This window comes from Calliphora vicina, chromosome 5 (assembly GCF_958450345.1).
Source record: "Calliphora vicina chromosome 5, idCalVici1.1, whole genome shotgun sequence".
NCBI lineage: Eukaryota > Metazoa > Arthropoda > Insecta > Diptera > Calliphoridae > Calliphora > Calliphora vicina.
In genome coordinates, this window is record NC_088784.1 from 53367528 (window position 1) to 53439616 (window position 72089).

A 72089-nucleotide genomic window follows, 5' to 3' on the forward strand; every position below is an offset into this window, starting at 1 on the left:
AAATTTGAAAATGGAGTTTTGTATCTTCCGTTAAAAAAATTTATTTTTTTTGTTCATACCTAAGAATAGGTTAACGGTATCCTACGAAGACAAAAACTCATATACAAGTATATATGGACATATTTTAAGTAAAAATGAGCTTTTATTTTAATATTTATCAAAATATGTTAATTGTGTTCCTACCTTTATTGTTCTAGTTGCCTGAGACACGTTAATGGACTGGCGATTTTTTAATAACTTTAAAATTTTTTGACCAATTTCTGTTTTTTATGTCTCATTAGAACGACAATTGCGTACACATTACTATTCTTTTAAATTAAATTGCAAAAGTAATTTTTTAATGGCAAAATTTTTACAAAAACTGAAAAAAATTAATTTTTTCCCCTTGTAAATGCATCTCGAAACATCAGAGGGCTTGCGGCACGTCTTAGCCCCAACCGATTTACCTAAAAATTTTTCAAGATGATTTTTTCTAATGTTCACCAAACTGGAAGGTGAGAATGGCCAAAATCCAACTTTCGTTTATTAAGGGCCACCCTAATATGTATATTCCAATTCCTAATAATAGTAAGTTAAATCGATGGAATTTACAATAGACCTTGACAATAAAGATTGTTGATGACGCCCTTGGCAGGGTAGAAAATGCATTCCAATTTTCCAATTGTCTAAAATTTTAGTATTCAGTGATATTCCTTGAAATATTACAAATAAAATGAACTTAAGCCTAATTAAAAATTTACTATCAAATTATAAAAAATATACATAATTAATAAAAAGAATATTTTTCCAAGTGAAAGAAATTATTTTTTAACTGGACAAATTGTATTTTAGCTGGAAACTGGACAATAGACGAAAAACCGGACAATCCAGGCCATTCCAGGCCGTCTGGCAACCCTAATTTCAAATCATGGATTTTAGAAGGTTTTTTGTCTCTCCTATAATATTTCTGAAAAGGGCTAAGCTAACGAAATGATTAATAAACTTAAATTTTAAGAACAAGATACACTAATGAAGTCAAATTGATTGAAAGAAGGTATGCACATCAAATTCAACTTAACGTTTGGTAAAATCATCACTAAGTTTATAATGAATCATTATTAAGATTTAACTTAACTTCTAGAATTTCGCAAATAACCGAGATTTCGAAGAAAACCCGGTTTTTCGGTTAACCGGTTTATAAACACTAGTACCCATCTTCTTTCTACTTGCCTCTCTCTCCTATAAACTCTAGACTTGCGCAAGAAAACTTGCCCTGTGTAAAAGCAGACTTATATCTTGGCAATAATAGACCGCTTATTATTATTTATTTGGGTTTTTTCGTATGAAAATTTAAAAAGTATTTATAGATTTTATTTCTTATTGAATCATTCTAATTTCAGCCGGGTACCGGAAATGTAGAAAAAAATTTCCCGATTCCCGGGAATCAAAAAAGGTCGAGAAATTAAAAACCCTAAATGCAACCTTAAAAAGTCGAGCGATTCTTAACGCAACCGTGTAAACTTTGATAATGTTTCATATCGCAAAATGTATGAAAAAGTAAAAACAGGCAGTATGCTAAGTTTTTTTTAAAATTTTAACTACGCGTTTGCATGCTTTGTCTTGATAAAGATATGACTGCATTGCATATTGGAATTCACCCATATTGCTTTCGTGTTACATATTAAAGCTATAAAAACACTCTTTATTATGATACTGTTACGTTTTAACCTTTTCAAAACGTTGGTTTATTTCATTTAAATAAACCGGATACTTTTGATTGCAAATAAAAGCCGTTTAGTAGTTTAAATATTGTAACAACTCTTTATTTATTTAAAATGTACAACAACCACAGAATACCACACGTTTATAAATTCGCAGAAATACAGACACACTTTATAATGTACACGAATTCACTTGAAAAATACAGCACACTTTAAGGCACTCAGTTGATGTTTATTCGAGTAGCGTCTCTGATAAACTGACTAACGACTGCAACCTCTGCCACTATTTATAACACTGCCATCTGCACTCTAGATTGTTCTTTAATTGTCAAAGCTCGTATTTTCGAAGCCTAGAGCATACGCCACCTCTTGTGATTATTCTACAATGTTCCTTAACTGTCAAAGCTAGCAAACATTTAGCGTTGCCATACTTACGATCAATGATCAACTCAAAGCTTTTATTTAATGTTAATAATGCCCACAGATATGTTACAGTTTGCGAGGCACTGCTTTCAAATAGCATTATGCAACTTTAAATCAGCCGTTAAAATCGTTATATTGAAATTCAAGTACAATTTCGTAACAATACTGTCTAAAAAGTGTGTCGTAAAATGCGATCGTGTAAAGGCGTTTTTAGGAACTTTGACAATATAAAATGTTTGCAGGGATATGATTTGTTTTGGTACAATTCGATTAGCTTTTTCACTGTAACTGCCTGCCACTTCTGCCACGTTCAACTTGTCTTGTTAAATAAAAAATATGTGTGATTTTAAATTTATGCCTTACAGCCCTCTGGGTGAAATTTTTTAATAAATTGAATGTTAAAGTGGTGTCTAATAAAAAGTAAAAACTTAGATTGAAAAGTTGTATCAACCACTAAACCATTTGCTACAAATATGTAAGTATGTTCATTAGACATGTTCTTAAAAATAGATTTGCTTTGGATGGGTCTTATTTTGTTTAACTTTTTTCGATATCTTAACAAAATTCCCTATGATTCGATTTCATTGACTTCGATTCATAACATTTATAAATAATTTCTTAAATAGCATGATTTTTTCATATTTTATATTTTGAAATAAAATCTAGAAAAATATATTTTCAATTTCATTTACATATATCTGTGGTCATAAGCAATAACCACCTAAGTCGACTTAAGAAAGATTTGAGTTATATATGCTACATTATTCTGTTCATAGAACTGTATGTATACGTGAACTCCCTACCTTCCTAACTTTCTTATTTAAAAAGTTATTAATTAGAAACATATTGGCTTAAGTCCTAAGGAAGACTATTGCATTAACAATAAGCGCCAAAATATACTTAAGAAAACATTCAATTATATTTTATTTTGTTTAAATAGCTTATAATGACTTTAGTTGTTATCGTATATCTTTCACGAAATAAATTTTCATAAATAAGAGTGCTGTTATAAGAGCCAAACTAAAAATTAGCGATTATTGCAAATTGGCTTAATTACTTGACATGTCAATTTTTAAATATGTAATAACAGCTTAACTCAACATATGCCAAGCAACAATCAAAACACATATTTTCAACAAACGCCTAATCACACATTAGCATTTTCAATTTAGTATTTCTGAGTTGCATTGATATTTGTTTTTATTAAATATTTCTCTAATAAATAAAGCTTTTATTATAGATAATTTTTCATTTTAGCATTGTGGGGGTAAGAATCTTTGATTCTGCATTATACTTTTTCTAATGCACTCTTTTATTTTTTAAGAAACACTTTTATAAATAAAAATTGCTTTTTCTCAAAAGCATGTTTTTTGAATTAGGCGGTTATTGCTTGTGACCACAGATTTATTACAAAATTCATTCCAATTATGAATTTCTTTTTTCTGTGTACTGTTTTTTTAATATTTGCAATAATGTGCTGCTGCATTTAATTTTTTAAGGTTTGAATTTTGAAATATTAGTAATGCATTTTATTACATTTAACAGTGTTTAAGATTGTTATGTTCTAATAAAACATGCATAAATGAAATCAACATTACTATTAGTGGAGATATAGAGACGAGACACTTTAACTTGTCAAACAAATCTAATACAACAACAAAATACATTGACTACAATGCACTATAGGTCAAATTACCACTTTTTCTGTGCAAAATCCATATCCATATAAATATATAAATGTCTTTGTAAGTTTGTTGGTTTGTTTGAGCATCACTCGTTACTAGAAGCGTCAATAGGATATTTCTCTTTTCAATATTTGGACCAGAAAGGGATAAACAGGGGGAAAACCGGTAAAATTGGTACGTTTAGTTCTTAAACAATAAATACTAAACGGCTGAACCGATTTTATTGAAATTTCTAACATAGATAGATTATTACTTGGAGCATCAATAGGCCATACCCTTTTTCATAACTAGAACCATAAAGGGACAAAAAAGGGAAAACCGGAATTTTTAAATATTGAATAATTGTTTAAAAGGAAAACATGTTTAATTTAGCTCACTAAAGTTACAAAAATATGTATTTAGAAAGTACCTTTTCAAAAGTCTACCTGCAGGGGTTTAAAAACGGGTAAAATTAGGAATTTTGTGTTTATAAATATTTATGTCTATTTATTTGTTTGTTTGTACCTTATAGAAGCCTAAACCACTGGTCCAACTCTCTTGACAGTTTTACTCTATATTTCTATATATTTGAAACGACAAATAGACTATTTTTTATTTTGAAATTTTAAGTTAATAGTTATTATGGAATATCTGGTGAACTAACATTGTGAAAGTCACAAAACTTCGCTGGATTTACTTTGATACCATTGTGCACGGCTCTCCTTAAAATGGGCGGGATTGTATAAATGGGCGTGGTACCACCCATATATAGCAAATAGTTATTTTCAACTTTATAGAAATCGATTTCTTATCACTACATGAAGTTTAACCGAAAACGGGACGGATCGGAACAGGGGGTGTTCACCACCCATACAAAGTAAATAATTATTTTCAAATATCTGGAAAGCTATAATTGTGGAAGTCTTTAAACTTTGTCCGAAGAGCACCTTTAGCATTTTACATGGCTGTATTGAATTAGTGGGCGCGGCACCTCCCATACAATGTAAATTGTTTATTACCAACATCTGAAGAACTATAATTGCAAAAGTATTTAAACTTTGAACACATTAATTTCTTATCACTATACGGAATTTGGCTGATTGTATTAATAGCCACAATCAAACAATATAAATAGTTATTTTCGAATATCTGGAGTACTATAATTGTGAAAGTCTTCAAATTTCATACGAATCAATTTCTTATCACTGCATGAAGTTCAACTAAAATTAGTATGGATCGGAATTGGGGGTGAGTCACCTTCCATAACAAGTAAATAGTTATTTCTAAATATTTTGAGAACTATAATTACGATATACTTCAAACATTGTCCGAATATCTCACTTATAGTTTTATAAAGTCTGGCTGAAAATTATTTTAGTGGCCGAGGCCACTCCCATGGAAAATATTTTCGAATATCTGCAGAATTATAATTGTGAGTCTTCAAACTTTATACGAATCAATTTCTTATCACTGCATACGGTTTAACCAAAAAAGATAGGGATCGGAACAGGGGATGAGTGCCCTACCAAACAAAGTAAATAGTTATTTCTAAACAACTTGAAAACCATAATTACAATATTCATCAAACTTTACATAAATTGTCTGAAAATGGACGGAATTCGTCCATTTGAAAGTGAAAAATTAATTTAGTATATTTAGAGAACTGTAACCGTAAAAGTATTTAAACTTTGTGTGAATTCATTTCTCATCACTGTAAGGAGTTTAGTTAAATATGGCTGGGATAGGAACAGTGGGTATGGATACAAGCTACGGTCAGACACAGCTAATATTTGACGTTTATCGTCAAATATTTCATTGCCTGAATCTGACCACAAATAAAACAAAATTATTTGTCGGCACACAAAATATTTTCTTAATGTGAACAGAGTGTTAGTGGTCACACTAACACTATATAAATACCTAAAAAATATATAATTTGATCTTGCAAATATTTTTAAGGTTAAAGCACTTATTTGGAATTCTAAAGCAATTATTTTATTAAAGTTTTAATGAATTTTGTTATCATATAGTGAATTTAATTTTTCACTTTGTGTTTGATCAAACTGCTACGAAAGAGAATCAGTAAATTTATTTGACGTGTGGTCACACTATATCAAATACTTTCATGAAATAATTGTTTGATCAAATAGAGAAAAAAAGAAAATTATTTGCTCAGTATGGCGGAAAAATAAGAGGAGTTTATTTAAATATTTTTGGTAAAAAATTAAAGACACAAATTCACTATTTTTTTTTTTTAACATAAATATATATTCAATATTTCTTTAATATTTGTTATTTAAATTATTTTCACTAAATAATTCCATCAATAAATGAAGTCTTCTTCTTCACATAAAAGTCATTCAGCATAGGATGATATACTGGGAGAAAAACTAATTGAAGACATGAAGTCTATGTTGCGATTTTTACAATTTTATGCGATTTATATTTTTATACGTTTAACATAGTCTGACGTTTGATTATTTTTTATTTATACATGGAGTTTGTCTATTTTCAAACTTTAAAATTGCTCATATGTACTTACGGAATATTAACTGAAATTTTATACAGATTGAATTTAAAATCAAGGAACATTTTTTATACATACATAAATAGTATGAATTGATTGTAATTAAAAAATAATTCTTAAACAGTATGATCTGTTTAATTTTTTTTACTGCAGCATTTTTCACTTTTCTGATTTTGGTATCATACAATTAAAAATTTATGTAAAAAAGGTAAAAATTTTCGTAAAATTTAACAATATTTGTGAACATGTTCTTATTCTGAATGAGAAAAGTTTGGAAAAAGTCGTGTTCGATAAATAATATGTATTAAAAAACCAATAAGCATTTTTACAGGAATTCAAGTTGATAGCAAGTGTAATTCAAGCCTTGAATTATAGTCAAGCAATTGAATTACAGTTGTATTACACTTTACTTCAATAGCATTCTCCAGTAAAAATGAAACATAAATTCAAGCCATATGTTTTTTGTTTGAAAAATATTTAATATTTCAAATATTTTTCAAGTATAAAACATAATTATATTTCCATTCAATTTCAATTATGAATTGTGATAGTAATATAATTTAATAAATAAACATTTAATAATTATATTATTAAATTGTTCAAGCTTGTGTTCTTTTCGCGATTTGTTTTCATTATTTAGCGATTTTTAATTTAAGATATAGCAACACTACTTTTGCGATAACACATGATGCAACAACTGTTATTTGACGCTGTTTGATCTTGCAAATGAATTGCAAGATCCTACCCTACCTCAATATTGAATATCTGAGTAACTAAAATTGCATGATTCTTCAAACTTTCTCCGAAATATTTTTTTATAATTTTACGTAATGTGTCTGAAAACGGGCGGGTTATTAATAGTGGACATGGAACTGGACATGTTATCGAATATATGATGAACTTTATTATAGAAAGTCGTAAAACTTTGAAGGATTTATTTCGTTACCACAGTTACAAATGGGTGGTATCAGATCATTTGTAACTGTGGTATCGAATATCTAAACAACTGTTGTATGTAGAGTCTTATAAATTTTTATAAATTGCTTTCATATCACTGAAAGCGAATTTTTTAAGAAAATTATCAAGATTTGTACATATACATGTACATTCAAAGACAGACAAGAAATTCCGGTATTAATTATATTCATTTATTTTTGTATAGAATCCCTTTTTTTATTTTACTAAGACAGGGGTAGCGAAGCGCACCGGGTCAAGCTAGTTAATAATAAAACATACATAAATGAAATCAACATTACTATTTGTGGAGTTATAGAGACGAGACACTCCAACTTGTCAAACAAACAAAGCACTATAGGTCAAATGACCACTTTTTCTGTGCAAAATTAATAACGACTACAAAATCATGGGATTCAAACCATAATCTTAAAGAACTTCATAAGTAAGAATAACTCTATTAAAAAAAATGGAATTTAACCCACTAACGACCAAAAATTAATCCTTTTGTAACCATTAATGCAAACTTAATAGATTAATTTATTTTAATTATACTAAATCTTTTAGTTATTGCTTAAATCTAACTCGTTTTGTAAATTTAAATCAAAAAGGTCCTCTTCACTTTCATTAATTTCATCGTCTTGGTGGCTAAAGTGAAATTCTTCCATGGGTTCACTGTAGAGTTTCCAAAAAAAACCGAAGAATTTCAAAACCGCGGTTTCGGTTTTAAAAAATTGAAAACCGATCGGTTTTTTCGGTTTTGTGATAATTTATTAAATATTAAGCATTCATTTGATAATATAGGAACTATATTGTTCATTCAGTTGATCTCAAGTGTGGTAAATTGGTTCTTTTTTCCAACTAATAGAACATTTTGAATATACTATTCCTTTATTGTAATGGTAGTTTTTGAATATTTTGTAATAATAACCTAACATGGCACACATGATTCTCAATGAGTTAGAGTTCACCAATGGGGCTTTAGTGGTAAATTTCTTTTGTATTTTCTAAAATAATAGACCAAGAAATACTCATGATAAATAGTATATTTTCTTTCTTGTAATTGGGGTGGCGAAGCAAACCAGGTCAGCTAGTACTCCAATACTTTTATCGGATATTTGATAATAACTATGACTTTGTTATACAAATTCTGCATTATTTTTTTAAAAATTAAATAAATGAACAGTCATTTGAAGTTCAATCGCACTGTGGTTCCAAATTAAAATCTAGGTGGACAAAATTATTTGGCGATCTTTTTATAAAGAATTGGAATTCCAAAAAAATCTTTAAAAGATCAATATAAACTTTTTTTCAAGTTACAGTAGGGTCTAGATATACATATAAAAAAAATTAATAAAAAATTAAAAAAAATACTTTTTTATGTCTTTCTGAAACTAAATTTTTAAAAAGATCTGTATTTTCATGTTACAGTTGGGTCTAGATATATAAAAATCAATAATAAATAAAGAAATATTTCTAAAAATTCCATTCCGTAAAAATAAAAAAAAAAAGTATTTCGGCGGGTGCTGGCGGCTACAATTTTTTTACAAAGACATTCCCCAGAAGTTTCTTTAAATGATGTATATATTGTTTGCTTTGGCAAGCTATATAACATTCTTAGAAAAAAAAATATCAGTATATTTGAGAACCAAGTTTAAAGGACTATAACAGGAAAATGGTGAGGCCCATAAATATAAGATATACATTTAATAAAAGCCTATATCAATGTTTATCTATATTTTGAAGTATGAATTTCTATATGGTAAAACCATTGAGATATATCTAATTTAGTAAAGCAGTAAAATATTAAAAAAAATTAACGAAAATATGATTCAAAATTTGTTGAACTTATGGCGCTTCTGTCGAGAAAACGAAATGTCCAATTGAAAAACCCATTTGTATTGGAGGAGAGCAATTTCCTTCTTAGAATAGAGTAAGTTCGGGTAATGTGGTATACCTATTTTTTATTGGACTATAATTTTTAAAATCTTAATTCGATTGGAACAGTTCTCAGCTGGTGTTCTACTACAAGTAGAACAAGTACAAGTGTTAGGTTTACATCCATGAAAGTAAAAAAGTGTTTTAAGTTCAAGTTTTAGAGAAATTTGGGAACAAGCCATTGACAAAATTGGCGGGTAATGTGGTATACCATGTTCTTTTAATATTGTATGCTAAACCACTAGGGTTGCCAGACGGTCTGGAATGGCCTGGATTGTCCAGTTTTTTGTGTCTTGTCCAGTTTCCAGCTAAAACACAATTTGTCCAGTTAAAAAATAATTTCTTTCATTTTGCAAAATATTTTTTTATTAATTAATATTGTTACGTTTTAACCCCACAGATATGTTACAGTTTTACAGCACTGTTATTTGAAAGCATTATGCTACTTTTAAATCAGACGGTAAAATCGTTATATTTGAATTCAAGTACAATTTCGTAACAATATTTTGTACAGAAAAAATTTGTACAGATTAATACTCCTTGGTCAGCACTAAAGAGGTAAAAATACCTCTTCCAAACGCTTGTCGAAAAGTCACATGGGAATTTGTTATAATGATGATGCAGAATATATGGATGAAGGTTTGTCAGAGTCATATTTGTATTTTATGTATAACGTAAAGCATGAATTTAGCCCTAGAAAGTGATTCCTTTACTACATCAGTAGAAAGAATTAAATTTCTGATTCAATCAAGAAATTCACCCAATCAGACAAAATATTGTTTGAATTAGGACCTATCACAAAATTTGTAAATTCAAATACAAAATTTTTGCAAAAATTTAATTGAAAAAAAACAATATTTTTTCAATTAAAAAAATATGATATTGAATAAAAATTTTGTTTGAATTTACACACAATTTCAAACAAATATTTGTTTAAAACAGATTCTGGTTTTCTGGAATATCTTAGTTTTACTGATTCAGTGAAAAGTTTGTCTGTTTTAAATAATATTTTTAATTAATAGAATCTATAAAAATATTTATAGAAAATAAAATTAGTTTCTGACAGGCGATTGTTTGAAAATATTTTAGCAATAATTCTTTCTGTGTATTATAGAACTGTACAGTGAGCAATCTTTTGAATTGCCTTAAAATCGGTTAAAATATGGAAGCAAAGTTGTAACTATTTTAAAAAAGGTTTCATCTCTCGAATCAAAACACTTACAATTAGAAGCAAATGAATTTTAAAAAAATGATATTACGTACTTTGAGCACTGATATGATTTCGGATACGAATCACTTTACAACCAAATTTAATTTTTAAATTTAAAACAATTCCTTTTATCGTGGGATAACTTATTAAAGCTTCCACAGTTTTAGAAATATCAAATATAATTGACGACATATTGCTTTTGCCACAAGATATTTTTTACATTACTCCGAAAATTGACCTTTAACCTTTTGGAAGTAAACTATTTTATATAAACAATTTTAAGGAAAATATCTTTGCATTTAAAATGGAATGAAAAATTATGTTGGACTTTGAGTAGTTTCAATATTATGGGAAATTATGTGTATATAATTTTAGACAATTTTAACAAATTTTTCAATTTTTAAATCGTGATATTATTGAAGTGGAAAGGGTTTCCGATGATTGATTTGTTGAACCATATGGAACCGTGTTGATATGGATTCTCCCACTTGTGATATTGAAGCAAAATCTTAAAATTTGGATTACAATAAAACTAGAAATATATTCTATAAAAAAGTACACTTTTATTTTATGATATGCGTCTTACGTTATTTTGATTTAATGTTTTCTAAAACCAAAATAATGTATCATAAATATAAATTTGTATGAAATAATAAAATCTTAAATAAAAAAGGAGTTTTTAAAGATACTTATTTAAATTAAAAAAAATGTACTAATTAAATTTTCATAAAGATATAATATATATAAATATAAGAAAACTACCTAAAATAGGGTAAAATACTATTTATTAATTAATTACTCAAAGCGTTAACGTTATTTTGTTTAAGAAAATCATGCACTTGATGATACATTGTTTGAATTTTGGTTATAATTTGGTTATTTTTGAAAGTAAAAGTTTAAAATTGTACACATATCGAGCCCTAACCGCAAAAATAACGTAAGCGACATTTTTTACAAAATTGACTTTTTAATGAAAATTGATAGAAAACTTTCGTGCGCATCAACACCCGAAATAATGAAAATTAAGTGTTTATATATACAGAGATATCGCAATTTCAATTATATCGTAAGCGACACTCACCTTTTTGCTTTACCGCAAAAATAACGTAAGCGACATAAAAACAAAAAGGTACAGTAAATGAAAGTAAGAGTAGCCAAAGAACTAGAGAGAAAATCAAAAGAAATTGAAATACAAAAAGATAGATGTACTAAATGTGATCAAGGAAAAAATTTAGACAGCAGTCAGATCCAAACAGAAGAATTTAAGTTTAAGGATTTTTTTGAAGGAACAAAAACAAAGAAGGGAAAATGTTTTGTTTTTTTGTGCTAGTTTCGACCTTCAAATAGTTTTGAATAGTAAAACAAGTAAGAAAGTATGGTTGTTCAAGCCCGACCATATAATACCCTACACTAAGAAAAAAAGCCCGACCATATAATACCCTCACACACAGAAAGTGATTCTGATCGATCGGTATACTTTAAGGTGGGTGCTAGACTAATATTTTTGGGCATTACAAACATCTGCACAAACGCATAATACCCTCCCCACTATGGTGGTGTAGGGTATAAATATTACACTGTTTTATTCAAGAAAATACTAGTATTACAATTTAAGTGTTTATGGATTGTGTTTTTTATGGGGTGAAAAATATGGCAAACGATGTTGTACTGAAATGTACAAATATCTACTTATTTTAGATGAACGGAAAACTGTGAACGATTTAGGTTTGTATTGCGATTGATGTGCCTGGCAAAATCATAATAAAGCCATGTTAACCATGATAGCTTATTTTATTCTATTATCCAAATTCATTAAATCTATTAAAATTACTTACTTACTACCAGGTCTTACCATGATGCACAATAGAATCATTCACAGCACAATAGAATCATTTACTCGAAATTTGTTGCTCACAAAATTAACTTAAAAATGCACTTATCGCATGTATGATACCATCATTAGACTACATTTTAATTTTCAAAGAAATCCTTCACACAACTTAAAAACAAAACGAAAAAAACTCTCTCCTATAAAATTTGAATTTTGGCGCTTACGTTATTTTCGCGGTTATGGCTCGATATGTAATATGATGTAGTAAATCATAATCGCCTTCTTGGATGACATATGTATGTAGGACTGAATTTAACGTTTCTTTATTTTTTTTATTTATTTTTGTAAAAAATATTTACCTTAAATTTTTTAACTTTTTTAAACTATAAGTGCATTTTTAAATTGTCCAGTTATTTTTTAAAAATCCAGGTAAATTTTTCTTATGGTCCAGTTATTTGACTTTTGTTATCTGGCAACCCTATAAACCACATAACCGATGCATAGTATTTTAATTTGTAAATGAGTTGCGTTTTATTTAAATCATCTTCCATGGTTGCGGTTAAAGTTGGCGGCTGACCAAGCTTACCAGAAGCTCCTCAACACATTCTTCGCTTCGTAGGAGACATGGAATGACTGATGCGAAATTTCAATGCCCATTTTCATACTTCACATTTCTTTGGCATATTATTTGCTTGAAATTCTTTAGTTATACCACATTAGCCGACCACGTGCTTTATTGAAATTATTATAAAATTAAACATATACACTAAATATGCTATATTGTTACACATGTTGTTCAATAGCAAAATATTCCCATTTGACTTTAAAATTAAATTAATGAAGTTTAAAACACGTGATTTTAGAAAATAATTAATTTTTAACTGATCACAAAAAAAGTCTACCACAAGATAATTCTGATTTTTTACAACTGACTATTTCCATGACCTGGAAAAAGAGAAGTACACTCACCCAATGTTAATTTTCTGAGATCATAAAACTCTTAAGCTTGGTACCGCTACTCCTATGCTCTTAATTTTAGAGAAAAGCAGCTATACCACATTAACCGCCTATACCACATTACCCGAACTTTTATATATGTAATTTTATACTCGTATCACATCGCCAATTATGGTTTAAATTGTTCACTAGGAAACTTGAATATAAGGATAAACATTATACACTCCAGAAATGTGTTAAATATGGATATTATGCCCCATATAATAGTTGCTCTTAAAATTCGCATACTATTTTCTAAAAGCAATATAATCTATGTCCAAATTTATCTTAAAACTAGTTGACCGCCCAACTTCGCCCGGTGGCATTTACTAATTTAGTTCTTCAAGTTTCTCCAACCCACACACATAAAATATAAACATTTGTACTGCATACTTCAGGTAACTTTTTTATTACAGTTACCCCGAAATGCGTGAAATAAATGAAAGGGGTGAGTCTTTACTTAATTTCATTAATTCCAATTAACTAAGTATATGTAATTCTGGTAACACTCCAACATTCATATTTCCAAGTTGAACAACTATAATGGATGGGAGGAAGTATTAGATATTACACTCATAAATGATAGGTCTAAGGTATCAGTAGATATGTGGAGGGTATCCAATAAAAGGTCGTTCTCTGACCATAACTGGATTCTCTTCGAAATTAGACTTCAGAAGTCCAGTCACTAAGGCTAAGAAAAGCTTCCCTCCATGGTGGAATTCGGAGCTATCTAAACTTCGTAGGGAAACTCGTAGGGCCTTTAACATTAGCTATAGTAGTAAATCATGGCAACCATATCGTGATCAATTGAAACCGTACAAGAAAGCTATAGTAGTCGCAAGAAGCTTCTGTGAATCTATAGATAACACAAAAGACTCTGCAAGACTTAGTAGAATTCTAGCCAAGGGGCAATCCAATCCTACTTATATCAAAAGGATTGATGACTCATGGTCCGAATCCTCAGCAGAGTCACTTGACATCCTACTGAATACTCATTTCCCAGGCTGTAAGGATGTTGCTACGGATATTGAGAGTGAACTCTATCCAATATCGATAGAAATATCTCTTATGACAGGATATCATGGGCGATTGGCAGTTTCGCACCTTTCAAGTCACCCGGGCCGGATGGTATATTGCCAAAGATGCTACAAAGTGGAAAAAGCCATATCATTCCATGGCTTCATAGAATTTTTACACTTTGTCTCTTCCTTAACCATGTTCCGGTTAACTGGAGGAGAGTTAAGGTAGTTTTTATTCCCAAAATTGGCAAATTGTATTATTTTCATTTGTTAATATGTTTATTATTGATAAACAAATACTTCCAAAGTTAACCTTTCCATAAGAGGTAACTTAAAATCAAAAAATACTTTAAGGTAGAAAATGAAACGGACAAAACTAAAGCACCCCTTCAAGGATATACTATAAAGAAAAAAAAATTTATTAATTTTTTGTTGCAAATCCTTTGTTTTGGATGGCACAAGAACATCTCTTAGCATAGAAGATATTATGTTTTTATGGCGTTTTTCGATATTCCTTCCCAGGCTATTTTAACAGCATGAAATAAATCGTGAAAATTGTCGATCCTTATTTCCGCAATTTTCACGATTTATTTTCATATTAACAATGTGCCACAAGTTTTCAATAGGATTAAGATCGGGAGATTGACTAGGCCAATGAAGAACTTGAATCTTATTGCTCTGAAGCCAAGTCTTACAAACTTTGGAGGTGTGCTTAGGATCGTTATCCTGTTGGAAACTCCCTATAAGTCGCATCTCTTCACTGGCATAAGGCAACATTACATCTTTCAATACATCAAGGTACATGAAGCGATCCATAATCCCATAAATTTTATGATTTGGCCCAAATCTTTGACCAGAAAAGCATCACCAGACCATTACATTGCCTCCTCCATGCTTAATTGTTCCTTTGCAATACTTAGGATTCAATCTTTCTCCTTTTGGTCTGCGTACACGCCTTATTCCAGCGGAACTTTTTATGTTTTATTTGGATTCGTCAGTAAACAGTACTGTCTTCCATTTTAGGACACTCCAGTCGATGTTGGTTTTGGTAAACTTCAGTGTAGCTTTCTTGTTCTTAGCTGATGGAAATGGTTTTTTTGCTGGTCGTCAGCTGAATAAACGGGCTTCTACTACTCTTCTACCGATTGTTCTTTCGCTAACGCATAATCTTAAACTTGTTCTCACTTGACTAATGGATGCTCTACAATATTTTTGTATTGCCTTTTTGATCAAGGAATCATCATATCGTGTGGTTTTATGTGAAAGACCTGTAGAATGCACCGGTGATATGCGGCCAGTCTTAAAAAATTTGGAAACGAGCCTGAAAATAACTGATCTGTTAATTGAATATTTTTTACTCAATTCATGTAGTGATAAGCCCGTCTTTCAGTCTTCAATAACTTTAATTTTAAATTGACTGGAGTACTTGTTCCTTATCATTGTTTTCTTTAACAATAAACTGTATAAAACTTAAATTTTACACACTACGCCTTTCATTATTTTTATCTTTTGGAATTTTTAAATGCATTCATTGTGATTCCCGATAACTCACATTGCAAATATGCAGTACTGAGTCAAATTTTTAAACATCTTATAAGAGGGTGCTTTTGTCTTGTCCGTTGCGTTTTGAGTTTTTATATGATTTATCATTTTAAATAAATTTTTGATAAAATTATCTTTTACTAAATGAATATTAAATGAACATTAACAATATTAGTTAATAAAATATATACAAAATACATCCCAAAAAAGCCGTTTTTATCAAAAAAATTATGATTTGAAAAAATTCATTGAGGGGGTGCTTTAGTTATAGCCAATACTGTATAAGACCATAGTAAGTTGGACCTACAGTGGGTCAAAATCGGAATTGACCCGAATTTTTTTTCACCAAAAGTTGAAAAAACAAAAAAAAAAATTTAAATTAAAAAAAATTAAGGGTGGAGTAATTCAACGGGGTATGTTTTATTGGAGAAATGTACGTATTTTCTCCTGATATTCATACGACTTTCACTATTATCAGATTGGGTAAACGAAAACGCTTATTATTTGATGAATAAAATTTTTATTGAGTAGTGCAGTTGAACTATATTTTTTCGTTGTTTTTTATCAAATGTAATAAAAAAGTTAAATTTTTATACCCTTCAGCTTCGTGAGAAGGGTATATATAAGTTTGTCATTCCGTTTGTAATTTCTACATTTTTCATTTCCGACCCTATAAAGTATATATATTCTGGATCCTTATAGATAGCGGAGTCGATTAAGCCATGTCCGTCTGTCTGTCTGTCTGTCTGTCTGTCTGTCTGTCTGTCTGTCTGTCTGTCTGTCTGTCTGTCTGTCTGTCTGTCTGTCTGTCTGTCTGTCTGTCTGTCTGTCTGTCTGTCCGTCTGTCTGTCTGTCTGTCTGTTGAAATCAATTTTCTGAAGGCCCCAGATATCTCCGGGATCCAAATCTTCAACAATTCTGTCAGACATACTTTCGAGAATTTTGCTATTTAAAATCAGCAAAATCCGTCCATAAATAACGGAGATATGAGCAAAAATCCGAGACAACCTCTGAAAATTTCATCAAAAAACACAATGTATTGCATGCTTTGATAAAAAAACAACAAAACGTATGCATGGATGTGCAAGCTTTGTGTATTTGGTTTTTTTTTGTGTTTTGTTTCTTTTGGCGTTGTTGTTGTTTTTTATACAACTAAAGTTTAGTTTGGTTGTGTGTTGGTTTTTTTTTGACAAAAAAACAACAAATCGTATGTTTGGGTGTGCATGCTTTGCGTTTTTTTGTTTTTTTTTGTGTTTTGTTTCTTTTGGCGTTGTGGTTGTTTTTTATACAATTAAACGTATGTTTGGATGTGTGTTGGTTTCATTGCCTTGCGTATTTTGTTTTTGTTTTTTCTTTTGGTGTTTTGTTTCGTTTGGCGTTGTTGTTGTTTTTTGTGTTCTTGATAAATTTAGGATGCTGTACGCTGAAAGTGGGCAATGTACATACATATGTATATGGGGGATTTCATGTCAAGTGAACCAACTTTTGAAATCGATGTCTTCCGATCGGGATGAAATTTGCACCAAGGTTAGCTCTATTGGATAGTAACTCAGACACAATTTTTCAACAACATCGGTCGAGAACTCTCTGAGTTATAGGGGGTAAAATTTTGACAATTTGGTCAAACAGGGGTTTTTTCTTATCCATGTAACTTATTACCTATTGTTCTTAGCAAAATGTGTTCCAAATAGTATAGATAGCTATTTCTTCGATCTTTCGAAAAAAAATATTTAAAAAAAAAAATAAAAAATTTTTAATATTTTTTTTCCGAAATCAAAAACTTTTTTGACTTTTTTTTAAAATACGCTATTTTTTTTTATTTTTTTTTTTCTTAAAATAAAGTTTAGATATTTTCCTTGAACACCTACTTGGTCGCTTAGTGGGATGCGAGTGGGATATCTATCAAAATAAATATTTTGTAACTCAAAACATAAAATTTTTGACTTTTTTTGCAAAATCAAAAACTTTGTTGACTTTTTTTTTTCAAAATGGACCCTTTTTTAATCTTTTTTTTTAGGTCAAACAAAAGCTTAGATATTATCCTTGAAGACCCTTTTGGTCGCTTAGTGGGATGCGAGTGGGATATCTATCAAAATAAATATTTTTTAACTCAAGACTTACAATTTTTGACTTTTTTTTTTGCAAATACGATTTTTTTTCCAAATGGGCCCTTTTTTTAAATTTTTTTTTGTAGTCAAAAGAAAGCTTAGGTCCATTCCTTTAAGATATTTTTAGTCCCTTAGTGGGATGCGAGTGGGATATCTATCAAAATAAATATTTTGTAACGCAAGACATACAATTTTTTAATTTTTTTTTGCAAAATCAAAATTTTTTTCCAATATGGGCCCTTTTTTAATTTTTTTTTTTGCTCAAAAGAAAGCCTAGGTCCATTCCTTTAAGATATTTTTAGTCCCTTAGTGGGATGCGAGTGGGATATCTATCAAAATAAATGTTTTAACACAAAAATTGTATGTCTTGAGTTACAAAACATTTATTTTGATATATATCCCACTCGCATCCCACTAAGCGATCAAAACCATCTTAAAGGAATAGGCCTAAGCTTTCTTTATAGCAAAAAAAAAAATTACAAAAAGGGCCCATTTTAAAAAAAAGTCAAAAAAGTTTTTGATTTTGCCAAAAAATCAAAAATTGTATATCTTGAGTTACAAAATATTTATTTTGATAGATATCCCACTCGTATCCCACTAAGGGACCTAAAATATCTTAAAGGAATGGACCTAAGCTTTCTTTTGACTAAAAAAAAATTTTTAAAAAAGGGCCCATTTTGAAAAAAAATTCGAATTTGCAAAAAAAAAGTCAATAATTGAATGTCTTGAGTTACAACATTTTTATTTTAATAGATATCCTACTCACATCTTCCTAAGTGACAAAATAGGTCTTAAAGGAAAAGACCTAAGCTTTCTTTTGAGCAAAAAAATTTTTTAAAAAAAAGTCCCATATTGGAAAAAAATTTCGATTTTGCAAAAAAAAATTAAAAAATTGTATGTCTTGCGTTACAAAATATTTATTTTGATAGATATCCCACTCGCATCCCACTAAGGGACTAAAAATATCTTAAAGGAATGGACCTAGGCTTTCTTTTGAGCAAAAAAAAAAAATTAAAAAAGGGCCCATATTGGAAAAAAATTTTGATTTTGCAAAAAAAAATTAAAAAATTGTATGTCTTGCGTTACAAAATATTTATTTTGATAGATATCCTACTCGCATCCCACTAAGGGACTAAAAATATCTTAAAGGAATGGACCCAAGCTTTCTTTTGACTACAAAAAAAATTTTAAAAAAAGGGCCCATTTGGAAAAAAAATCGTATTTGCAAAAAAAAAAGTCAAAAATTGTAAGTCTTGAGTTAAAAAATATTTATTTTGATAGATATCCCACTCGCATCCCACTAAGCGACCAAAAGGGTCTTCAAGGATAATATCTAAGCTTTTGTTTGACCTAAAAAAAAAGATTAAAAAAGGGTCCATTTTGAAAAAAAAAGTCAACAAAGTTTTTGATTTTGCAAAAAAAGTCAAAAATTTTATGTTTTGAGTTACAAAATATTTATTTTGATAGATATCCCACTCGCATCCCACTAAGCGACCAAGTAGGTGTTCAAGGAAAATATCTAAACTTTATTTTAAGAAAAAAAAAAATAAAAAAAAATAGCGTATTTTAAAAAAAAGTCAAAAAAGTTTTTGATTTCGGAAAAAAAATATTAAAAATTTTTTATTTTTTTTTTTAAATATTTTTTTTCGAAAGATCGAAGAAATAGCTATCTATACTATTTGGAACACATTTTGCTAAGAACAATAGGTAATAAGTTACATGGATAAGAAAAAACCCCTGTTTGACCAAATTGTCAAAATTTTACCCCCTATAACTCAGAGAGTTCTCGACCGATGTTGTTGAAAAATTGTGTCTGAGTTACTATCCAATAGAGCTAACCTTGGTGCAAATTTCATCCCGATCGGAAGACATCGATTTCAAAAGTTGGTTCACTTGACATGAAATCCCCCATATACTAATTATAAAAAATAATAATGCATCCACAACAAAGGTGAAGGGTATATAAAATTCGGCATAGCCGAATATAGCACTCTTACTTGTTTTAATTTAATTTTCATTGTAAAGTATTTCTTCTGACATCCTTTCCTAAGATGATGTGGTTGGATGTAGCTATTTGTTGTGGTGGTTGGTGTTGGTGTTGTTTTGCAAATATGCATGAAGACATAAAGTGTTGCATGAATAAAAGATTTATTAAATGTTCATAAAGAGTTGAAAAGATTTAATATGAAGTTGTTGTCGGTATAATTCAATTCAGTTTAATAGTGTTTCTTCGCCTTCGTCTGTTTCTACTTACTTTATTTCTTTCATATCAAAAAAGGATGCCGCTTCAAAAATTTTATGTTTTTGAAATATAAAAATCGGATTTTATGCGTTTTTCGCTGAATGCAATTTTTATGCATACGCATGAACCAAAATACGTTTCTATGTATGTAAAATATGGATACATACATATCTACATATGAAGAAACATACATACATACTTACATACATACATATATGCAACACTTAAATACAATGAATGAGAATGGGTTGAAAAAATTCAAATACGAACATTAAATAAATTCATACATACAAATGTATCATATGCACACATAAATACTTGAACATGTACAATAGGGTGGTTCCTAAATTGGCCTTTTTCGATTTTTGATGCTTTTCGAAGGTCAAAAATTGTACTCCATCGTCTAAAACTAAATGCTGAAGCAATTAAATGTCATCGTACATGACATTTGTAAACCTAGAATGGAATAGATTTTCTAAAATAAGTGTATCTGAAAAATAATTTGGTCTTTATGTTCCATTCAGAGGTTGCTATGTTTAATTTTGATTTTAATTTTTTTTAAAAAAAATTTTTTTTTGTGAAAAAAAAATTCGGGTTAAAATTTTTTTTCCCGATTTTGACCCATTGTAGGTCCAACTTAATATGATCTTATATACGTCGTTGCAAATGTCTTTGAAATATCTATCATTAGATATCCATATTGTCTATATTAATGTCTTAGTAATCCAGATATAGGTCAAAAATCGAGGTTGTCTTGGTTTTTTCCTCATATCTCAGCCATTTGTGGACCGATTTTACTGATTTTAAATAGCAAAATTCTCGAAAGCATGTCTGACAGAATTATTGAAGGTTTGGATCCCGAAGATATCTGGGGTCTTCAGAAAATTGATTTCAACAGACAGACAGACGGACATGGCTTAATCGACTCCGCTATCTATAAGGATCCATAATATATATACTTTATAGGGTCGGAAATGAAAAATGTAGAAATTACTAACGGAATGACAAACTTATATATACCCTTGCCACTCATGGTGAAGGGTATAATTAACCCTCTAACACGCAAGAGTGCCTCAAGGCATGCATTACAAAACACCTATTATCTCAGAAAGTAATTATATATATTTTTTAAAATTTAACTGTGACTTTAGTTACAGATTTGTTAACATTTCCCTCGAAGGTCGAAATGCATTCTGACTTTTAGTTTTTGTTCTGTCAGCTGTTTTGTAAGTGATGTCATAATTTTAGCACGTGCAATTTTGTGTGTAATTTTTTTTTTAAATCAAAGTTTTATTCGAAATATTTTTTATTAGTTCTTTTTCATTAGTTTTTCAATATAATCGTATCATAATTATTTTTTTATACTCCTAACCCGGCAAAAATGTCCTGAGGCACTCTTCACCTTTTTGCACCTGGTTCCTATTTCCATAAAAGTGGTAAAAAGCGTTTTAAAAGTGGTCGAATTTCGGCCACCAGGCGATTCTAGTTTATATGAAAAAACGTACTTTTAATAACGTTTTTCTTTATAACTCCTGAACTAATCGAGTCTCCATCGAAATTTGTTTGCACGAATATCGAATACCGCGATCTTTGATATTTTTTACATTGAAATACTTATATACTCTGAAAATTTACCTTTTGGAAGTAAACAATTTTATTCACACCATTTTATGGACAATATATTTGGCTTTAAAATGGAGTCAAAAATTATGCTGGTCTTTGAGTAGTTTCAAAGTTATGGACAATTATATGTATATAATTTTAGACAATTTTAAAAAATTTTTCAATTTTCAAACCGCGATATTTTTGAAATGGAATAATATTTAATAACTATAAATATGCAAAAGTTCTAAGTCTACTTTAATTTGTAAAAATGTCAAAATTATTCACCTCGACTTCCTCATATGAAACAGAAAATGTTCCAAGTCCCAAAAACGGTCCTATAAGATACAAACGCACTTCTTCTTAACTGTGATTATATGTCATTATGAATCATACCAAATAAGTAAAAACAAGTAAGAGTGCTATATTCGGCTATGCCGAATTTTATATACCCTTCACCTTTGTTGTGGATGCATTATTATTTTTTATAATTAGTATATGGGGGATTTCATGTCAAGTGAACCAACTTTTGAAATCGATGTCTTCCGATCGGGATGAAATTTGCACCAAGGTTAGCTCTATTGGATAGTAACTCAGACACAATTTTTCAACAACATCGGTCGAGAACTCTCTGAGTTATAGGGGGTAAAATTTTGACAATTTGGTCAAACAGGGGTTTTTTCTTATCCATGTAACTTATTACCTATTGTTCTTAGCAAAATGTGTTCCAAATAGTATAGATAGCTATTTCTTCGATCTTTCGAAAAAAAATATTTAAAAAAAAAAATAAAAAATTTTTAATATTTTTTTTCCGAAATCAAAAACTTTTTTGACTTTTTTTTAAAATACGCTATTTTTTTTTATTTTTTTTTTTTCTTAAAATAAAGTTTAGATATTTTCCTTGAACACCTACTTGGTCGCTTAGTGGGATGCGAGTGGGATATCTATCAAAATAAATATTTTGTAACTCAAAACATAAAATTTTTGACTTTTTTTGCAAAATCAAAAACTTTGTTGACTTTTTTTTTCAAAATGGACCCTTTTTTAATCTTTTTTTTTAGGTCAAACAAAAGCTTAGATATTATCCTTGAAGACCCTTTTGGTCGCTTAGTGGGATGCGAGTGGGATATCTATCAAAATAAATATTTTTTAACTCAAGACTTACAATTTTTGACTTTTTTTTTTGCAAATACGATTTTTTTTCCAAATGGGCCCTTTTTTTAAAATTTTTTTTGTAGTCAAAAGAAAGCTTGGGTCCATTCCTTTAAGATATTTTTAGTCCCTTAGTGGGATGCGAGTGGGATATCTATCAAAATAAATATATTGTAACGCAAGACATACAATTTTTTAATTTTTTTTTGCAAAATCGAAATTTTTTTCCAATATGGGACTTTTTTTTAAAAATTTTTTTTTAGTCAAAAGAAAGCTTAGGTCCATTCCTTTAAGATATTTTAGGTCCCTTAGTGGGATACGAGTGGGATATCTATCAAAATAAATATTTTGTAACTCAAGATATACAATTTTTGATTTTTTGGCAAAATCAAAAACTTTTTTGACTTTTTTTTAAAATGGGCCCTTTTTGTAATTTTTTTTTTTGCTATAAAGAAAGCTTAGGCCTATTCCTTTAAGATGGTTTTGATCGCTTAGTGGGATGCGAGTGGGATATATATCAAAATAAATGTTTTGTAACTCAAGACATACAATTTTTGTGTTAAAACATTTATTTTGATAGATATCCCACTCGCATCCCACTAAGGGACTAAAAATATCTTAAAGGAATGGACCTAGGCTTTCTTTTGAGCAAAAAAAAAAATTAAAAAAGGGCCCATATTGGAAAAAAATTTTGATTTTGCAAAAAAAAATTAAAAAATTGTATGTCTTGCGTTACAAAATATTTATTTTGATAGATATCCCACTCGCATCCCACTAAGGGACTAAAAATATCTTAAAGGAATGGACCTAAGCTTTCTTTTGACTACAAAAAAAATTTTAAAAAAAGGGCCCATTTGGAAAAAAAATCGTATTTGCAAAAAAAAAAGTCAAAAATTGTAAGTCTTGAGTTAAAAAATATTTATTTTGATAGATATCCCACTCGCATCCCACTAAGCGACCAAAAGGGTCTTCAAGGATAATATCTAAGCTTTTGTTTGACCTAAAAAAAAAGATTAAAAAAGGGTCCATTTTGAAAAAAAAAAGTCAACAAAGTTTTTGATTTTGCAAAAAAAGTCAAAAATTTTATGTTTTGAGTTACAAAATATTTATTTTGATAGATATCCCACTCGCATCCCACTAAGCGACCAAGTAGGTGTTCAAGGAAAATATCTAAACTTTATTTTAAGAAAAAAAAAAAATAAAAAAAAATAGCGTATTTTAAAAAAAAGTCAAAAAAGTTTTTGATTTCGGAAAAAAAATATTAAAAATTTTTTATTTTTTTTTTTAAATATTTTTTTTCGAAAGATCGAAGAAATAGCTATCTATACTATTTGGAACACATTTTGCTAAGAACAATAGGTAATAAGTTACATGGATAAGAAAAAACCCCTGTTTGACCAAATTGTCAAAATTTTACCCCCTATAACTCAGAGAGTTCTCGACCGATGTTGTTGAAAAATTGTGTCTGAGTTACTATCCAATAGAGCTAACCTTGGTGCAAATTTCATCCCGATCGGAAGACATCGATTTCAAAAGTTGGTTCACTTGACATGAAATCCCCCATATACATATGTATGTACATTGCCCACTTTCAGCGTACAGCATCCTAAATTTATCAAGAACACAAAAAACAACAACAACGCCAAACGAAACAAAACACCAAAAGAAAAAACAAAAACAAAATACGCAAGGCAATGAAACCAACACACATCCAAACATACGTTTAATTGTATAAAAAACAACCACAACGCCAAAAGAAACAAAACACAAAAAAAAACAAAAAAACGCAAAGCATGCACACCCAAACATACGATTTGTTGTTTTTTTGTCAAAAAAAAACCAACACACAACCAAACTAAACTTTAGTTGTATAAAAAACAACAACAACGCCAAAAGAAACAAAACACAAAAAAAAACCAAATACACAAAGCTTGCACATCCATGCATACGTTTTGTTGTTTTTTTATCAAAGCATGCAATACATTGTGTTTTTTGATGAAATTTTCAGAGGTTGTCTCGGATTTTTGCTCATATCTCCGTTATTTATGGACGGATTTTGCTGATTTTAAATAGCAAAATTCTCGAAAGTATGTCTGACAGAATTGTTGAAGATTTGGATCCCGGAGATATCTGGGGCCTTCAGAAAATTGATTTCAACAGACAGACAGACAGACGGACAGACAGACAGACAGACAGACAGACAGACAGACAGACAGACAGACAGACAGACAGACAGACAGACAGACAGACAGACAGACAGACAGACAGACAGACAGACAGACAGACAGACAGACAGACAGACAGACAGACAGACAGACAGACAGACAGACAGACAGACAGACAGACAGACAGACAGACGGACATGGCTTAATCGACTCCGCTATCTATAAGGATCCAGAATATATATACTTTATAGGGTCGGAAATGAAAAATGTAGAAATTACAAACGGAATGACAAACTTATATATACCCTTCTCACGAAGCTGAAGGGTATAAAAACTGAATTAACAGATTTAAAAAAATATTTAAAATCAAGGATTTTAGAAAGTGTAATATTTCTGAAAAGAAGTTAGCACGTTTGTACACTAAGCTACCGAAATGATTAATAAAATTAAATTTAAAGAACAAAAGACACTAATTAAGTAAAATTTGTTGAACGAAGGTAGACTACTGTCAAATTTCGAGTGACATTATTTTTTGCGAAAAAAAAACACGTCAATCAAACCAAGATAAAGCTCGATAAATACTAAAGGGACTCTGCACTATCAATGGTAAAAAAGTGGTTTACTGACTTTCGTTGTGGTCACACAAGTACAAATGACGCTGAACGTTCTGGACGGCCATTTGAGGTCAGTAAACCCGAAAATATCGAAAAAATCCACGATATGGTGTTGGCCGAAACGAAGAAGTTTCGATTTTAAATGATCAGCTGGGTTTAAGAAAGTTGTCTGCAAGATAAGTGCCGCGTTTGAATGAGTTTTTGATAATGCACGGGTGCAGTCTCAATGGCAAAACTCTATTAATTGGGCTACGAATTGGTAACACATCCGCCATATTCTTCGGATTTAGCCCCTAGTGACTGCTTCCTATTTCCGAACCTAAAGAAGTAGCTCTTTGGAAAGAGATTCAGCTCCAACCATGAAATTATTGACGAAAAAATGCCTATTTTAAGGACCTCGAAAAATCCTATTTTTTGGAAGGGATACAAAAACTGGAGAAACGTTGGACTAAGTGTATTGAGTTAAAAGTATATTATGTTGAAAAATTCATTCAAAAAGTCACGGACTTACTGATCCGTCATCGTATGAACATCAAATATTTGTACATCAAATTCAATTTAACATCTGGTCACGGACTTACTGATCCGTCATCGTATGAACATCAAATATTTGTACATCAAATTCAATTTAACATCTGGTAAAATCATCACTATTAATTTAATGAATTAAGCCTAAACTTCTAGAATTATGCGGAATTTAATTTTATTTTTCATAGTTTCATTGTGTGTAATTGATTCTGAAAAAGTTTTTAAGTAACCTCATCGTCCTCTACTATTTACAATCATTGTAATTATTAAAATTTTTATTGAAGAACAAATTGTATATCAGCAATGTATATAATGTGTATATATTAGGGTATTCAATCGATTAACCGAATAATTTAAAATTGCCGATTTTCAAAAAACAAATAAACCGAAATTCTTTTTTTTTGCACTTTAACATATTTTTTGTATATATTTTTCCGTTTCAATTCAAATACAAATTAAAATTACATATTTTTTCGAACATCCAAGAATCATATTTAGTGAGTATAACAACTAACATATTTAATTTACATGTATTTGAAACTTTGTTTGTATTTACATGTATAGTCGAAACTTCTTTTGAAACGAGTCTTTTATCAGAACTTAACGAAACTATTAAAAGTAAAAGGACTCCAATGGTATACAAAGGATTTTATATGCTTAGAAAAAATTAAAAAAAAGAAATGAGATATTGGATATTCTTTATCATGCTTTCTATTTCTTCAACATCTACAATCAGCGAGAGATTGTATACACAACTCACATGTGTATACAAAAAGGATCTGAAATACCATATTTGCTATTATTTTTTAGTTGAATTGTTATGTTTTGTTTGTTTTTTTGTGTTTTTGTACACAAAAAACGTAGTTGTATTTTCAATTTAAAATTAAAATAGAAATTATTCGGTTAATCGAATAAATTTAAATTAACGTATTATTAACCAAATAAATCTAAACCCCGATTAATTATTTGCTCGATTAACCGATTAAACCAGAAACCCGATTAATTGAATACCCTAGTATATATATTTGTTCCTTTTAACTCCTACAAGGAGCATAGGGCCGTAATGTGTATACAATGACTATAATAAATTCATCAAAACTTGAGATTTATTAATTTTAGTCCCAAATGTTAATAACCGGTTAGCCGAATGATATAAACCGGTTAACCGAAAATCAACATTTCAAATTAACCGGTTCGACAAAAACCGAAATTTCGAAGAAAACCCGGTTTTTCAGGGAACCGGTTTATAAACACTTATAGCATGAAACAAAGATAGCGCATTCACGTTGTCAAAATTTTATTGTTCTGCGCATGACGTCACAGTACATAGTGGGGCAGAATCAAACTTTTTTGGAAATAAATCTGGCATTTCTAAACGGCTCATCCGATCGGGATAAAATTTGACATGGCCGTAGCCAAGGAGTATTCGAGTTTAAGTATTTCAAAGATTTTTATAATTTTGGAAAGCGCTCGGCTAGGTCTTGAAAAAACACAGCCCCGAAGGAAATGTGGATCCTACACAAAGGAAACAGATTCGTGACAGCAACCGAATTTGTTGCCAATCGAATGATTCTGACTAAGTGACCCAATTGTACAGTTGTGGCTACAATATTTTGGAAGGGTCAACTAAAGTTTGGTTGCCTCTTCTTTATCAACTGACTTTCTGTTGTTAAAACTGAAAAATTCTATGTGTGCAACCGAATCATTCGATTGGCAACAAATTCGGTTGCTATCACGAATCTGTTTTTTCTGTGTATGGGCAAAATTGTAAAAAATATAATTTTTGTGATTTTCGCTCCAATTTGTAGGAATTGCGGGATTCCCTTTGACCTTTTGACAAGTTTTTTTACACTTTTTTATTTAGAATGACAAATTTAAAAAACGTTGAAAATTTCATTGAGTTTTGTTAATAATTAAAAATTGTATTATATACTAGCTATTAGGGTATTCAATCGATTAACCGTTAATCGGTTAACCGATTAATTTTGGACGGTTAACTGTTCGAATAATTTAAAATTGCAGATTTTCAAATAACAAATAAACCGATTAATTTGTGTCGATTAACCGATTAACCGAAATTCCCTTTTTTTTTGCACTTTTAAAAATTTGTTTTGTATTTATTTTTGTCTTTCAATTCAAATACAAATTTCAAATTAAAATTAGATATTTTTTGAACATCCAATAAACATGATTAGTGAGTATGTGTGTATAACAACTGACATATTTAATTTACATGTCTTTGAAACTTTGTTTGTATTTACATTTTTTGAAATGAGTCTTTTATCATAACTAAACGAAACTATTAAATTAATCAAAATCTAAAACAATCCAAAAAGGAATATTCTTTATCATGCTTTTGATTTCTGAAACATATAGAATCAGCGAGAGAGTTTTTTTCCAAGAAAAGTTTTATTAAATCTAAACGAAAAAATCGTTTAAATTATATTCTTTTTATAAAAGTTTATTACAGAAGATCTCACTAAAAACCTCACTCATCAATCATTTGCTGCAACAACGTCATAATTAAAAAAAACTCGTTTCGAGAAAAACGTCTTTGAATGTTTTATGACATTTTACTATTTCTTAAATAAATTTTCAAAAAATCATGCGATTTCAGAAATATAAATAGTAGAGGTTAATATCTTTCTAATCAGTATTTAACCTAAATTTTTACTTATCAAATATACACTCTCACACAAAAAATAATTGACTTTTTTGAAAACTGATAAAACTATATGAAAGATTATATAACAGTGCATATTTTGTATTACTCAGTTCACAAAACACGGATTTTGAGTTATGACGTTGTTGCAGCAAATAGGCGATATGTTTACAAAAATGATCTCAAATACCTTATTTCCCGTTTTTATGTTTTTATACACAAAATTCATTGTTGTATTTTCAATTTAAAATGAAAATAGAAATTATTCGGTTAATCGAATAATTTTAAATTAACCGATTATTAACCGAATAAACCTAAACCCCGATTAATTATTTGCTCGATTAACCGATTAAACCAGAAACCCGAATAATTGAACACCCTACTAGCTATTAACCCGCTACTTCGTTAGCGAAGCTAATCAACCAAAGTATAGCGCAAGTGAGAAAATTTATGTTTAATTTGTTAATGCGCTGATTTGGGAATTAGCTTGTTATTACAAAAAATACTATAAGTACAAATGAGGAGCCGCCGAACAAAAGGTACTTTTTCGAATTTTTTTACAAATTTATTTTTTGGTATTTTTATAATATTTGGGTTGGAATCTTTTAGAAAAAATCAATTTCTCAAAATTTTTAAATTTTCAGTAAAAAAAGTACCCTTTATTCTGCTCTGCGGCTCCTCAAATGTTTCTAGACCAATCAATTTTGAAAATTTAGAAATATAGCCATTCTTGTTTCACTGCCATTAGTGGACTTATTTAAAAAAATTTAGGTTTTTATGGGTTTAGGAAATGTAAGCTCTTTTTCTAATTCATTCCTATGTACACTGATTTGAAGAATTTAAAAGTTCTATCAAAGAAAAAGTATAAATAAGTAATTTCTTGTAAATGCCAACTTCTTTCAGATATACATATTTAATGTTTTCAGTTTAATTAAAAACAAGTAAGAGTGCTATATTCGGCTATGCCGAATTTTATATACCCTTCACCTTTGTTGTGGATGCATTATTATTTTTTATAATTAGTATATGGGGGATTTCATGTCAAGTGAACCAACTTTTGAAATCGATGTCTTCCGATCGGGATGAAATTTGCACCAAGGTTAGCTCTATTGGATAGTAACTCAGACACAATTTTTCAACAACATCGGTCGAGAACTCTCTGAGTTATAGGGGGTAAAATTTTGACAATTTGGTCAAACAGGGGTTTTTTCTTATCCATGTAACTTATTACCTATTGTTCTTAGCAAAATGTGTTCCAAATAGTATAGATAGCTATTTCTTCGATCTTTCGAAAAAAAATATTTAAAAAAAAAAATAAAAAATTTTTAATATTTTTTTTCCGAAATCAAAAACTTTTTTGACTTTTTTTTAAAATACGCTATTTTTTTTTATTTTTTTTTTTTCTTAAAATAAAGTTTAGATATTTTCCTTGAACACCTACTTGGTCGCTTAGTGGGATGCGAGTGGGATATCTATCAAAATAAATATTTTGTAACTCAAAACATAAAATTTTTGACTTTTTTTGCAAAATCAAAAACTTTGTTGACTTTTTTTTTCAAATGGACCCTTTTTTAATCTTTTTTTTTAGGTCAAACAAAAGCTTAGATATTATCCTTGAAGACCCTTTTGGTCGCTTAGTGGGATGCGAGTGGGATATCTATCAAAATAAATATTTTTTAACTCAAGACTTACAATTTTTGACTTTTTTTTTTGCAAATACGATTTTTTTTCCAAATGGGCCCTTTTTTTAAAATTTTTTTTGTAGTCAAAAGAAAGCTTGGGTCCATTCCTTTAAGATATTTTTAGTCCCTTAGTGGGATGCGAGTAGGATATCTATCAAAATAAATATTTTGTAACGCAAGACATACAATTTTTTAATTTTTTTTTGCAAAATCAAAATTTTTTTCCAATATGGGCCCTTTTTTAATTTTTTTTTTTTGCTCAAAAGAAAGCCTAGGTCCATTCCTTTAAGATATTTTTAGTCCCTTAGTGGGATGCGAGTGGGATATCTATCAAAATAAATATTTTGTAACGCAAGACATACAATTTTTTAATTTTTTTTTGCAAAATCGAAATTTTTTTCCAATATGGGACTTTTTTTTAAAAATTTTTTTTGCTCAAAAGAAAGCTTAGGTCTTTTCCTTTAAGACCTATTTTGTCACTTAGGAAGATGTGAGTAGGATATCTATTAAAATAAAAATGTTGTAACTCAAGACATTCAATTATTGACTTTTTTTTTGCAAATTCGAATTTTTTTTCAAAATGGGCCCTTTTTTAAAAATTTTTTTTTAGTCAAAAGAAAGCTTAGGTCCATTCCTTTAAGATATTTTAGGTCCCTTAGTGGGATACGAGTGGGATATCTATCAAAATAAATATTTTGTAACTCAAGATATACAATTTTTGATTTTTTGGCAAAATCAAAAACTTTTTTGACTTTTTTTTAAAATGGGCCCTTTTTGTAATTTTTTTTTTTGCTATAAAGAAAGCTTAGGCCTATTCCTTTAAGATGGTTTTGATCGCTTAGTGGGATGCGAGTGGGATATATATCAAAATAAATGTTTTGTAACTCAAGACATACAATTTTTGTGTTAAAACATTTATTTTGATAGATATCCCACTCGCATCCCACTAAGGGACTAAAAATATCTTAAAGGAATGGACCTAGGCTTTCTTTTGAGCAAAAAAAAAAATTAAAAAAGGGCCCATATTGGAAAAAAATTTTGATTTTGCAAAAAAAAATTAAAAAATTGTATGTCTTGCGTTACAAAATATTTATTTTGATAGATATCCCACTCGCATCCCACTAAGGGACTAAAAATATCTTAAAGGAATGGACCTAAGCTTTCTTTTGACTACAAAAAAAATTTTAAAAAAAGGGCCCATTTGGAAAAAAAATCGTATTTGCAAAAAAAAAAGTCAAAAATTGTAAGTCTTGAGTTAAAAAATATTTATTTTGATAGATATCCCACTCGCATCCCACTAAGCGACCAAAAGGGTCTTCAAGGATAATATCTAAGCTTTTGTTTGACCTAAAAAAAAAGATTAAAAAAGGGTCCATTTTGAAAAAAAAAAGTCAACAAAGTTTTTGATTTTGCAAAAAAAGTCAAAAATTTTATGTTTTGAGTTACAAAATATTTATTTTGATAGATATCCCACTCGCATCCCACTAAGCGACCAAGTAGGTGTTCAAGGAAAATATCTAAACTTTATTTTAAGAAAAAAAAAAAATAAAAAAAAATAGCGTATTTTAAAAAAAAGTCAAAAAAGTTTTTGATTTCGGAAAAAAAATATTAAAAATTTTTTATTTTTTTTTTTAAATATTTTTTTTCGAAAGATCGAAGAAATAGCTATCTATACTATTTGGAACACATTTTGCTAAGAACAATAGGTAATAAGTTACATGGATAAGAAAAAACCCCTGTTTGACCAAATTGTCAAAATTTTACCCCCTATAACTCAGAGAGTTCTCGACCGATGTTGTTGAAAAATTGTGTCTGAGTTACTATCCAATAGAGCTAACCTTGGTGCAAATTTCATCCCGATCGGAAGACATCGATTTCAAAAGTTGGTTCACTTGACATGAAATCCCCCATATACTAATTATAAAAAATAATAATGCATCCACAACAAAGGTGAAGGGTATATAAAATTCGGCATAGCCGAATATAGCACTCTTACTTGTTTACTAACACATTTATATTTTTCTTACTTGCAGCTCAGCTTGCAAGAGAATTAGCTTGCAAGTAAATTTTTTCATATGTCGCAAGTAAAATGACAAATGAAGAAACAGTGTTACCAAGAATGAGTTTAATATCAATTTACTAGAGATTAGTTAAAGAAAATAGCAGATTTTCTATGTATTTAAAAAAATAAAATAAAACACAAATGTACAACAACACATATATTAATATTTTAAAAATAAATTTCATTAATTTCAGTAATTTTATAATATTTTAATACGGCAATACTGGCTTTCCCTTAATAGACATTTTTGCAAGAACATTCGTTGTTGCGACATAGTGTAGACTCACAAACATTTTTGTTGTTTTTCGATGATAATACCCCAGCGGCGAAATTTTTGAGGCCTTCAGCTATAAGGCCTTATGTAAGACCTTCCTAGACCTTTTTTTAGATCCAGTACTCATGATCGCTTGCCTTCTCAGGAAGACCTTATGGAAGGCCTACGTGTTCACTTCTTTTTGTTGCTACAAACGTAGTACAAGCAGAAAATACCGTTACTCACATTCCAAAGACAAAACTACAAATACAAAAAAACGCAAAAGTGAAGAGACTTCTTACTTCTTTTCGCCGCTGGGACGTATTCATTACTTGCATGTGGTAACGGGGGTAAACAGTTTGGGAAGGGAATAATAACGTAGCGAGAATTCGAATTTTCGAAATCAATTGTTTTTCGTCAACTGTCTTGTTTTGTGTAAAACATTGAAAATAATTTTTAGGAACAAAGAACGCAAAAAGTTTATTGAAATAAAAAATTATAAACAAGTAAGAGTGCTATATTCGGCTATGCCGAATCTTATATACCCTTCACCTTTGTTGTGGATGCATTATTATTTTTTTTTTTTACGGTAAAATTTTGCATTTATATATGTATGTACATCGCCCACTTTCAGCGTACAGCATCCTAAATTTATCAAAAACACAAAAAACAACAACAACGCCAAACGAAACAAAACACCAAAAGAAAAAACAAAATACGCAAAGCAAAAAAACCAACACACAAGCAAACATACGTTTAGTTATATAAAAAACAACAACAACGCCAAAAGAAACAAAACACAAAAAAAACAAAATACGCAATGCATGCACATCCAAACATACGTTGCTTTTTTGTCAAAGCATGCAATACATTGTGTTTTTTGATGAAATTTTCAGAGGTTGTCTCGGATTTTTGTTCATATCTCCGTTATTTATGGAGGGATTTTGCTGATTTTAAATAGCAAAATTCTCGAAAGTATGTCTGACAGAATTGTTGAAGATTTGGATCCCGGAGATATCTGGGGCCATCAGAAAATTGATTTCAACAGACAGACGGACATGGCTTAATCGACTCCGCTATCTATAAGGATCCAGAATATATATACTTTATAGGGTCGGAAAATTATATTGTGGAAATTACAAACGGAATGACAAACTTATACATATATACCTTTCTCACGAAGGTGAAGGGTATAAAAACGGAAAAAGAAAAAATGTTCAGTATCGCGTTTGTGATCAATGTTGCTGAAATAGAAAACACTGAAATACAGCAGAAAATATGAAGAAGCAAAGGATAGAAAGAGAATAAATGTTTTTTACAGGTTTGTGATCATGAGTTGCGGATTCTGTATGTTGATGCCTCCCAACCCTGTACGTGCCACGTACTTATATTTGGAATTCCAGCGAGTTGAGAGCTTATCTTGAGCAAGAATTCCTTAGAATCGGCTGCAATTATTGGCTTCTTGGTTAAGTTTTTAATTACATCAGACTGCATTCATAAATTAATAATTCAGACGTTCTCTGGAACCGTGGATTCTGAGCACTCATAGCTGTCCTCAGAATGGGTCCGTGGAGTAAAAATTTCATTGAATTTTATCTCCACTCCAAATGCTGCAATGTGATTGAAAATTTAGATACTCTTAGCGTTCAAGATAGCGATGTGTTACATTTAGCTTCACCGCAATATTTGTCCGATGCCCAAAATATTAGAAATAAAATTGGGAATAATCTCTAATGTGTATATATTTCTCTAAATTTAGACATTTTATTATAAAAAAATTAAATAATTTAAAAACAAAACAAAAATTATTTAAAGGGAAATAAATCTGTAACTTCTAAACGGTTTGAATTAAATTTCCGCTTTCAATTAAATTTGACACGCGTAAAGAGAAAGTGTTGTCGAGTGTAAGAATTGAATTTGGACCTCACGGACCCACCAGGGACCGGCCATGGATTCCCAAAGTAGGACACCTCGGGTATGTTAAATTTCCTATTTCTTCATTTGTATTCCAATTTCATATGTATGTACATAGAATCTCCTATACATCTTTAATAAATATATATTTTAAAAAATTTACAAATCTATCAATTTTCTTAGAGTTGAATTTTTTTGCTCGCAAAAATTTACCACTGATTTTACTAAAATTTTTTTAATTATCCTTACGTACAAAAATATTGGGCAAAATATCATACAATAATTTTCTATGACCACAAAGAATTTATAAATACAAGAGGGGGAGAATTGGATTCCTTTATAAGAGAAATCATACCAGTTAAGATCACACTACATAGCGTTGTATTATTTTGCTCGCAACTGTATAGAAAAAATTACAAAACTAAAAAAAAACAAAAATAACTATTAATTCAAGTACAATTACATACATATGTAGTTATCGAAAGAATTTCCATCTGCTTTCTGTTTGTGTTTTTCTACCTATAAGTAATGATAAATTACGATTGTTAACACATTTTTTTAAAAAAGTGTTTAATACTTACATTTTGTGCTACAACTCCTTTTAAATTTTTTGGGTAAATTTTTCCCAAATTTTGTCTCACATTCTCCCATTTTTTGACACTTGTAATACCTACTTTTTTTTGCCGGGGAAGAGATTCACATTTCGAAGTTCATTTAGAATAAAGGAAAAGAGAAAAATTTTGAGTGATGTATTTGTATATGACTTCCATAGCAATGAAACTCTTAATCTTTGGAATCATGCTAAGTGATTAAAAGCCATTTGTTATCAACATGTTTTCGTAAAAAATTAAAATTTGCTTAGTAAAAAGAATGATATAGCTAGACAGCAACTTATAAGATGTGAAGATGATGTTGATAAAATGCTTTTGATGCAACAACAAACAAACACTGGAAGAGAAGATCCATGATACAAACCAGATAAGTTGAGGTGGTTGATACTAGTGATGAGGACGCGTCGTATGTTTCTCCCTCATAAGGATAACTTCTGATTGATATTGTTATTTATATTAAAACATTTTTTATATGATTAAAAATCAATATTTTAAACAATTTTCCAATTTTATTAGTTATCTTTGTAATTTAAAATGTAATTATTTAAATAGAGTAAATTTTAACATCAGAAGTTTTTCATCTCTTAATAAATTCAACCAATTTAAATCGATATTATCAAATTTTCCTAAGTTACCAGATGTGATAGCTATACAAGAAACCTGGATTGATGAAAATATTAAGCAAATTTATAAAATTCCTGGATATGAGATTGTACATTGTTGCCGAGAAGATGGTTATGGAGGTACGTCATTATACATAAATCAAAATTTGAATTTTTCTGTTGAAGTTTGTAAAAGTAACAATTTTGTTGAGTCTTTGGTGGTTACTTTGAGTAATTTTAAAATTGAAAGCATACCAGTTCGAATAATTTCTTTTTATAGATCACAAATATGCAACATTAGTGATTTTATTAATTATATTGACGAAATTTTAAATGATTATGCCCAAAACCCTCTTATTATAGTTGGAGATTCTAACATTGATTTATTTCAAAATCCTCATTATGATGAACTGCTAACTATGTTTCAAAACTACGATTGTCAATCTGACAAGTTAGATTCAATTGAATCTAACTTGTCAGATCATAATGTCCTTAGTTGTAAACTCGAAAATGAAATTATAATTAAGAAACATGTGGAAAATGTAAAATCGCACTGCGATTATGATAAAGCTAGATGTTATTTAAATGACAATTTGCCTACAAATTTGTTGCCGTTAAGTGCTTCAGATCTGACAAATTCGTTGGTTTCTTGCATTGAAGGTGCTATTAGTCACTCGACTATCGTCACAAAGAGAAAACAACTGTTATGTTTCCAAGTTTCGCCATGGATTAATGGAAACCTTCAGGAGTTAATTTTATTAAAAGAAAAGCTGTTAAAGAGAAGAAGAAGACCAAGAAATAAACAAGGTATTGAGGAAAATCGAAAAAGAATAAGTAGAGTGATAAAAGTTTCCAGTAAAATATGTAGAGACAATTACTATATTGAATGCTTAAATAAGGTGGGGAATGACCCAAAAAAATGTTGGAACTTTATTAACAATACCCTTGGTCGGTCAAGAAGTAAGAATATAAGCTTGAATGACTCTCAAGGCGAAATAATTTCGAGTAATGAAGTAAAAACGAACATTTTCAATAATTTCTTTATTAATGCTGTTGATGAACATAAACAACAAATTGAAATGAATCCGTACATTTTCTAGACCACAATATTATTTTTCACTAAATAATGTAAACATAGAAGATATCTCTGAAATAATATTAAATATGAAGATCAACAAGAGTCCTGGTAATGATAATATATCCTCCAAATTTGTAAAAGAATGCAAAAAAGAAATAGCAACAATAATGGTTGAAATATTCAACAAGATGATTCATAATTCAATATACCCAGATGTATTGAAAGTGCACCAGATAGTCTCAATACCAAAAGAAGTTAATTCAACAAACGTTGATAAATACCGTCCTATAGCTGTGCTGTACGCTATAGACAAAATTTTTGAAAAACTGCTGTATAACAAGCTTTTACTTTATTTGGAAGAGAATAATATTTTATATGATTATCAATTTGGTTTTCGAAGAGGTTGTGGTACAGAAGATGCTGTGTTAAATGTCGTAAAATTTATTTGTAGTGGATTGGACGAAGGTTTTGTTGGAGTAGCTGGAATGTTCTTCGATTTAACAAATGCTTTTAATTTAGTTGATTATCAAATTCTATTACAAAAATTGAGATATTATGGTGTTTAAGGTCGTGAGCTTTTGCTATTTAAAAGTTATTTTACTAATAGAAAACAGTATGTTCAAATAAAGAACTCTAGAAGTTTTATTGGTTCTGTTAAATATGGAGTTCCTCAAGGGAGTGGATTGGGTCCGCTATTATTTTCAATATATTTAAATGATTTGAAAAATCTTGGTTTAACTGTAAGCAGATGATATTTGTTTGTTATATCCGTATAAGTACGATTTGGCCTTAAAAACTAATATTGATAGAGATACTGCATTACTTTTTGAATATGCATGATTAAACCGGTTGATGTTGAACCCCGGGAAAACAAAACTTATTCGCTTTAGACCACATCATAATGATGATTTTTTTGTTCACGTAGATGGAGAGTCTATTTGTGAAACATATTCAACATCGTATTTGGGAATCACTTTTGCAAAGCAACTTGTGCTGGGATTTACATATAAATAACATAAAAAAGAAAATATCACCTGCAATTGGTATTTTATACTAATTAAAGTATAAATTAATTGAAAAAACAAAATTGATGATATACCAATCGTTAATACATTCTCGTTTGAATTATTTAGCAGTTGTCTATGCATATAATAAAACCAGCACTCAATTCAAATCTCTGCAATGTATGTAAAACAAGGCGTTGAAGGTTATATACAACTTACCAATTACATATTCAACTATTGCATTATATTAAGACGTTAGTAGAATGATTTTGCCAGTTTATGGGTTACATGAGTACAAAACTTTAACATTTGTTTTTAAAAGTCTTAATAATACCTATTTTAACACTCGAAATAGAACAAATTTAAGAATCCCAACATGCAGATTGGAAAAAAATTGATTTCACAGGTGGTAGCAAATACAATGCTTTAACAAATGAATTAAATCGATAGAAAGAATTTCGTCTTTTAAATCCTCCTTAAAAGAACATTTATGCTCAACATTTGAATCGCTTCTGATGTAAACTTTATAAACTTCATACCTAAAATATGTAAGATATTTTGTATTACTTATTTGTACATATGTACATTAGGGATTTGGTAAATGGATTTATTCATCCAATAAAAAGATTGTGTGGTGATTAGGTTTTTAATTAATATTTATTTTATTTAATTTAAAATATGAACTTAGCTTATTGAATTAGCTTTTGAAAAAGTTTATAAATAGATTTTACGACAGGTTGTTATAATGAACAGGATGAGAATGAGAGAGGTTTGTTTTGTGTTGTTGAAAACATCAACTTTATTAACGGCAACCGAGTACTTGGTATCAAGAAGTAGTTGGTGTCAATACAATGATGCCACAATATTCCCCCCGCTGGAGCAGGTTCACCTGAACCTTATAGGAACCGCAACCCGTCTGCCACTTGAAGTCGATGTGGGTTGTGTTAATTTAGGTGAAAAGCTTACAGCTGTGCTGGAGTTGAGATCAATGTTGCTAGGAGCTTGTTGTATTATACTATCAGGTAAAATTTGTTGTTGCGTATTATTATCAGGGGAAGCGATAGGTACTTCTTGAAATGATGAGGCATCATTGGTTTCGATAAAAGCTGGTTTTAACCGATCGATACATATGTTACTTTGTCGGACTCGAATCAAAAAAAAATTATCAAAACGTTTTAAAACCGGATACGGGCCATCGTACGGATGAGTAAGTGAAGGCCGGATCGGGTCGTTGCGGACGAAAACGTGCGTTGTGCTTTGAAGATTTTTTGAAACGAATGTTCGAGACGTCGAATGGTGAGCGGTGTCGGTCTGCTTAAGTTTCTGCATTACTGCTCGAAAATCGGTGATGAAATCGCTGGTAGAATCGGAGACTTTAATTTGCTGGAAAAATTCACCCGGAATTCTTAACGTTGAGCCGTATACTAACTCAGCTGGCGATGCTTTAACGTCTGGCTTTATAGCAACTCGAAGTCCAAGCAATATTGTCGGCAAATGATGCACCCAACGAGCTGGATTGTGACATAAAATGGCTGCCTTGAACGTGCGGTGCCACCTTTCAATGATGCCGTTGGACTGTGGGTGGTACGGCGTCGTACGAAGATGTGTTACGCCAATTGTTTTTACCAGTTCGGCAAACACTGAAGATTCGAATTAGCGGCCGCGATCGGAAGTTATTCGAGCTGGAACGCCAAATCTCGCAATCCACTGAGATAGAAGAGCTTTCACGACTATGTCAGCTAACATGTCTGGAATTGGGACTGCCTCCGGCCAGCGTGTGAAACGGTCTATATTTGTGAGGCAATATCGCTGTCCTTCACAAAATGGAAACGGACCAACGATATCAATATTGATATGAGCAAAACGTTCTCTTGTCGGCTCGTATTTGGCAGGAGTAGTACGATTATGTTGTTGAACTATCGAGCGTTGGCATTGTAGGCAGTTTCGCACAAACACAGCAGTCTCTTTCCGAACCCCAGGCCAACAAAATCTATTAGTGACCAGTTTGGTGGTAGCCCGGACCCCCGGATGTGACAAATTGTGGATATTCGCCAAAATTTGTCGACGAAATTCCTTCGGGATATAAGGTCGAACACGGGACGTTGCACAGTGGTATGAGAATAAAAAAAGAGGGAAATAAATCTGTAACTTCTAAACCCTTACGCCGAGTTTTGAACTTGGACCTCATGACACCACCAGGAGCGGGACCAGGGGTTCCCAAAGTAGGACACCTCGGGTATGTTCAATTTTTAAAATGATCCTAAGTCTTCGTTTGTGTTCCGATTTAAAAAAAAAATTCACATTCAGAATCTCCTCGTCGAGCACTACATAAAACTATCAATTATCTCGTATAGCTTAGGAGATATTCGCATTTGAAATTTTAATTTTCAACATTTTTACCCACCCTACACCAGTTTTTTGGTGACCGCGGTTCCAAATATTCTCCGATGTTATCCATTTTTTTTTTATAGGATTAACAATAGATCTATATATCAAATAAAGAAAGAAGTGTTTAAAAATCGTGACTGACTCCAAAGTTACATGCATTTGAATATAAAAAAAATTAAAAAAGGCGATTTTTCGCAATTTTTTTGGGAAAAAAGTGCTTTTATTCTTTTTAAGTTATCTAAATAATTTCTAAGATGATGTATAATGAATTTGTACTTTTTGAAAAGATAACTTTACGCCAAATATTTTAAATGAAAAAAACATTTATAATTTTTGACACCGACGGGATCAGGTCCATTCAAAAAATGCCTATTTTTTATATAAAATTCAACTTTAGGGCAAAAATTCTCAAATTGCATACTCGATATCAAAATATAGTAACCTTTTTTAGATGGCCCAAAAAGTTCTTAATTATTTTGTAAAGGGTTCCGATAACCCCGCCCCTGGTATGGATATTATAGCCAAAAAATTTGTATCTATGCAAAATTCAATAAAAAACATTTTTTGTCATATTTTTCAAAAAAGTATTCCATGAATTTTTTAATTGTCAAAAGTTATATACATTTTTGAAAAGTAGACAAAATCCTCTATCTATTGATATATAACATGTCTACTTTATGTGTTTTACGTGTCAAATAAATTAGGGAAAACTAAACATTCAAATCGGAGTAAGGGTTTAGAAGTTACGGATTTATTTCCCTCTTTTATCATTCTCATACCACTGTGCGTCGTGGGCGGCAAAAAACCGGTTGACCTGTCGTTTCAATTCTATGTGAAATAGAAGATTTCGTTGACGAACCGTATGGCGAAAGCTTGGTGATTTCGGTGAATTGTGCTAAAATATTGGCGAAAGAATTATTTGTGTCGTAAGTTTTGATGACGGCTGCTTCGAAATGAGATGACGATGTGAGTTGCGAGACTAGTCCGGTGATGTTGTCAATCAGGCGATTACGACGCAGGTCGATAATCAAATCGTAGTACTTGATGAAGTCGGAGCCGATTATTGGCGATGTCACGTCTGCGATTATGAAAGACCAGTGGAAATCACGGCGTAAACCTAGGTCCAATTTTATGCGCTTCTCACCAATAACCTTGAAAGGAGAACCATTGGCGGCGTATAATACGATGGCAGTAGGCCGGACATCAAACGACTTCAAAGTCAAAGGCAGGACGGACACATCGGCGCCACTATCTACTAGAAAATTTTGTTTAGTATGCTTATCCCTAACCTGTAGGCGAAAAATTTGGCGCTTGATGGGGGAGCTTTCGCCTGCGTCCTCCACCGGACCGTCAAGTCAATTGGTGGTGGTCGGTGCGTTTGCAAGCAGCGGATTCTGCCGGCGCCTATGTCTACATGGACTGCGGCACTTTTCAGCACTGCGGCCATATTTTTTATGGTACCAACATTCACAACCAGTTGATTCGATGTCATAAGATGGACGATTTTTAGGACGGCTACGTTGAGTACTAGGTCCACGGGAGCGTGAACGCGTTGAGAACTTTTCAAATTTTTTGTTTAATTCAATTACAGCTGCACGTAGTTCGCTGATTTCATTTGGCGCTTGTGCCTGAACGCGTTGAATTTGACTGGGTGTCGACAATTGAGTCTGCAATTTTCGTGAATTCTGAGGGGGGACCAGATGAGGCTGCAACCACTGGCTGCGCAAACTCAGGCAACCGTTTTGCCCAAAGACCTTTCAAGGCTGCATCCCCAAATGTGCTTCCAGCAACACGCTTCCTTTCAAAATACAGCTCCGATGGCTTTTTGTCACCCAGTGGCAGTTCAGACAAAAGACGGTTGAGACGACGCTGTTCGCTATCGGCAAAGTGCTCGATAATTTTTGACTTTACGTAGTCGTATCGATCCGTTTGTGGAAGTGTGGCTATGACGTCAGCCAACTGTGAAATAACATTAGGATCGATCGCTGCTAATACTGTTGCGGTTTTTTGCTTATCTGCTGCCAGAAGCCGTGAACCAAAAGTCCATAGTGGTAAACCAAGCCTCGATGTTAGTGCTTGACATTTGGGGAACCGGCAACCTGGCATACACGACGGAAATATTAGCAGCAGACGCCTGTGAAAGGACACTATCGTTGGCGGCAATAGAGTAGAGATTTTGCAATTATTGAACAGTTATCAATAAAATTAGTACTAAAATATCGTAATTATGATATTAATCTTATCTTTTCCATTTTTCCACAACAAACAACTTTCTGTCCCGGTTACTTTTATTGTTTACGTTTTTTGGATTTTTTTTTTTAATTTTGTACGTCAGCTGTTCAGAGTTGCCACTTGTTGTAGATTGTATGAAAACATTTTCTACATTTGCGGTGGCACCCAGTTAAAGTCGATTCAATTTAAAACATACTTTAATTTTGACTATGGTTGCAAATTAATAAAAAGCAGGTTTTTTTTTAAAGTTGTTTTTAAAAAGAACCGACTTTAGTGTTTGACTATGATTATGGGCCAATATTTTTTATTTTAGTAATAACTGCGGACTTTTGAAGCGTAATAAGTTTTCATTCTAAAACCGTTAAAAATTTAAAAACAGACAACTGACTGAGTTAAGTCAGTGACGAACATCACTGAAAACGGTTTTTTAGAATAAGTTCTGAATTTGAGGTTGTTTCTGAAATGTTTTGTACTCAACAAGACCTATACCCACGTTAGGTCGTTTTCCAAGTTTTTATTCATTGTAGCACCGTGTAGTACATACAGTGCCGAACTTAAGTATTGGCACAAGACGCTCGTTGTACTTTAAGGTCGATTTAAAGGCCGTATTGTTGACATTTTTAATAAAAAAATATATTTATCAGATAGATTGATGAATTTCCGACAAAATACCACCAAATTCATTTCAACAATTTTGCACTATTATTTACTAATAATAAAAAGACGAAAAATTACACAATTCCGTCGAACAAAACTATTGGCACACTTAAAAAGATTCTTCAAATTTTATCGATCTATCTACTTTTTTTCTTAGAAAATGCCATTTTATCTTCTTTTATTTAACAGTTTTCGTATCTAAACCTGTTAATGTCAATTTGTAAAAAAATTTCACAATAATTATCAATTTTGCTGATAATGGGTATCATATGGAAAATCATATGCTGAGATTGTAGAGATTATGGAAAGGAGTCGTTTTACAATTCGGAGTATCGTGCAACGTTTTAAGGGAGCATCAACAATTGAAAGTGCTAAACATACAGGTCGTACTAGATCCATAAGTGAGCGTAAAGAAGAGAGTGCTCCAAAAGACAAACTCGTATTCGAGACGTAAACCATTTATTTCATCTGTGAACCAAAAGAAGCATTTAGAATATGCAGTTTAGGAATTTACGCAAGCTACACGATTTTTAGCACCAAGTGCTATTCTCTGATGAAAACAAATTTAATTTATTTTTCGCTCTGATGGCCGTCAAACGGTATGGGGAAAACCCAATAAAGAGCTGGAAAAACAAAATATTGCTTCAACAGTAAAACATGGTGCTGGAGAGGTAATTGTGTGGGGTTGAATGTCCGCTGCAGGGGTTGGTGAGCTGGTGTTCATTGAAAAAATAATGAACAAAGTGAAATACGGCCTTTAGATAGACCTTAAAGTACAATGAGCATCCTGTGCAAATACATAAGTTCGACACTGTAGATATGTTGATCACAATGGATAAAAATATATTAAAAAAAAAAATTATTTACACTAAACCAAAATTAACATTTTCTCAGTAATTTTTTTAATGTCCAGTTTTTTTTTTTTGATTTGTGCAGCTTTTTAAAGGCCAATGTCCAGCTTTTAGCGAATCTAAATCTGGCATCCCTAAGCCCACACTATCAAAGAGCCACCGCCATGTTTCACGGCTGACATTTTTTTAATTATGAATTAAGCTCAAATTTAATTAATTACACTGCATGGCAACACAAATCGCCGGGGGTTCTGCCCACCGGGAAAAGTTATATCGGTCAAATAAAAGATTTTCGAAAGATCGAAGATATAGCTATCTAAACTATTTGGGACACATTTTACTAAGAACAATAGGTAATAAGTTACATGGATGAGAATAAAACACCTGTTAGGCCCTCTGACTCAGAGAGATCTTCTTGAAAATCCAATAGGACTAACCTTGGTGCAAATTTCATCCCGGAAGACATTCACTTGCCATGAAAAATTGTTTATTGGTAATAAAGAGAACATTTATAAAATTTGGTTTTGTAACAGACAATTTTTACAAATTAAAGAACTCGCAAAAAACTTACGACTGATGTACAGTGATGAATGGGTATATCCGACTATAATTTCTTACTATTTATATCTTATTTTACTTGTTGTTTAGTAATATTAATAGATTTAGAAATCAATGTTCATTACAACTAACAAAACACAATGATAAATGCGCATCTGATACGAAAAACATTGTTTCACAAATTAATGAAAATTAAGCACTTCATGGAAAATATTATCATAAATTTAAATATAATGACTTGCAATAAAAATACTTTACAAGCATAACTTCAAAGCTGCAACATTTAAAGATGTTGCATAAATATATTCCAGTGATCTTGAAAACATGCGCAAATATGAAGTAAAAACTAATAGGTACTCGTAGATACATGGATCAACATAAAATACTTACGTGGGTAACGCCAAAAGTAATTGCATGCATGTCTGCCTATTTCAAACTAATTTCAACGCACAGTGGTTAAGAAACTTTTTATTTTGGAAATAATTGGGTAGATCCTGAACAATTGGATATAGTTTAATAAATTTTCACATGGTCAGTGTTGAAGTGTATTTGTATTTAAAAAAAAAAAAAACACCAACAATTCAATTTCCCAAATACCGAGAAAATATGTACAAAAAGTACGCTGACATATGTGGGTTATCTCTTTTAGTTCACTTAGTTTAATTATACCCTACACCACCATAGTGGGGAGGATATAATGCGTTTGTGCAGATGTTTGTGACGTCCAAAAATATTAGTCTAACGCCCACTTTAAGGTATATTGATCGACTTAGAATCACTTTCTGAATCGATTAAACGACGTCTGTCTGGTTGGCTGTCCATGTAAACCTTGTGCGCAAAGTACAAATCGCAATTTTGAAGATATTTCGATAAAATTTGGTACATATATGTATGTAAATCTGTCCATTATTTCATCCTCCCGAAATTGGACTTTATCGGTCAGAAATGTTTAATTTATATACGTATCTACACAAATTTCGCTCGAAATAAGTTTTATATAAACAAAATTCATGTCACCAAATTTTATTAAGATCGGTCCATAATTAGTCATACTTAGTTAGCTCCCATAATCAATTTAAAGTGCATAAATCTCTTAAAAATGTTGGTATACACACAAAATTCATCACAAATAACTTTCATATAGACACAAATCACACAACCAAATTTCATGATAATCGAAAATCACTCATTTCTGATAAAATTTCAAATAAAATAGCGAAAAGTTTCATATTGGTAGTACTAAGTTTCTTCTTTTTAAAATCGTTTGATATTCAACTAAGTTACTGATTTATAACCGCATAGAGGTACAAAAGACCGGGTTTTTACCCGTAACTCAAGATAATATCACTTCCCAGGCAATTCTAATTCATTTTTTTTGTATCACTGTGGTATTCATTGCTGTCTTATTTAGGAAGACTAAAGTGTATATGGGGGATTTCATGTCAAGTGAACCAGCTTTTGAAATCGATGTCTCACTATTTTTTTGCTTATAAGAAAGCTTAGGTCTATTCCTCTAACATCTATTTGGCCTCTTGGTGGGATGCGAGTGGGATATACATATATCAAAATAAATGTTTGTAGGATTGGGACAGTTAAGGACAAGACAGACAGACAAGGGTTAATAGACAGAAACAGAGAGACGGACAAACACTCATTTATCTATGGGAGAGAATGAGCTTAATATGTTTACATAGTGAACAACGGACAGACAGGGAAAGGTAGTGAGTTTAGTTTTATTGTGACGTTCGAACAAGGAAGTTCTAAAATATTAGCTTTTGACGTGTTGACCGTGATGAACAAACGCGGCTGTTTATTTTAATTTCTTTTAGTTTCATACATATTTTTATTTTTACCGCCTAAGCCATTTACTTTAAATAAAATGAATTAAATTTAATATTCAAAGTGTTTTATTTAATAAAAGAAGGAATCAACAAATTCCTACAAAATTGGGGGCTCGACCGGAATGGCCCTGGCGGAAAAGTGAATCTGTGAACTTGATTAAAAAGTGATGAAATTATGAAAAACTGTGTAAGAAACGAATAACTGCCCGAAAAGAACAACAAAAGAAAAAACGTAGTCAAACTATTTTTCTGTTGAAGTGATGTGCTGTATGTATATGAGAACAACAACAACATGAATAAGTGCCGTATGTAAAAAAAACAAGTAAGAGTGCTATATTCGGCTATGCCGAATTTTATATACCCTTCACCTTTGTTGTGGATGCATTATTATTTTTTATAATTAGTATATGGGGGATTTCATGTCAAGTGAACCAACTTTTGAAATCGATGTCTTCCGATCGGGATGAAATTTGCACCAAGGTTAGCTCTATTGGATAGTAACTCAGACACAATTTTTCAACAACATCGGTCGAGAACTCTCTGAGTTATAGGGGGTAAAATTTTGACAATTTGGTCAAACAGGGGTTTTTTCTTATCCATGTAACTTATTACCTATTGTTCTTAGCAAAATGTGTTCCAAATAGTATAGATAGCTATTTCTTCGATCTTTCGAAAAAAAATATTTAAAAAAAAAAATAAAAAATTTTTAATATTTTTTTTCCGAAATCAAAAACTTTTTTGACTTTTTTTTAAAATACGCTATTTTTTTTTATTTTTTTTTTTTCTTAAAATAAAGTTTAGATATTTTCCTTGAACACCTACTTGGTCGCTTAGTGGGATGCGAGTGGGATATCTATCAAAATAAATATTTTGTAACTCAAAACATAAAATTTTTGACTTTTTTTGCAAAATCAAAAACTTTGTTGACTTTTTTTTCAAAATGGACCCTTTTTTAATCTTTTTTTTTAGGTCAAACAAAAGCTTAGATATTATCCTTGAAGACCCTTTTGGTCGCTTAGTGGGATGCGAGTGGGATATCTATCAAAATAAATATTTTTTAACTCAAGACTTACAATTTTTGACTTTTTTTTTTGCAAATACGATTTTTTTTCCAAATGGGCCCTTTTTTTAAAATTTTTTTTGTAGTCAAAAGAAAGCTTGGGTCCATTCCTTTAAGATATTTTTAGTCCCTTAGTGGGATGCGAGTAGGATATCTATCAAAATAAATATTTTGTAACGCAAGACATACAATTTTTTAATTTTTTTTTGCAAAATCAAAATTTTTTTCCAATATGGGCCCTTTTTTAATTTTTTTTTTTTGCTCAAAAGAAAGCCTAGGTCCATTCCTTTAAGATATTTTTAGTCCCTTAGTGGGATGCGAGTGGGATATCTATCAAAATAAATATTTTGTAACGCAAGACATACAATTTTTTAATTTTTTTTTGCAAAATCGAAAGTTTTTTCCAATATGGGACTTTTTTTTAAAAATTTTTTTTGCTCAAAAGAAAGCTTAGGTCTTTTCCTTTAAGACCTATTTTGTCACTTAGGAAGATGTGAGTAGGATATCTATTAAAATAAAAATGTTGTAACTCAAGACATTCAATTATTGACTTTTTTTTTGCAAATTCGAATTTTTTTCAAAATGGGCCCTTTTTTAAAAATTTTTTTTTAGTCAAAAGAAAGCTTAGGTCCATTCCTTTAAGATATTTTAGGTCCCTTAGTGGGATACGAGTGGGATATCTATCAAAATAAATATTTTGTAACTCAAGATATACAATTTTTGATTTTTTGGCAAAATCAAAAACTTTTTTGACTTTTTTTTAAAATGGGCCCTTTTTGTAATTTTTTTTTTTGCTATAAAGAAAGCTTAGGCCTATTCCTTTAAGATGGTTTTGATCGCTTAGTGGGATGCGAGTGGGATATATATCAAAATAAATGTTTTGTAACTCAAGACATACAATTTTTGTGTTAAAACATTTATTTTGATAGATATCCCACTCGCATCCCACTAAGGGACTAAAAATATCTTAAAGGAATGGACCTAGGCTTTCTTTTGAGCAAAAAAAAAAAATTAAAAAAGGGCCCATATTGGAAAAAAATTTTGATTTTGCAAAAAAAAATTAAAAAATTGTATGTCTTGCGTTACAAAATATTTATTTTGATAGATATCCCACTCGCATCCCACTAAGGGACTAAAAATATCTTAAAGGAATGGACCTAAGCTTTCTTTTGACTACAAAAAAAATTTTAAAAAAAGGGCCCATTTGGAAAAAAAATCGTATTTGCAAAAAAAAAAGTCAAAAATTGTAAGTCTTGAGTTAAAAAATATTTATTTTGATAGATATCCCACTCGCATCCCACTAAGCGACCAAAAGGGTCTTCAAGGATAATATCTAAGCTTTTGTTTGACCTAAAAAAAAAGATTAAAAAAGGGTCCATTTTGAAAAAAAAAAAGTCAACAAAGTTTTTGATTTTGCAAAAAAAGTCAAAAATTTTATGTTTTGAGTTACAAAATATTTATTTTGATAGATATCCCACTCGCATCCCACTAAGCGACCAAGTAGGTGTTCAAGGAAAATATCTAAACTTTATTTTAAGAAAAAAAAAAATAAAAAAAAATAGCGTATTTTAAAAAAAAGTCAAAAAAGTTTTTGATTTCGGAAAAAAAATATTAAAAATTTTTTATTTTTTTTTTTAAATATTTTTTTTCGAAAGATCGAAGAAATAGCTATCTATACTATTTGGAACACATTTTGCTAAGAACAATAGGTAATAAGTTACATGGATAAGAAAAAACCCCTGTTTGACCAAATTGTCAAAATTTTACCCCCTATAACTCAGAGAGTTCTCGACCGATGTTGTTGAAAAATTGTGTCTGAGTTACTATCCAATAGAGCTAACCTTGGTGCAAATTTCATCCCGATCGGAAGACATCGATTTCAAAAGTTGGTTCACTTGACATGAAATCCCCCATATACATATGTATGTACATTGCCCACTTTCAGCGTACAGCATCCTAAATTTATCAAGAACACAAAAAACAACAACAACGCCAAACGAAACAAAACACCAAAAGAAAAAACAAAAACAAAATACGCAAGGCAATGAAACCAACACACATCCAAACATACGTTTAATTGTATAAAAAACAACCACAACGCCAAAAGAAACAAAACACAAAAAAAAACAAAAAAACGCAAAGCATGCACACCCAAACATACGATTTGTTGTTTTTTTGTCAAAAAAAAACCAACACACAACCAAACTAAACTTTAGTTGTATAAAAAACAACAACAACGCCAAAAGAAACAAAACACAAAAAAAAACCAAATACACAAAGCTTGCACATCCATGCATACGTTTTGTTGTTTTTTTATCAAAGCATGCAATACATTGTGTTTTTTGATGAAATTTTCAGAGGTTGTCTCGGATTTTTGCTCATATCTCCGTTATTTATGGACGGATTTTGCTGATTTTAAATAGCAAAATTCTCGAAAGTATGTCTGACAGAATTGTTGAAGATTTGGATCCCGGAGATATCTGGGGCCTTCAGAAAATTGATTTCAACAGACAGACAGACGGACAGACAGACAGACAGACAGACAGACAGACAGACAGACAGACAGACAGACAGACAGACAGACGGACATGGCTTAATCGACTCCGCTATCTATAAGGATCCAGAATATATATACTTTATAGGGTCGGAAATGAAAAATGTAGAAATTACAAACGGAATGACAAACTTATATATACCCTTCTCACGAAGCTGAAGGGTATAAAAATTGTGTTGCATGAAAAGACAAAACTTCTAGAAGCCAAAAGTCGTTACTATTGAAGTGAGTGCGCGTGAAAGGGAAATTGTGAACTTTACCACTCAACTATATTCGAAAAAAAAAACTTTGAAGGTGGCAACAAGAACGATCATGCAAATGTTATGTTAAGAAGGAAAGACGTTACAAAGAGATTAAGTGAAGAAAAAAAAAGAAAAAACTTTTCGAAGAACTTATGAACATAGTAACAAATATAAAACATGAATTGATGTTGTTGTGTAGATGTTTGAACATGGGTAGTGTCAAAGTAAATTAATAAAGTAGACTCAGTAGAACAGCTGACTATTTTTTTTACTTTGGTCTGAACTGTCAATTCACTTGTGGTTGTTGTGGCGAAAAATACAACAAGCCCAAAAGCAAAAACAACAACAGGCAACTTTGACAGCTCAGACCTTAAACCAAAAACAAAATTGCTTGTGGTTTTTGTAAATGTTGTATTTGTTGTAGTACTGTCGCTACTTTATTAATTTACTTTGGGTAGTGTGTTATTATTGTTGAGACAATAAACAAATGAAGAAGAATCAATGAGAGACATAGAATAGAGCAAAATAATAAAACTAAACGTATTTACAAGAACAACACAGTGTGAATATGAAAAGAAGAGAACAATGAGAAACATATAATAGAACAATATAATAAAGCTCAACGTATTTACAAGAACAACACAGTGTGAATATGAAAACAACCCTTATTTTGAAATCAAAATTAGATTTGATTATCAAATGAACAAGTGCTTATGAGTGAGATGATCGGAGAATAGAGAAGCTGTTTTTTTTTGCATTGTGAAGGAGATAAAGCGTTGTAGATCAGAAATGCGCAGCCCATAGCACAATTGTGCAGAATCAAATCACACGTATTCTTATGCTCTTACATTTTAGTAGTCGTTGTCCACTCAACGAGACAACTAGGAATACGCATGAGCACTGGTGTATGACTTTTTCTTTATTTTTTCAGTTTTTGTATTTGTGTGTTTGTAGGTGCACTGAATAAAATAAAGAATTGAATGTGTTGGTGAGAGTAAGTGTATTTGTGAGAGGATTTATTTTTGCGAACCTCTTAAATAAAGATAAGTGTGTATGTATGTAATTAGAATATTTTATGTGGAGAGGTTAATATTGTGAGGCTGAGTAAATTAGATGTTAATGGACGTTGAAGTTTTGAATTTTGAGTGCTTTGGACGTATGCATTCATTTATGACGTATAGATGTTAGTATTTTATACTAAATTTGAACTTGATGTTTTGAGTGAATTTTGTGATGTAAGAGGAAGATGGAAGATATTTGATTTTGAAATTGCATACATAGTGTGACGATAATTAGTGTTATTTGATGATAATAATTTGAGTATTTTGATTAATTAAATTAGATGTGAATTTTGATTGGATGTTTAAATTCTTTGAGGATAATTAATGTAATTTGGACTATTTTGATTGATTTTAATTAATTTGAATACGGAGTTTAATGATTAATTTTTAATGTTTAGATTATTCGATGATAATTGATGAAATTTATAATATTGTAATTAACTTTGGCGAAATTATTCCATCGAGATTTTATACGTGGATAGTGTTTTAGATAATACTGTATTGATATTGAATATTTTAATTGTAATAATTATTTAATTTTTATAATAATATTTAATTTTAAATTTATGAGCCGTTGATGGACACAATGGACCGAGACGAAATTTTGGGATTGAATTTAGAGGGCTTGAGGGCCAAATTGGACGAATTAGGACTTTCTAGAACTGGTAATAAGAGTGTTTTACAGGAAAGACTTTTGACTCATTTTAATGTGGAGAATGTAGATGATAATTCCGATTATGGTGAAGCTTCTTCTGTAGTTGCCGGCAATGTTGCGAAATTACCCCACAGTAGTTTTACTTTAAGGGACGTTCAGGATTCGGTTTCAGCTTTTTCAGGCGATGGTTTGCCAGAAATTGAACAATGGTTAGAAGAGTTCGAAGACTGTTCATGTGCTGTTAAATGGAACGACCTTCAGCGGTACATATACGCAAAACAATTGTTGACGGGTGCTGCGAAGACTTTTGCTAGAAGCGAATCTGGTATTAAGGATTGGTGTTCCCTAAAGCAGGCTTTGAGGAAAGAATTCGGAAGAAAGCTGTTATCGTTGAAAATTCATAGAACATTGAGAAATCGGAAGAAGAAGTCGGGTGAAACATTACGCGAATATCTTTATGGTCTATGAGAGATTGGAAATCCTATTAGATTGGACAAACAGAGCTTAATTGAATACTTCATAGATGGGATAAGCGACTATAAGTCAAACAAGGCTATTTTATACCGGTCAAGGAACTTAGACGAACTTAAGGAAAATATCGAAATATATGAGAAGATACGTGTGTCAGAATCAAGCTCAAAGGGCGTGCGACCGAAAAGTTTTGCAAAGAAGATGCCTGAAACCAAGAATGATAGACGCTGTTATAAGTGCGGCGACAAGGGACATATATCGAGTGCGTGCACAAATCCGCAGGTAAAATGCTTTAAGTGTCATGGTTTTGGACATAAGTCATTTGAGTGCGGACAGGAGGTCAAGAAGGAGAAGAACGAGGATAAAAAAGGAAGTGGAGGCGGAGGAAATGGCAAGAGCACCAATAATGTTCATACGTTGTCTGACGATATAATTATTCCATCAAGAAGAATATTTAAGGACATCTCGATTTTGGATAGGACAATTTCTGCTTTCGTCGATACTGGTAGCGATATTTGTGCTATTCGTTGCGATAGCCTATTGATTTTAGGTGAGTTTGATCTCAAACCGGATGTGAGGACTTTGGTCGGAATAGGTGGAAGGAAGATTACTACGATGGGTAATTTTACTGTTAAGGTCGGTATGGATGAGGTTGAAATGGATGTAACATTCCATGTTTGTAAGGAGGGTGATATTTTGTATTCCGTTGTGTTAGGGAATGATATTTTTGATGAGGTTGATTTGGTTATTAATTCGGATGGAGCTAAATTTCGATATAAGGGGCGATCCGCGAAAGTTGAGGAAGTGAATGATACTGGGAATGACAGTTTGATGGCTGAGCTGCAGAGCGAGTGTGGTGATAAATTGGACGCTCAACACTTGGTGAAGAATATTGAATTGGAGAATTTAATTGGGACGTATGAACCAACTAGAGCTGAAGATTGCTCGATGAAGATGATGTTAAATGATGAGATTCCCGCGGCACAGATGCCGAGAAGAATGTCATATACGGATCCAATTTTGGTAGACGAACAATTGGTAGAGTTGTTTAAGGAGGGCGTAAATAAGCCGAGCTCTTCGGAATATGCTGCACCAATGGTATTAGCTGCAAAAATAGACGGAACCAAACGACTATGCTGCGATTATCGTAGACTTGATGAGACGAAGGTAAGGGACGATTTTAAAGTGGTTGTAACTGATGATGTTATACGGTGTTCGAGGGGTGTAGAGGCATTTAGGAGGTTAGAATTTGATTACATTTCTTCGGTTTTTAGGGAATTGGTGACTGAGGGATCGATGATGATTGACACGAATGATCGAGTACTTCTCTCAGGGAATGAAGAGAAGGAAATTGGGATGTTACGAGGAGTATTGAAGGTCTCGGAGCTAAACGGACTGGATATTGAATGGATGAAGTGTCAGTTTTTGAGAGGGAAGATTGATTTTCGTGGTTGTATTGTGGAGTTTTTGACGGTTAGACTTTTGGATGGATCGATGATTTATGTATTGAGTTTGAGGTTCAGGGCGATGACATATTGTGCTTCTTTCGCATTAACGATGAGGGAACAAAATGTTCTGCCGAGGATGTCTAGGAGTGATCTATTTTTATTGGAAATTGACTACGAGACGGAAAATAGTATTGTTTCGGGGATGAGATGTGTGGATGTATGGAGTCGAGCGCAATGCCCTATGATTGGGAATTCTTTCAGGTACCGTAGTGTGAGGAAGGCACGACCCCAGGATGAGCGTATAAGGGAGGTTCCAATGATTTTAAACAATGTTTTGAATATGAGGATTTGCGATGATTTTGATGTTGGAAGTTTGTTAGGTGAACTAATTCTACGAAGGTTGCATGAATTGCGGATTCGGAAGGAGGAATGGTGGATATTTGATAGGGGAAGGGTTCCGATAACAGCATATGACGGTGGTGGATTGGTCGCCATTAAGCGCACACGATTTGGTGCTGGAATGAAGTTGGAACCGAAGTTTCTTGGTCCTTATGGGGTGGTGAAGGAGCTTGACCATGGTCGTTACGAGGTGGAGAAGGTGGGGAGTTCGCAGGGAACTAGGAGATGTACGACGGTGTCGGGGTACATGAGGAGGTGGGGACAACATTCGGGACGAATGTGTGGTCAGTAGTAGTAAAATGGGGATACTAACACAGAGAATTTTTTTTTTCTCATATAAAATTGAGTTTGGGATAATAAATTTTGTGTTTAGTATCTGTATGGGAGAATAATTAGAAATTTTTTCTCTCATATAAAATTGATTTTGGGATAGAAATTTGAAATTTACAATCTCTATGGGAGTGTATTTTGTTTGATTTCTGTGCCTACTTTATGTATTTTTTCCATAAGAAAAAAAATTTTTCTCTCATATAAAATATAGTTTGGGATATAAAATTGAATTTGGGATTATAAATTTTGTGTTTAGAATCTGTATGGGAGAATAATTTTTGTTATGAATTGGGATAAATATATATTTTTCTTATAATATATTTTTTTCTGTTGAAAAGGTTATTCATTTCTCAAACCTTTTTTTTGAGTATTTATAGGTTTTTGATTATTTTTTTCTCTATTTCTCACACCTTTTTTTGGTATTTATTCAAGTATTGAGTACTTTTTATGTTAATAACAAAATTTAAAAATGTTTATTCGTAGATTTTATAGATCTATAAATTGAGTATTTTTAAATAAAAAACTAAACTTATTGAAAATAATTGTTATAAATACTAGGTTTTAAAACAATATAATTGCATTCGTTCATAGAAGGTTCTAAAAAGAGTAAATATGAGTTCCGATACAATTACAAACGCCGAGATTGTAACCGCTTTTAATAAATTAAAAGCAAAATCATATTTATCGGTTAAGGACTTGCAACCATCAAAGTCATATAAAATTTTGAATATGTTTCGTCATAGAAACAAATATGGAAATGTGGTGATTGCAGAACTAGAGGATGGAATGCTGTATCTCCCTAAGCGTTACAATAGCTTGGAGGATAAAATAATTGTAGGAGCTGGCGATGAAAAATTTAATTTAACAAAGAAGTTGGAGAACAACTCTTATATATTAGAATTGGAAGAGGCAATCCCAGTGGATCCCAATGATAAAGATGCTGAAGAAGACTTTTTCATCCCTAATTCTCAACCTTTTTTTAGTTGGGAAGCAACAAAAATACCAAGAATATATTAACATAATATTTAATTATCTATATATATGTTATATGTATCTAAAAAATAGTATATAGATAATGTATATACATATATTTGTATAAAAATAAAAGTTTTGAATAAAAATTCTATATAAGTATTATAAATTAAAAAAGCTATGGTCATTCAATCTTAAGGAATTATAGAAGACATATCAAATACAAATATGGAACAAAAAATCCTCAAGTTTTTAAAAGATTTTGAAAATGACATTTTTCCTGAACATAAGGATTTAATAGATGAATTTTTAAAATTGGATGGACAAGAACTAATAATGATTATAAGTTCTAAACATGGTGCTCACTATAAAAATTGTCCTTGGTCGAGGAAAAACGCTACTGAAGGTCCTGACACATGCAGTTGTATAGCATACGATAGACTTAAAAGCAAGATAAATGACATAATAAAAAAATATTATTTATTATCGAAACGTTTTTAATTTTTATATAGTATTTTTTTAAATTTATTTATGTATATACTTTTATTAAGTAAATATTGTAAAAAATAATAATAAAACCTACATATATAAAAATTATAAAAAAGTTTTTCTATTATTATATAATGTATACATAAAACTGAACTAGCTGTAGTCGACTACACAAACACACTTAAACATAAACACTCAAAAAAATATTTTCAAATTAAATTTTTATTCAAATGTTTACAATAAATATTTCTTTACATTTTCTAAAGTAGATTCTAGAATAATATCAATTTGTTATTCAAAATCAAGGGTTTATTTAGTATACAAACATTGTTGAAGTGTATAACATCTAACCAAAAAATAAATAAAAACAATATGGAAAACAAGTTTAATTGCATTGAGTGTGGAAAGAAATTCGCTAGCGAAACAAATTTATTTTCACATGAAAGAGTGCATGCTAGCTCTTCAAGAAGTCTTACAAATTTTCCTTCTCCATGTATTGGAATTAAAAGAAAAAATAGTGCTTTTAAAAGACGAATTCAAACTCTATCTTTTGAAAACACAGATGAAGGATGTCTCATTCCGGAAGATTTCTTAAAGAGAGCGTGTGTCGCGTTAAAAGAGGAGATGACTTTGTGGATTTCTTTATATAATGCTATGAAATTCAATATTGAGCTTTTCGCATTATATGTTAAACCTAATTTGGATAACTTAGATGACACTATGATTGAAGTAAAAACATTTCAATCAAAAATGATAACTATATTCTCAATTGAGGATTTCAGCAATGTGTTTTTGGAAAAAATTACAAGCATCTCAACAAAGATGGAGGAATTTCAAGAAAGGGATAGTGGTTGGACCTTGATTCAAATATTAAGAGCAGAAATAAACTTAAATAAGTATCAACCACTAAAGGGTTCAACATATATTCCTACCCCGAAAATGTTATCATTAAAAAAAGCTTGTATCAACATAAGAAACAATGATGAATTTTGTTTTAAATGGGCAATAGTTTCAGCAATATATAATTTTACCATAAGTGCTGAGAGGACATCATCTTATCCAGTGGATATACATTCAACAAAAATTATTATTGGCGAAACCACATTAAACTTTGAAGGTTTATGCTTTCCATTACAAATAAAACATGTTGAGCTTTTTGAAAATCTCAACGAATGGATAAGCATAAACGTCTTTGGATACGATGAAGAAAAAAACATTATAATTGGACCATATTATAAAACTAAAGAGATTAAGACGCAACATATTAATCTTCTGTTTCTTCAAAAGGAAACTAATTCATCAACTACAGCACATTACGTATGGATAAAAAATATTTCAAGGTATAATAATATGAAAACTATCGAATTTTATAAAAATACTTAAATAATTTTATTTCTCAAAAACAGATTAATTAGAAAACAAACCAGCAAACATAAAGGAAAAAATTTTGTTTGTAACTTTTGTCTACAACATTTTACGAAGGAATATATACTATCTAAACATATAACGGAGTGCAACAAACGAGTAGTATATCTGCCTAATGAAGATAAGTCTACACTAAAATTTAATAATCATGGAAAAGCAATAGATGTACCATTTGTTATTTATGCGGATTCCGAATGTATATTTCAAAATATTGATACATCCATTCCAGATCCTAATATTTCGTCAACAACATTCATAAACAAACATATACCTTATGCTTTTTCATACTTTATTAAATGTAGTTTTGATAAGAACTTAGATAAATTAAAATCTTTTAAAGGGTTGAATTCACCCAAATTATTTATAACAGAATTATTTAAGGATGTAGAGTATTTGCACACAAATTTTTTGAAAGATATCAAGCCAATGATTCCTTTGAATGAAGAGGAACAAAGAAATTTTGAAAATGATAATCTATGTCATATTTGTGGATCTCCTTTCATCAATGAATTGAAGGTAAAAGATCATTGTCATTTAAGTGGAAAATATAGAGGACCAGCACACAACATATGTAATTTAAATTATCAAATTCCAAAATTTTTTCCTGTTATATTTCATAACTTTTCTTCTTATGATTGTCATTTATTCATAAAGGAACTTAATTTAATTGATAATGGTCCAATAAATATTATCCCACTTAATAAAGAGTTGTACATATCTCTATCAAAAACTATTAGAGCGGAAAATGAAAATATAGAAATTCGATTTTTAGATTCGTTTAGATTTATGTCATCAAGTCTGGACTCATTAGCAAATAATTTGTCTAAAACTGACTTTATAACAATTAAATCAATATTTCCAGATATAAAACAGTTTTCATTACTAATGAGGAAAGGAGTTTTTCCATATAATTATTTAAATAGTACTGATAAGCTTAAAGAATGTAATTTACCAAAGAGAGAGGATTTTTTTAATATATTAACTGAGTCTGAATGTTCTATTGATGATTACAATCATGCTAAAGAAGTTTGGAAAGAATTCGATTGTAAATCATTAGAGGATTACCTTATGCTTTATCTGAAAACCGATGTACTACTGTTAACAGACGTTTTTGAAAATTTTAGATTGCTATGCAAAAATATTTATAAACTTGATCCCTGTCACTATTATACAGCACCTGGGTTTTCATGGGATGCCATGCTAAAAATAACCAAAATAGAATTAGAACTCTTAATGGATATTGATATGATAACTTTTATTCAAAAGGGAATAAGGGGAGGAATTGTTCAATGTTCAAAGAGACATTCTGTAGCTAATAATAAATATATGGTAGATTACAATCGAAATCTGCCATCCAAATATTTAATGTATCTAGATGCAAACAATTTGTACGGATGGGCTATGTCACAGTATTTGCCAGAAAGTAATTTTGAGTGGCTTAGTGATATAGACAATTTCTCAATAAATTTAATTCCTGATGACTCAACTATTGGTTATATTCTAGAAGTTGATTTGATATATCCTATAGAGATTCATGATAATCACAACTATCTACCATTTTGTTGCGAAAATAAAATCCCTCCGAATGCCAAAGAATCAAAATTAGTTTCTGATTTAACTGATAAAAATAAATATGTTATTTACTATACAAATTTACAGCATTGTCTTAAACATGGCTTGAAATTAAAAAAAATTCATAGAATACTAAAATTTAAACAGTCCGACTGGTTAAAAAAATATATATCTTTAAATACCTTACATAGAACCAATGCTAAAAATACATTCGAGAAAAATTTCTTTAAGTTATTAAATAATGCTATATATGGAAAAACCATGGAAAACGTTGACAAACGCAAGATCATAAAAATTGCAAACTCTTGGGAAAATACTAATAAAAGAAGGTTAGGAGCTCGTGCACTAATTTCTAAACCAGAATTCAACTCCATGAGTGTTTTTGAGGAAAACATGATTGCAGTAGAATTAAATAAAACTCATTCCCTTTACAATAAACCCATTTATCTTGGATTTTGTATTTTAGAACTTTCAAAGTGGAAAATGTATAATTTCCATTATGATTACATGCTACCTAAATATGAATCTAATATTGAACTTAATTATATGGACACAGATTCATTTATTTATACTATTCATACTGATGATTTTTATAAAGATATCTACAATGACATTGACGATAAATTTGATACATCTGAATATGCAATAGATAATAAATTCAATATTCCTCAAAAAAATAAAAAAATATTAGGATTGATGAAAGATGAAAACAATGGAATTATAATGAGAGAATTCATTGGCTTGAGATCAAAAATGTACTCCTTTATTACTGAAGATATGAGGGAAGTAAAAAAAGCAAAAGGAGTAAAAAGTAATGTTTGTAGAAAGTTAAGTTTATCTGATTATAAAAATTGTTTATATAACCAACAAATTTATTATTCTAACATGTATACATTTAAGTCTAAACTACATACTTTATATACAACATTAATTAATAAAATATCTTTAAGTTGTATGGATGAAAAAAGATACATTTGTGATAATAAAATAGACACTATTGCATGGGGTCATTTTATAATTGATGTATTAATGGATGAGAGCTAAATAGTTGTTCACATTCAAGATTAATATATATATTAATCTTGAATATATATAAAATCTCAAATATACCTAAAACATACAAATATATATTTATTGAAAAAACAAATTAGTTTCTTCTTATACTATATTATTAATAAAGAAAAACAATAAAAAATTATTCAATTAAAAAGGAGATTGTACTTTATTTATTCTTTTCAGATATTTGATATAAAAATTCAAGACATAAGTGTCCACAATTAAATGAATCATAATTCTGATGACGATTGTAGTTATATTTAATATTTTTCCCCAAATATTCGACTAATTCCAATGGAGGTTGTAAATTTCCAAAGCTGTCGAAATATTCCTTTTGTTGTTTATCTTTATAATATGCCACCCAATGTGTTCCAGTTCCGGTTATAGAATCTAAATTAACTATTCCACATTCTGATTTTCTTGAGCGTTTTGGTAGTGAGTCTAACATAAAAACTCCTCTAAAATTTGGAATATTTGATGCAAACATTTTCAGGTCAACATCGCTTAATGGTCTCTTAGGTAGCATCTTTACAAGTTTTTTGATTTTTCTTCACAAACTAATCCATATCCTTTTTTATATGGTTTGAGGTATAAACCTTTCCCCATTGCAACAGCTTCCATCGTTTTATTATGTCTAATCGCTTCATCAAGTTGAGTTTTAGCATTTTTTGCAGCATTTACAGCTTTAGCTATGGCAGCACCTCCAGCCGATAGACTACCAATTGCTCCCAGAGCAGTCAAAATGGGTATTAAAGGTAAAAACCCTCCAATTTTGGGTACATTTATTACTCGAGGTATTACAACTTGTGACTTTTTTCCCTTAAATGATTTTTTTACGATTTTGCGGGCAATCTTAATAGCAGAATTTATATCTTGGGGTTTTTCCTTGAATATTTGGGGAAAAATATTAAATATAACTACAATCGTCATCAGAATTATGATTCATTTAATTGTGGACACTTATGTCTTGAATTTTTATATCAAATATCTGAAAAGAATAAATAAAGTACAATCTCCTTTTTAATTGAATAATTTTTTATTGTTTTTCTTTATTAATAATATAGTATAAGAAGAAACTAATTTGTTTTTTCAATAAATATATATTTGTATGTTTTAGGTATATTTGAGATTTTATATATATTCAAGATTAATATATATATTAATCTTGAATGTGAACAACTATTTAGCTCTCATCCATTAATACATCAATTATAAAATGACCCCATGCAATAGTGTCTATTTTATTATCACAAATGTATCTTTTTTCATCCATACAACTTAAAGATATTTTATTAATTAATGTTGTATATAAAGTATGTAGTTTAGACTTAAATGTATACATGTTAGAATAATAAATTTGTTGGTTATATAAACAATTTTTATAATCAGATAAACTTAACTTTCTACAAACATTACTTTTTACTCCTTTTGCTTTTTTTACTTCCCTCATATCTTCAGTAATAAAGGAGTACATTTTTGATCTCAAGCCAATGAATTCTCTCATTATAATTCCATTGTTTTCATCTTTCATCAATCCTAATATTTTTTTATTTTTTTGAGGAATATTGAATTTATTATCTATTGCATATTCAGATGTATCAAATTTATCGTCAATGTCATTGTAGATATCTTTATAAAAATCATCAGTATGAATAGTATAAATAAATGAATCTGTGTCCATATAATTAAGTTCAATATTAGATTCATATTTAGGTAGCATGTAATCATAATGGAAATTATACATTTTCCACTTTGAAAGTTCTAAAATACAAAATCCAAGATAAATGGGTTTATTGTAAAGGGAATGAGTTTTATTTAATTCTACTGCAATCATGTTTTCCTCAAAAACACTCATGGAGTTGAATTCTGGTTTAGAAATTAGTGCACGAGCTCCTAACCTTCTTTTATTAGTATTTTCCCAAGAGTTTGCAATTTTTATGATCTTGCGTTTGTCAACGTTTTCCATGGTTTTTCCATATATAGCATTATTTAATAACTTAAAGAAATTTTTCTCGAATGTATTTTTAGCATTGGTTCTATGTAAGGTATTTAAAGATATATATTTTTTTAACCAGTCGGACTGTTTAAATTTTAGTATTCTATGAATTTTTTTTAATTTCAAGCCATGTTTAAGACAATGCTGTAAATTTGTATAGTAAATAACATATTTATTTTTATCAGTTAAATCAGAAACTAATTTTGATTCTTTGGCATTCGGAGGGATTTTATTTTCGCAACAAAATGGTAGATAGTTGTGATTATCATGAATCTCTATAGGATATATCAAATCAACTTCTAGAATATAACCAATAGTTGAGTCATCAGGAATTAAATTTATTGAGAAATTGTCTATATCACTAAGCCACTCAAAATTACTTTCTGGCAAATACTGTGACATAGCCCATCCGTACAAATTGTTTGCATCTAGATACATTAAATATTTGGATGGCAGATTTCGATTGTAATCTACCATATATTTATTATTAGCTACAGAATGTCTCTTTGAACATTGAACAATTCCTCCCCTTATTCCCTTTTGAATAAAAGTTATCATATCAATATCCATTAAGAGTTCTAATTCTATTTTGGTTATTTTTAGCATGGCATCCCATGAAAACCCAGGTGCTGTATAATAGTGACAGGGATCAAGTTTATAAATATTTTTGCATAGCAATCTAAAATTTTCAAAAACGTCTGTTAACAGTAGTACATCGGTTTTCAGATAAAGCATAAGGTAATCCTCTAATGATTTACAATCGAATTCTTTCCAAACTTCTTTAGCATGATTGTAATCATCAATAGAACATTCAGACTCAGTTAATATATTAAAAAAATCCTCTCTCTTTGGTAAATTACATTCTTTAAGCTTATCAGTACTATTTAAATAATTATATGGAAAAACTCCTTTCCTCATTAGTAATGAAAACTGTTTTATATCTGGAAATATTGATTTAATTGTTATAAAGTCAGTTTTAGACAAATTATTTGCTAATGAGTCCAGACTTGATGACATAAATCTAAACGAATCTAAAAATCGAATTTCTATATTTTCATTTTCCGCTCTAATAGTTTTTGATAGAGATATGTACAACTCTTTATTAAGTGGGATAATATTTATTGGACCATTATCAATTAAATTAAGTTCCTTTATGAATAAATGACAATCATAAGAAGAAAAGTTATGAAATATAACAGGAAAAAATTTTGGAATTTGATAATTTAAATTACATATGTTGTGTGCTGGTCCTCTATATTTTCCACTTAAATGACAATGATCTTTTACCTTCAATTCATTGATGAAAGGAGATCCACAAATATGACATAGATTATCATTTTCAAAATTTCTTTGTTCCTCTTCATTCAAAGGAATCATTGGCTTGATATCTTTCAAAAAATTTGTGTGCAAATACTCTACATCCTTAAATAATTCTGTTATAAATAATTTGGGTGAATTCAACCCTTTAAAAGATTTTAATTTATCTAAGTTCTTATCAAAACTACATTTAATAAAGTATGAAAAAGCATAAGGTATATGTTTGTTTATGAATGTTGTTGACGAAATATTAGGATCTGGAATGGATGTATCAATATTTTGAAATATACATTCGGAATCCGCATAAATAACAAATGGTACATCTATTGCTTTTCCATGATTATTAAATTTTAGTGTAGACTTATCTTCATTAGGCAGATATACTACTCGTTTGTTGCACTCCGTTATATGTTTAGATAGTATATATTCCTTCGTAAAATGTTGTAGACAAAAGTTACAAACAAAATTTTTTCCTTTATGTTTGCTGGTTTGTTTTCTAATTAATCTGTTTTTGAGAAATAAAATTATTTAAGTATTTTTATAAAATTCGATAGTTTTCATATTATTATACCTTGAAATATTTTTTATCCATACGTAATGTGCTGTAGTTGATGAATTAGTTTCCTTTTGAAGAAACAGAAGATTAATATGTTGCGTCTTAATCTCTTTAGTTTTATAATATGGTCCAATTATAATGTTTTTTTCTTCATCGTATCCAAAGACGTTTATGCTTATCCATTCGTTGAGATTTTCAAAAAGCTCAACATGTTTTATTTGTAATGGAAAGCATAAACCTTCAAAGTTTAATGTGGTTTCGCCAATAATAATTTTTGTTGAATGTATATCCACTGGATAAGATGATGTCCTCTCAGCACTTATGGTAAAATTATATATTGCTGAAACTATTGCCCATTTAAAACAAAATTCATCATTGTTTCTTATGTTGATACAAGCTTTTTTTAATGATAACATTTTCGGGGTAGGAATATATGTTGAACCCTTTAGTGGTTGATACTTATTTAAGTTTATTTCTGCTCTTAATATTTGAATCAAGGTCCAACCACTATCCCTTTCTTGAAATTCCTCCATCTTTGTTGAGATGCTTGTAATTTTTTCCAAAAACACATTGCTGAAATCCTCAATTGAGAATATAGTTATCATTTTTGATTGAAATGTTTTTACTTCAATCATAGTGTCATCTAAGTTATCCAAATTAGGTTTAACATATAATGCGAAAAGCTCAATATTGAATTTCATAGCATTATATAAAGAAATCCACAAAGTCATCTCCTCTTTTAACGCGACACACGCTCTCTTTAAGAAATCTTCCGGAATGAGACATCCTTCATCGGTGTTTTCAAAAGATAGAGTTTGAATTCGTCTTTTAAAAGCACTATTTTTTCTTTTAATTCCAATACATGGAGAAGGAAAATTTGTAAGACTTCTTGAAGAGCTAGCATGCACTCTTTCATGTGAAAATAAATTTGTTTCGCTAGCGAATTTCTTTCCACATTCAATGCAATTAAACTTGTTTTCCATATTGTTTTTATTTATTTTTTGGTTAGATGTTATACACTTCAACAATGTTTGTATACTAAATAAACCCTTGATTTTGAATAACAAATTGATATTATTCTAGAATCTACTTTAGAAAATGTAAAGAAATATTTATTGTAAACATTTGAATAAAAATTTAATTTGAAAATATTTTTTTGAGTGTTTATGTTTAAGTGTGTTTGTGTAGTCGACTACAGCTAGTTCAGTTTTATGTATACATTATATAATAATAGAAAAAAAAAAAAAAAAAACACACAGCTGACATTTTTTTTATTGGTTTTGTAATTTGATACATTGTAAAGAAAAATATATATTTATCCCAATTCATAACAAAAATTATTCTCCCATACAGATTCTAAACACAAAATTTATAATCCCAAATTCAATTTTATATCCCAAACTATATTTTATATGAGAGAAAAATTTTTTTTCTTATGGAAAAAATACATAAAGTAGGCACAGAAATCAAACAAAATACACTCCCATAGAGATTGTAAATTTCAAATTTACTATCCCAAAATCAATTTTATATGGGTGAAAAAATTTCTAATTATTCTCCCATACAGATACTAAACACAAAATTTATTATCCCAAACTCAATTTTATATGAGAAAAAAAAAAATTCTCTGTGTTAGTATCCCCATTTTACTACTACTGTGGTCAGGAATGGCCGGATGTAGGATTGGGACAGTTAAGGACAAGACAGACAGACAAGGGTTAATAGACAGAAACAGAGAGACGGACAAACACTCATTTATCTATGGGAGAGAATGAGCTTAATATGTTTACATAGTGAACAACGGACAGACAGGGAAAGGTAGTGAGTTTAGTTTTATTGTGACGTTCGAACAAGGAAGTTCTAAAATATTAGCTTTTGACGTGTTGACCGTGATGAACAAACGCGGCTGTTTATTTTAATTTCTTTTAGTTTCATACATATTTTTATTTTTACCGCCTAAGCCATTTACTTTAAATAAAATGAATTAAATTTAATATTCAAAGTGTTTTATTTAATAAAAGAAGGAATCAACAAATTCCTACATGTTTTAACACAAAAATTGTATGTCTTGAGTTACAAAACATTTATTTTGATATGTATCCCAATCGCATCCCACTAATAGACCAAAAAGCTCTTTTCAGCAAAAATAAAAAATTAAAAAAGGGCCTATTTTGAAAAAAAGTTAGATTTTGCAACAAAAAAAAGTCAAAAATTGTATGTCCTATGTTACAAAATATTTATTTTGATAGATATTCCACTCGCATCCCACTAAGCGACCAAAAAGGTCTTCAAGGAAAAAACTTAAGCTTTCTTTTGAGCTAAAAAAATAATTAAAAAAAGTCAACAAAGTTTTTGATTTTGCAAAAAAGTAAAAAATTGTATATTTTGAGTTACAAAACATTTATTTTGATAGATATCCCACTCGCATCCCACTAAGCGACCAAAAACCTCTTAATGGAATGGAGCAAAAAAAATAAAAAAGTGCACATTTTGGGGAAAAAAATTCTGAGAAAAGAAAAGAAGAGGGAAATAAATCAGTAACTTCTAAACTCTTACGCCGATTTGAATGAAATTTCACATGCGCAAAGAGGAAGTGTAGTCGAGTTTAAGTTTTGAATTTGGACCTCATGACCCCACCAGGAGCGGGACCAGGGGTTCCCAAAGTAGGACACCTCGGGTATGTTCAATTTTTAAAATGATCCTATTTCTTCGTCTGTGTACACATATAGAATCTCCTCGTCGAGCACTACATAGCTATCAATTATCTCTTATAGCTTAGGAGATATTCGCATTTGAAAATTCAATTTTCAACATTTTTACCCACCCTACTCCAGTTTTTTGGTGACCGCGGTTCCAAATATTCCCCGATTTTATCCATTTTTCTTTTATAGGATTAACAATAGATGTATATATCAAATAAAGAAAGAAGTGTTTAAAAATGTTTAAAAATGACTGAATTTAAAAAATTAAAAAAGGCGATTTTTCGCAATTTTTTGGGGAAAAACGTACTTTTATTCTTTTTAAGTTAACTTAAAAAATTTCTAAGAGGATGTATAATGAATTTGTACTTTTTGAAAAGCTAACTTTACGTCAAATATTTTAAATGAAAAAAAATGTATACGTTTTAATACCTAGGGGACCAGGTCCATTCAAAAAATGCCTATTTTTTATGTAAAATTCAACTTTAGGGCAAAAATTCTTAAATCGCATACTCGATATCAAAATATATTAACCTATTTTAGATGGCCCAATATGTTCTTAATCATTTTGTAAAGGGTTCCGATAACCCCGCCCGTGGTATGAATATTATAGCCAAAAACCGAAAAAACACCATTTTTGAAAATTTTCAATACTTTTTTGGGAATTGCGGGATTCCTGATTATAAATTTCAAAATTTGTTTTTATTTTTCCATTTTCAATAAAAAAATCTATATAAGTGTAAAATTTCATTAAAAAATATTCATAAATCAAAATTTTATTTCAATTTGAAAAATTTGTATCTATATCTATAATATCCATACCAAGGTGGGGTTATCGGAACCCTTTACAAAAGGATTAAGAACATATTGGGCCATCTAAAATAGGTTAATATATTTTGATATCGAGTATGCGATTTGAGAATTTTTGAACTAAAGATGAATTTTACGTAAAAAATAGGAGTTTTTTTAATGGACCTGGTCCGCTCGGTGTTAAAAATGTCTTCCATTTAAAACATTCGATGTAAAGTTAGCTTTTCAAAGGGTATAAATTCTTTATACATCCTTTCAGAAATTTTTTAGATAACTTAAAAAGAATAAAAGTACTTTTTTCCCAAAAAAAATAGCGAAAAATCGCCTTTTTAAATTTTTTTTAAATTCAAATGCATGTAACTTTGGAGTCAGTCACATTTTAAACAATTCTTTCTTTATTTGATATATACATTTGTTGTTCGACCTATAAGATAAAATGGAGAAATTCGTGATATATTTGGACCTGCTGTTATCAAAAAATTGGAGTAGGGTGGGTCAAAATTTTAAAAATTTAATATTCAAATGCGAATATCTCCTAAGTTATAAGAGATAAGCGACTTAGCTACGAATTATGAATTTTAAGTATAACCTACCCAGAATATTATAGTCCAGATAGTTCAGAATATACTGTAAGTATGTATGTATGTATGTATGTATGTATGTATGTATGTATGTATGTATGTATGTATGTATGTATGTATGTATGTATGTATGTATGTATGTATGTATGTATGTATGTATGTATGTATGTATGTATGTATGTATGTATGTATGTATGTATGTATGTATGTATGTATGTATGTATGTATGTATGTATGTATGTATGTATGTATGTATGTATGTATGTATGTATGTATGTATGTATGTATGTATGTATGTATGTATGTATGTATGTATGTATGTATGTATGTATGTATGTATGTATGTATGTATGTATGTATGTATGTATGTATGTATGTATGTATGTATGTATGTATGTATGTATGTATGTATGTATGTATGTATGTATGTATGTATGTATGTATGTATGTATGTATGTATGTATGTATGTATGTATGTATGTATGTATGTATGTATGTATGTATGTATGTATGTATGTATGTATGTATGTATGTATGTATGTATGTATGTATGTATGTATGTATGGATGTATGTATGTATGTATGTATGTATGTATGTATGTATGTGAAATTGATGAAATTTTCAGGGAATCTTCAGAATAGCCTAGCGGGTAACACTGTAAAGTCAGATTTTTGATTTTCGGTCTGTGGGCGGAGGGGCGTGGCAAATTCAAATTTTTACATTATACCGCTTTTGCCATCTATATATATAAAAAACGGCTGGACCGATTTTGATAATATTTTCAGGGAATCTTCAGAATATCCAAGCGGGTAACACTATAATATCCATAATAGGGGCGGGGTTATCGAAACCCTTTACAAAATAATTAAGAACTTATTGGGCCATCTAAAATAGGTTACTATATTTTGATATCGAGTACGCGATTTGAGAATTTTTGCCCTAAAGTTGAATTTTACATAAAAAATAGGCATTTTTTGAATGGACCTGATCCCGTCGGTATAAAAAATTATAAATGTTTTTTTCATTTAAAATATTTGGCGTAAAGTTAGCTTTTCAAAAAGTATAAATTCATTATACATCCTCTTAGAAAATTTTTAGATAACTTAAAAAGAATAAAAGTACTTTTTTCCCAAAAAAATTGCGAAAAATCGCCTTTTTTAATTTTTTTATATTCAAATGCATGTAACTTTGGACTCAGCCATGATTTTTAAACACTTCTTTATTTGATATATAGATCTATTGTTAATCCTATAAAAGAAAAATGGATAAAATCGGAGAATATTTGGAACCGCGGTCACCAAAAATCTGGTGTAGGGTGGGTAAAAATGTGAAATTTCATTCAAATCGGCGTAAGGGTTTAGAAGTTACAGATTTATTTCCCTCTTTTTTTATTCTCATACCACTGTGCAACGTCGGCTTCATGTCCACCTTCAAAGTTCAAGGCCAAATGTACCACAGAATTGGATCGTTGCTCCCCCTTCCCAATGATGATGCGAAGTTCCTTCAAATTTATTTCACTGGAAATGAAGTTACAGAAGCCAAACACCGTTGCGCAATCAGTGCTGAAGTTAGACGGGAAATTGTTTCGAGTTTTCAAGCAATGTTACACGAACACAACAGCCTAATCCGGCTATTCAAAACAGCCCTAGACCAGATGCCGACTGATGATTATGTGATTGTGATAAGAGCTCACAAGACTCCGGCTGGTGAACATGAGCGGCGCTTCAATGCAACGGTGATAGATGATGTCGCAGTTGTTATGGTTGGCACAGAGTTCGAGCGGCGAGATATAATTATTCATCGCCGGAATGCAAGTGTTCAACGCGTTGCCGAAACTCATCGGTCGTATGATGCCCTACAATATCCAGTGCTTTTTCCACGGGGTGAGGATGGGTATCATTTCAACGTAATGCAAATGAATCTCAACTCAAATGAAGAGCCAACAAAAAGAGTTTATTGTATGGACTTTTATGCATATCGTCTTATGGTCAGGCCAAATGAATATAATTATTTGTTGAAATGTCGCGAACTCTTCCATCAATTCATCGTCGACATGTACGCGAAAATTGAAAGTGAACGTCTACTCTTCATTCGGTTGAATAAAAAAAAGCTACGCGTTGAGGAATATGTCCATTTGCGTGATGCAATCATCAATGATGGAAACTCTGCGAATATCGGCCAAATGGTGATCTTGCCAGCGACATACACCGGCAGTCCGCGACACATGCATGAGTACGCTCAAGATTCTATGACATATGTTCGCAAATATGGACGACCGGACCTCTTTATCACTTTCACATGCAATCCAGCATGGAAACACATCACCGACCTGTTATTCACCGGCCAAAGTTCAACACATAGGCACGATCTCTTCGCCCGAGTATTTAAACAAAAGTTGATTAGGCTGATGGATGTCATCACCAAAAATCACATATTTGGCGAAACTCAATGCTGGATGTACTCGATTGAATGGCAAAAGCGAGGCCTGCCACACGCCCATATTTTAGTCTGGCTTAAACAAAAAATCATGCCAACTCGTGATTTCCGCTGAACTCCCGAATCCCGCAGAAGATCCGATTCTATTTGAATCAATACGAAAACACATGATCCACGGGACTTGCGGTGAACTGAACACAAATTCACCATGCATGAAAGAAGGCAAGTGTACAAAGCGCTATCCACGTGAGCTGCTCCGAGAAACTCAAACTGGAGGAGATGGATATCCTCTGTATAGGCGAAGAAAGCCGGATGACGGTGGATACACAACCACAATCAAAATGCGCAATGTAGATGTTGACGTCGATAACAGATGGATCGTGCCCTATTCACCGCTGCTTTCAAAAATGTTTGATGCCCACATCAATGTAGAGTACTGCAATTCTGTAAAATCAATCAAATACATTTGCAAATACAGTGGCTCACATTCAAAGTGAGCCATGGACTGTTTTCAGATAAAATGATTAATACATAATGAAAAGAAAATTTTGTTGACAAAAATATCACGTAGCTTTATTAATTCAATTGAAAGCTTCAAATCCATGTACATTTTTTTAATATATTAAATGCTAAATGTAAAAAAAACACAAAAACTTAAAAAGGACTTCAAATTTACATCACAGTGAAAGTGAACCACTTAAATTAAATACGGTTTATATATAATATTAATATTTTGTTGGACCGCATTTCGCTGAAATCACGGTTTGTAGATGCCTAGGCATTGATTCTAATACATTAGAAGTGTACGTGGAAGGAATTCTGCTCCATTTCGATTGCAAAGCCCCATAGGGTTTTTTGTGACGTAATACGTCAACAAAGGCAGTAATATGGCAGTATATCGGGCTGGCCAATCTAACTGACGAAATCACACAGTTCCAGATGGGGCGCTACATCAGCAGCACTGAAGCGGTTTGGCGTATATTATCATTCAACATCAACGAGCGATATCCTACAGTTCAACATCTAGCTGTTCATTTGGAAAATAGGGCAGAGCAGCCGCCACACACCACTCTCACCGCTTTCTTTGATTTGTGTTCAACTGACAATTTCGCCAAGACTTTATTATATCCTGAAGTTCCCAAATATTACACTTGGAACACGTCGTCAAAGAAATTCATGAGGAGAAAGCGAGGCGCGATTGTCTCAGAATATGTTGGTGTGTATTATTCTCATGCCTTGGGACGTGTCTACACAGTTCATCCAAATAATGCTGAATGTTATTATTTGCGATTGTTATTGCATAGGACCAATGGTCCAACGTTATTCGCCGACTTAAGAACCATCGATGG

The 72089-nt window shown here is 30.6% G+C and overlaps 1 protein-coding gene across 1 annotated transcript; it reads left to right on the top strand.

Annotated features, from left to right (window-relative positions):
- The first annotated feature begins 52854 nt into the window (after positions 1-52854).
- Positions 52855-55847, top strand: LOC135961260 (uncharacterized). The gene is made up of 2 exons (XM_065512757.1): positions 52855-53820; positions 55422-55847. Exons 1-2 carry the CDS (start codon positions 52855-52857, stop codon positions 55845-55847), a joined length of 1392 nt encoding a protein of 463 aa, XP_065368829.1.
- The last annotated feature ends 16242 nt before the right edge of the window (positions 55848-72089 follow it).

Bases quoted from the DNA above. Each gene is read 5' to 3' on its own strand.
- LOC135961260 (XM_065512757.1), top strand. From the start codon at position 52,855: ATGCCTGAAACCAAGAATGATAGACGCTGTTATAAGTGCGGCGACAAG. The intron at 53,821-55,421 runs GTAAGGGACGAT...ATTCGTTCATAG, and splicing joins GTAGACTTGATGAGACGAAG to AAGGTTCTAAAAAGAGTAAA.